General features: G+C 37.2%; 3 protein-coding genes and 1 pseudogene across 4 annotated transcripts; all 4 read left to right on the forward strand.

Annotated features, from left to right (window-relative positions):
* The first annotated feature begins 979 nt into the window (after window positions 1–979).
* Window positions 980–9,583, forward strand: LOC113296811 (ubiquinone biosynthesis monooxygenase COQ6, mitochondrial-like). The gene is made up of 11 exons (XM_026545159.1): window positions 980–1,190; window positions 1,588–1,746; window positions 2,062–2,146; window positions 3,399–3,498; window positions 4,185–4,328; window positions 5,247–5,305; window positions 6,378–6,445; window positions 6,532–6,583; window positions 7,403–7,576; window positions 7,753–8,313; window positions 9,150–9,583. The coding sequence occupies exons 2-11, from the start codon at window positions 1,715–1,717 to the stop codon at window positions 9,363–9,365; spliced, it is 1,491 nt and encodes a 496-aa protein (XP_026400944.1). The 5' UTR covers window positions 980–1,190; window positions 1,588–1,714; the 3' UTR covers window positions 9,366–9,583.
* Window positions 9,584–10,745: 1,162 nt separating this feature from the next.
* LOC113294435 lies at window positions 10,746–12,291 on the forward strand (annotated as a pseudogene).
* Window positions 12,292–27,306: 15,015 nt separating this feature from the next.
* Window positions 27,307–37,408, forward strand: LOC113296812 (non-lysosomal glucosylceramidase-like). Of its 2 annotated transcripts, XM_026545160.1 has the most exons (18): window positions 27,307–28,112; window positions 28,996–29,106; window positions 29,204–29,260; window positions 29,440–29,516; window positions 29,606–29,705; window positions 29,981–30,054; window positions 30,272–30,372; window positions 30,510–30,613; window positions 31,158–31,211; window positions 31,307–31,362; window positions 31,447–31,485; window positions 31,777–31,918; window positions 32,724–32,908; window positions 33,315–33,382; window positions 33,619–33,691; window positions 34,158–34,219; window positions 34,603–35,887; window positions 36,563–37,408. In XM_026545160.1, exons 1-18 carry the CDS (start codon window positions 28,023–28,025, stop codon window positions 36,819–36,821), a joined length of 2,937 nt encoding a protein of 978 aa, XP_026400945.1. In that variant the 5' UTR covers window positions 27,307–28,022; the 3' UTR covers window positions 36,822–37,408. The 2 variants fall into 2 exon arrangements, with proteins under 2 accessions (XP_026400945.1, XP_026400946.1); XM_026545161.1 differs by lacking the exons at window positions 27,307–28,112; window positions 28,996–29,106 and having other exon boundaries at window positions 29,256–29,324; window positions 36,563–36,882.
* A 1,098-nt stretch (window positions 37,409–38,506) lies between these two features.
* Window positions 38,507–40,808, forward strand: LOC113296813 (F-box protein PP2-B10-like). The gene is made up of 3 exons (XM_026545162.1): window positions 38,507–39,051; window positions 39,720–39,838; window positions 39,919–40,808. Exons 1-3 carry the CDS (start codon window positions 38,686–38,688, stop codon window positions 40,442–40,444), a joined length of 1,011 nt encoding a protein of 336 aa, XP_026400947.1. The 5' UTR covers window positions 38,507–38,685; the 3' UTR covers window positions 40,445–40,808.
* The last annotated feature ends 31,281 nt before the right edge of the window (window positions 40,809–72,089 follow it).

The raw sequence follows: 72,089 nt of genomic DNA on the forward strand, positions 1-72,089 counted from the left end.
CGGTTTCCTCGTTAACAAAACTTTTGGTGTCTGTGTTATTTCTTTTCCGCATTATTTTTTTATATAATTGAAATAATACAGGTTGTGCGTTAAAGATCATCAACTGGAAATCCAACCTTTGGTTATTGATTGATATTGATTGATCCTTGGACATTGGTCTTTGGTACCGTCCAAGTTATCTCTCTTTGATAAAGACTCGCAGATTTCCATTTGCTTGAGTAAAGAACAAATCGAGAGATTGAGATATAAACTCTTTGATATATCTTTTTATTGATTGAGTCTAACTGTCTAGTTGATTCTCATAAAAAGTATATTGGAGTTTGTCCATACAGATTGCTAAGCGAAATATTGGGTGATGTTGTTAGACCCCCGCTTTTTCATTTTGATAATTGGTGTGGCAATTTCTCCATCGCTAAGAGGGTTGACATAACTCCAAAAGGGAAAAATGATTTTGTATCGAAGGTTGGTGATTTAATTGTTAATGCGACCTGTGTAATTCCTTCAAAGGTCCATATTTTGATGGTTGCAGTTGGCATTGATGTAGACAATTTACCGGTTATAATTGGTAGGGATGATTATAAAATCTGGGACTTGGATCAAAAAGGTGTTTACTCTGTCAAGTCTGCTAAGGCTTCTTTGAGAACTATTTATGAGGAAAGTACAACAACAAAGTTAATTTGGAAGGCGATAGTGCACCCTACTGCTGCTATTCGGTATTGGAAGATTTGGAAGGTGGAGTGTTGCGCAACTCAATACCATGTGGTTAAGAAGCCAGGTATGGAGATACCAACTCGAACTTCTTTTTTTCATTACATGGCCTAATTTCGTGTACATTCTTTGCTTTTTATCGACGGAGTAAAAAAAAAGGTCCCACTTCTACCACGCCATTTGCATTTTCCCCGGTTTTGGACCTGTGGTCCTTCTGGTACCACGCCAAATGCATTTTCTTTTGCGTGTCACCGACTCACCGGCTTGTAGCTTTCTATACATTTGTGCCAAATGAAGACTAAATGCCGCCAAACGCAACCAAAATCGGCAAACACCTGAAAGCAAAATCCTAAACAAACAAAAACAGAAGAGAAGAGAACAGAAGAGAAGGAGAGGGGGTAATCGAGATCGAGTGAGAGCAAGCAAGTAGACAAACGGCAGAGAGAGGGGGAAAACGAAGAAGATCGAAAGGATGATAAAAGGTAAGATTTAGGGTTTTATTTGCCCGTGTTAATCTTATTATTTACCTCAACTTTTCTTACTCTATTTCCATTATAGAACAATGATTCCAGAAATTATGTCTGTCTTGAATCATTTTGTGACAGGGTTTAGTCTCGTTGGCTGATTTGGTTAGGGTTTTGGAATTTGTGTATACTTAGTCGATTGTTGTTGATTATTACCCTTTCTAGTAACTTGGACTTGTATAAGATCAGCATTAGGATGCAAAAGGGTATATAGTATATATATGTTTTCATCCTTAGCATGCATATGGCTTTGGAAACTAGACTTGGAATCTGTTACTTGGGTTTCGGTAAAGCACTGGGGTGGTATTGTGTATCTAAGTATGTCTTAATTCTACATTGATTTGTGTTTTATCAGGTAACTCGAGGCTTAATTGACATGGGAGATTTTGCGGATTTTAAGTATTATCTGTGAACTGCCAGCAATATCCAGTGTTTGTAAACCAGGTTTCTAAACCTACTGCAGTTTACTGAAGAAATCAAAGATGCGGGTCAAGATTGATTGTCTCTCTTCTAGGTAGGCGCCTGTGTTCTAATGAGTACCATGTAGCCAAAATATTTCAGCAGTTTGTAAGACTAGATAAGCCTTTAAAATGGGAACAACTTTTAAAGTTTGGTGTTTGAACACAATTTAATTGGAAAATTATCTGTAATTGTTTTGAATTGTTAGTTACATAATGGTCATACGTGTATTTGGACACACTGTGTCCAGATGCTTATCTAAGGTTATTTTTCTGTAGTTCGCGATGAACTGAATTGCAAAGAGTAAGTAGTAAGTGGTGATTACGTATTTTTTCTGGGATACTGATTACTGATATTTTATTTGGTATAGGTATCTTGCTAGAAAAGCGGTAGCAAACACCATTGACGCGATCAAAGTTTCAAAGAAGGGTTTTAGTAATGATGCGCTGGCAAGGGTACAAAGTTTTACCTTTTATAATCGATGCAAAAATATGAAATGCCCTTGTGCGTGGATGAACATTTTTCTAAATTTTTCTTTCTATCCTGGATTGTCATAATTACTTGGCAGATTTTGTTTCTTCGAATCAGTTGATAATCATTCAGACTCTAGTTAACTGATCAATAATATATTTGTAGTGTTAGTCTGTCGTTATATTATTTTTGCAGTGTTTTACCTGGAGTGTGAAATAACACCAGTAGTTATAATTTGAGATACTCGATTTGCTCTAAGTAGAATATTCGATAGGTGGAACTTCAAACTTAATGAGTACCCTTGACTACATGGTATCTAGCTAGAACTTGGCACAATAAAAAGTGGGGGTATTAAAGAGACATGATTTTCTGACTGGCTCTTTCTTCTTGCAAAAGGTTTCCATGATTACAAGTTTTTGTTAGATTTGTAGTTCAGTATTGAATACATCTTGTGTTATTAACGACGGTGTATGTTAAATGAGTCTTCTTTTTCTTTTTATTTGCTAAGTCAAAAATTTTATTGAAAGCAAAGATTAATTACAAAAGAATTAAGAAAAAAAGGTCAATGCGACCCCAAAAAACTTAAATGAATCTATAAGAACTTTGTTCCCGGCCCTCAATGCATTTGAGGAAGTCGCATATTGAGTAAGTCAGCAGATCTAGAAAGTGTGAGCTGGACTGGTAGTTCAATTTATAGTTCGGTTGGTAATTTCCGTTCACAATTAGGTACTGCTACAATCTTTCTGTAATTTGCTGAGTGTTTTATTGACTGCTTCATCTTTAGAGCTGATTGGGTCATTAAGGTCAGCCTAGTACATTACTTAAATCAAATGACTTTACCCGATTTATTTAAGCATTCAATTTATCTAGGTAACTGTGCTCCATTTTACAGTTCACTTTTCCTCCTTTCACTTGCAAAGGTGGATCACAACGTTTAAACTTGCTATTCTTCAATCTGTTCACCTAATCTGATAATGTCCTATTTATTGTGATCGATAAAAGCATTTCCCCGCTACATTTTAACGCTTGCTTTGTTTTTGCTCATTATAAATCTTTGCCGGTTTATAAATTATTCCTCGATTTTTTTTATTGTGATCATGATATTTGTCTTTCTATGCTCATATTTTAATTTCTTCACGCCTACTATCTTTAGAATATCACTGCTTTTTAAAGAGTTTCATTTTTGTTCAACTGGAACTCTTTCAAGGTGCTAATTAGTTTGCTTCAAATGCATAGGAGCACAAGCTGAAGTCTGGGTTAGCAAGTAATGCGGACCAGCATGACATTGCTATTGTTGGAGGAGGCATGGTTGGGATGGCTCTTGCTTGTGCTCTGTGTAAGTTCCGATACTGATGAATATGAACTTCCATCTAGAATCCTTAATGTGTTGATTTGATATATTGTTGATCACTCAGACCTAAGCAACAATTTCGACTAACTTGTTGCAATAGTAACTGATTCATGTCCTTGGATGATATCCATTTCAATGGACATCTTGGTAGCAGATTTATTCAGTAGTCCAGACCAGGTTGGCAACGTAATGTTGTTTATATATTGTGAGTCTTGTTTAACTATTGATTCTCAATGTCTCAGCTCTCATCTTATGGTTGCTCTATAACAAGTTTTAGAGTCTTGCTTTGTCGTAATCATAACATGCCATAGATATAGTATTGCCAAAGCTAAAATTGAATCATTCGAAGTGTCAGTAAAATAAACACATTGGTTAGTTCATTAGAAATATGGAATTTGTTACTTGCCTAGTTGTCAAATACATGAAAATGGATTGTTCTCTTGTTTCAAAGTAGTTGGAGGTTTGTCAAATGTCTTTGTCTTCTATGGGATTGTTGAGGTGGGATTCTGGAAACTTAGGTATGGTCGTCTAATAACTCATAGTCATAGTATCACTAAGGGAAGGTTGAAAAATGACAGTTCGATATTATTAATTGCAGAAGGTTCTCAAATATGAAATTTCATACAATGCTTTTCACTTTACTGAGTCATTTTTATCTTTGGACTTTGCAGCTAGCAATCCATTGACAAAACATTTGAATGTTGCAATAATTGATAGCAACCCTGCCCTGGGAAGGATGGATGGCATCAAGAAAGGTGAACTTCCTGATCCTAGGGTCAGCGCGATCACTCCAGCTACAATTTCATTTTTCAAAGGTACTTTATTTGATGTACTTATTAAACAGTGTTTATGTGAATTATATATTCTTTTGGTTCACTGGTCCATTTTATTTATCAAAACTCGTGTATATTAACTGAACATAAACTACTAAGCTTAGGGAGTTTCTATCCGCAATGCTGAGTTGTAATATTGTTCAAAGGAGCTGGAAATTTACAATGTTCTTAGTTTTGATCTCATGTCTGTTATAGCTTGCCTGGTCCTGGAAACTTACCATATCTGTAGTTTTGATTTCATGTCTGTTATGGTTTGCGTGGTCCTGGAAACATTTATTGAAGTCTTATTGACTAATTTTGATAATGCTACATTGTGGAACTGATTGACTCTGTTGCATCTTAACCCTAGAACACATCACGAGGCATCATTTCATGAACATGGATATGGAATCCTGTGTTTAAATTGATCTCATTTTTTGGCAAGGCTGAAGGTAAAAAGAAAAAGAAAGATTGGCCTTCTGTATTATGATTATATTCTGATACAAATACCATTGTTTGTTTGGCTAGTTAATCTGAACTCTTACATGGAAATGAAATAACTAGAAAACAATGTTGAAAAGTACAGAAAAACATGAACAGGATTTGAATAGCCACCCTTTTGGACTTACTGCCTAATGTTGTTTCTTAAAGATGCTCAAATATGTTTTCCACTTTTCCTTCATTGAATACTTGATAAGGTAACATGAGTATGTGAGTGTGTTTTTTAAAGTCATGCACTATCATTGCCTTTGAGCAAGCCACGTATTCGATAGATTATTTCGACATACGTGTACTGATAGTGGTTGGGTTAGTATGGTGTGCCACAGAACCATTAGTGTGTCTTCAAGAATGAAACCTCTATTGGGTTATAAGAAGAGCACTCATGTTTTATTGGTTTCTTATTGAAGTTCAACTTTGCAGATGTGGGTGCTTGGCAATACGTTCAAGAAAATCGACATGCAATTTTCGATCAGATGCAGGTAATAATTGGTGGTTAAGTCATATATGGTGCAATCATCAGATGTTAAGCTTGCTTAGAAGTACCCGACTGTCTCTATATACTTTATATGCTCGTGTCTTGGGTTCATGAGGTTATCTTTGGATCTTAGAAAGTTTGTTTCATCTAATATATACGAAAGACATAACATCTACAGCATATGATTGATTCCAGTCTTTAATTCTCCCACCTGGGTGCTAACAAGTTAAATGGTTCCCATTTTCTCGTTGTCATGAAATCATCCTTTTCTTGTTTTTTGTAAAGAAAAATGTTGAAATCATTTCATATCAGTTGTGCGATCACTATAGCAACCATATTGGGTTCTTCTGCATTAACATCGTAGCTGATCAGTTAGAGGACTTAATCTTGAGAACTGCTCAATGGAAGTGAGGTTCCTTTAAAGCATCCTTATCGAGGTTTCTTTTGATGTGTGGTTCAGCAAAAGACATTTATGACTTTTGAAGGCAAGGTTTGTCTTCACGTGTTACCTGAATGTGTCGATCTTAGAATTTTTAAGCTTGGATATTCTGCACCATAGAAGGTAATATTCAAGTTGTCAAGTTCTGTTGCCTAAAAAGTTTAAAAAATGCCATGTAAATGAAATCCTCCGAGCATAGGATGACCAATTCAGTTCTTAGATAAAGAACATGCACAGTAGCACTTGAGCAGTCATCAGGTAGTTGCACAAATACCTTTTCTGATACTATTTCCCGGTTTCCTTGCTTATGATAATTGAATATTAAAAATGTTTCGCGTGTTTTCCTTGGTGAGGTTATGGCAGTGGCTGATGAGTTGGCTATTAAGTAGCTAAAATTGTAAGGCACTCAGGAGCCCATGCTTTTTCTTTAGTATTTTGTTTTGCTACGTTAAACTGTAGAATATGTTATGGTTCGTAGGCATAAGTGCTTGTGGGCTCATCTGCTATCAGATTTTTCGCCTACTATGCTGTTTAAAACATGTCGAAGCTTCCCTCTTAGCATCTCCCGATCTCCCAAATTGGGACTCATTTATTTGCCGATTTACTGAACTTTTGTGTTTCCCTGTTACTTTTGTAGGTTTGGGACTACACTGGATCAGGGTACACTAGGTACAATGCAAAGGATCTGGGTAAAGAAATGCTAGGGTGAGCATTCATCGGATCTCGACCCTTACTTATTGTTGTCGTACCGTTAGCAGATAATAATGTGTTTCTTTTGCGAATGTCTTCAGGTGTGTGGTGGAGAATAAGGTTCTTCACAGTTCTCTATTGTCGTGTTTTAAGGTATATCTTTCAGCACTTGGATATGATTATACATTTTGGGGCGTTATAAATTAATTTCCCAATATTTTAAGAGTTCATGCTATCAACTTGCTTGTCCCGAAAGTGTTGCATTTGCCATTTTATCAAGTTATGCTGTTTTTGGTAACATCAAGATTATCTGTTAAGTTAACTAAATGAAAGATGTTGTTATCCGAAGATTTTTCTTGAATTTGTTTCGCTTGATGTTCAATTTTTAAATCATTTGATCGATACAGTCATACTTCGAAAATCTAGTTGCTGATCGTCTTTTCGCTGTTGTAAATCTTCTCGAACCTTGTAACGGGTCATAATACAATATGGGCAATGTAAGATCGACTTCAGACGTAAGATTCCTATGAACTGAACCATGCTGAATTTTGATGAACACCTAACATATAACAGAAAATCACCTGATAGTATTCTAACACCTTTTAAATTCGTTTACGTTAGTTTATATTACTTTGGATTCATTCAAATCCCTGATACTGGTGTCTATTGATCGGTCAGAAAATTTGTACTCAGTTTATCTGGTCTGACTTTATTATTTAACTTGTTTTAATCTATGTACATCCTCGATGCTGTGTGCCTGTGTCTATTGTTTGGTCACGTAGTTTATAGTTTTGACTTCATTATCTTAATGTGTACAATTATGTCCAACCTTTTGATGTGAACCAAAATGAGGTCTGATAGCTGACTCGTTATAACCAGTAGCTCCATTGAATTCCATCTATGTTGCTTTTTCCATTAACATGAGGTTAAGATGTAATTTCATTGTCTAATACTTGGTACTACTGAATGAAGGATAAAGATTTCCATAAGACCATCTATCCTTCCAGGCTGACTTCAATGGATTTATTGTCACGACCACCTGCTAAAGGACCAGATGGCAATTCAGGTGATTCTACGTTGCACAGTCGCGGTAGCTCGGCAAAGCTGGATCTAAGCGATGGAAACAGCATATATGCAAAGTTGGTGGTAATCTCAAATTGCTAGTGATAGATTATTTCCTAATTTTAGAATTAAAATGGGCAATGTCCCTTGTAGTGAAGGACTCCATATTCTTCTCCTGTTGCACTTTCAAGTTTCAAGCAAACCTCTGAAAAGAGGAATATTATTTCAAAAGATGGGCCTTAAACCGTTGATTGTTTCAGGTCGGTGCTGATGGTGGACAGTCACGTGTTAGGGAGTTAGCAGGAATCCAAACAACTGGATGGAAATATCCTCAGAGTGCAGTTATCTGCACTGTTGAACATTCTACTGAAAACCAGTGTGCCTGGCAGAGGTTCTTGCCTTCGGGTCCAATTGCACTTTTACCAGTTGGTGACAATTTCAGCAATATTGTATGGAGTATGAGCCCAACTGAAGCCTTGGATCGTAAGACGATGAGCGAGGACATTTTTGTGAGGGAAGTAAACCATGCTCTAGACTATGGATATGGTCCTCATCCTCGGCCAGGTTTACTTGGTAAAGATGGAAAATTTTCTTGGGAGGTGCCACCTAAAGTAGTGAAAGTAGTCTCTGAAAGGATGATGTTTCCGTTATCACTGATGCATGCCAAAAAATATGCTTCAAACCATGTAGTTCTCATTGGTGATGCAGCACACACTGTTCATCCTTTGGCTGGCCAAGGCGTTAATTTAGGTTACGCAGACGCAGTTGCACTTTCGAAGATCATTGCTGATGGCATCTCTGTGGGTACTGACATTGGAGAGGTATGTCTTCGATCTCTTAAATTGTGATTGCATTTGACTTGGATTCGATAAGCTGGTCGGATTGCTTCAATCGGTTGAATAACTTATCTTTTCCAACTGTAGTGAACTTTTTGAAACATCATTCAACAATAAAGAATGTATACCAATAAATAAACCATGAAACTTAATCAAGACAATATGAGCCAGTACTGAATTTTGAAATTCTTCAACCATGCTTATAATTTCAGACTACAGGATTATTCTTTTAACGCTTTTTGCATAATGTACATGAGGGAACCCGTTTGAAATCTGAATGTGTTGTAGTTATCAACTGCTCATGGTGAAGTTCATCTGGGTGATATGGATAAAATTAGTCACCAGGTGTCAGGATTTTCTTGTGATTCAAATTTTGAAAGAATCTTGCAATAATTTGTAGTCCTTTCTTATGTGCTTTCTTGTTTGTTGCGCGTTGCACTGAAAACCATTTATTAAGAAATCCGCTTTTTGATTTAAAAGGAACTTTAAAACTACCTTGATAAGTTCTTTCATGTGGGATTCTATTTATCATTAGAAACCTGCTGAAAAAATCTAAATATATTTGAAGTTGATAGTACATTGGTAGTCTTATATGATTCTAGTTGTTTTCATTTTTAATCTGGGATTTTTTTGTCTTCTTTTATTGGAGTGTTAAATGGTTGAATAACCAGATAACTGTAATAAAAGAAACCATCTAAGGTTCTTGGTAAAAGGATGACGATTGAATTAGAATTAGGATTTGGCTTTACTTGGGTTTGAAAGAGTGGTTGTCTGTTATGGATTTGACCAATAAAAACTGTTTTCCTTTTTCGTATATGCAGCTCTCTCTATTGAAGAAGTTTGAATCAGAGAGAAAACCTGCAAATATAATGATGATGGCAATACTAGATGGCTTGCAAAAGGCATACTCAATTGATCTTGGGCCTTTCAATGTTTTACGAGCTGCTGCTTTCAGTGCAGTACAACACATCTCGCCGCTAAAAAAGAATATCGTCTCATATGCCACAGGTGAGCAGAAGTGGCCACTATTTTTGTGACCGCGCACATATTCTTGACTGGTCCTAGTATTTCAAATGGGCGTACATGATACGTTAGAAATGTTGAATTGTAAATAAAGCAGAAATAGTTGGAGATTTTACCTTTACCCAGTCATTGTGGTAGGAGAAATTGTGCTATGAGTGAATGATTTAAAATGTATTACTTTAAAATAGTTGATTCGCAAGACCCATAAAACACTCCTTCAGTCCTTCCTCTATCTGTCCTTTATTGTTGCTGTAACATTTTAAGACACTCAAGCTCATGTGGAAAAATGGGACCTGACTTGCAAACTCAGCTCCAGGGTCTGTTGCTAAATGGAAAGGGCATGAGCTGGAACATTCTTAACTCAAGCTGAAGCCAACACATTGGGGTTGTACTTTTATTTTGCATAATACCTCAAAAGCACTAGAGTTGCTTAACCCCATCGAGCAAGAAAATGAGCTGCAACATTTCATTTCCGGTTTAACTTAACAGTTTGGCACAAGACAAATTTTATGTATGAAATGTAGGAAATTTTTCAAGAGAGCATCAGGGGATCACTTTTCCGTAGGACCTTTGGAAACTAGGAATCCACTAGTATGCTCTACAACTTTAGGCATCTTTTATATGCTCCGTTAAACTCATTGAAATTTTCTGAAACTTTGGGATGCCATCTACGTTTTACTTATGGTTATATGGACACTATAAGATACTCAAACTACTAATCTCCCAAATATGCGAGTTAGCTCAAGGCCAACCGTTTCAATCCACATCACCTAGAATGTGAATAATGAGCCAACCACGAAATAGAAGAACACAGTGGTACCAACAGTAGATTAAAAGCAAGGATATAAATAGAAATAGTGTCAGACCAAACACTTTGAATAAGACAATGAAACGGTATTCACATTTCATGGTCCACATACATGGTCGACCAAAAAGGACAAACTAGAGATGTTCTTGTGTGGTAATGAGCTGCATGGAAACCGGACAGGATCATGATCTGGGGTTAGGGGTTTGAGGCACCGTTTTTCTTGGCAGTTGGTTCTCAATTTGCAGATTTCACTCATTAGGATCAGAAGAAATTGACACTGTTTTAGACATCATGGATGAGTCTGAAGGGAAAACCGCAAGGGGACTAGGTCCACAGGACCACAGCTCTGTGCTACTTTGACGTATCTCTAATAATGGATCTTCTTTTTCTTCCAATAGCGGAGTGAGGATCAGACGAAAGTGACACTGTAACACGTAATGGATGAGCTGAAAAAAAAAACAACGTAAATCACATTGTGTATACAAAAAATATCACGAACAGAAGACAAAAAATTAGAAGGTATTAAACCATTACAAAAGCTCTGCAGAGTGGAACAAAGAATTCTAGTGAGTAGAGAGCAAGAAAAATGAGTTCTATATTTCAAGTTACACAGCATGTTGTATGTATACCATATCCAGCTCAAGGCCATATAAGTCCAATGCTAAAACTAGCAAAACTTCTTCATAACAAAGGAATTCATATTACTTTTGTTAATACAGAATATAATCATAAATGTTTAATCAAGTCGAGAGGTGTTGAATTTGTTAAAGGTTTACCTGATTTTCAGTTCCATACTATTCCAGATGGATTACCTCCAACTGATGCTGATTCAACACAAGATATCCATTCTCTTTGTTTTTCCACCAAGAAAAACTGTGGAGTTCCATTTCGAAATCTTCTGACGAAACTAAACGAAACGCCGGGGGTTCCTCGTGTTAGTTGCGTGGTTTCTGATGGGATTATGAGTTTTACAGTTGCAGTTGCTAAGGAGTTTGGTCTTCCAGATTACCTGTTTTGGACTACCAGTGCTTGTGGTTTCATGGGTTATTTCCATTACCGTCACCTCCTCGAAAAAGGGTCTCATTCCACTCAAAGGTATGCAGTATCATCGCAAACCCATGCACGTTTGCTAGGATATGTTTTACATATAGCGAAAAACACAATGCTAACAACATTTTTGTTTCTTGCAGATGAGAGTTGCCTAACAAACGGGTACCTTGAACGAATAGTCGATTCAATTCCTGGATTCAATTAATATCCGGCTATAGGATTTCCCTGCTTTTGTACGCACCACAGACCCGAACGATAAAATGATCGATTACCTTGTTGGGGAAACCGAGAATGCAACAAAAAGTTCTGGTATCATCTTGAACACATTTGATGAGTTAGAGAATGTAGTTGTAGACGCAATGCGGTCCGGGAACTTATCATTACCTCCTATCTATACAATTGGTGGTCTTCATTTGCTTATCAATCAAATCCAGCAAACTGATGAGATAAAGTCCATTGGCTCTAATCTATGGAAAGAAGAAACAGAATCTCTAGAATGGCTTAGTACGAAAGAACCCAACTCAGTCGTGTACGTGAATTTTGGCAGTATCACTGTCATGACGACACAGCAATTGGTCGAGTTCGCATGGGGACTTGCTAATAGTAAGCAAAATTTCTTGTGGGTCATTCGACCGGATTTAGTCCAAGGTGATTCAGCAATGTTACCGGTCTAGTTTTTTGAAGAAACGAAAGAAAGATGCTTGTTTCCAACTTGGTGCCCGCAAGAAGAAGTATTGGACCATCCAGCCATAGGTGGCTTCTTGACACACAGTGGTTGGAATTCAACACTGGAAAGTATATCTGGGGGAGTGCCTATGATTTGTTGGCCATTTTTCGCCGAACAACAAACAAATTGTAGGTATGCGTGTGAGCATTGGGGTATTGGTATGGAGATTGATAATGATGTGAAGAGGGATGCAGTTGAGGAGCTAGTGAGAGAATTGATGGAAGGTGAAAAGGGCAAGGAAATGAAGAAAAGAGCAACGGAATGGAAGAGAAAAAGCGAGGAAGCGGTTGCACCTGGTGGCTCATCTTATGTTAATCTGAACAAGATGATTGACGAAATAATGCATGCATGCTAGTACTGAAATTATCGATGAATGTTGCATTTTACAATTCCGCCAAGACAAGTTTCCAAATGATTTGATTTAGTGTTTTGGTCTTCTGAGAGTGATTTGCTTTATAGTAATTCACAGCAAGTAGCTGCTGTGTAACTTGTAAGTACGTATATCCCACGTCTAAAACAGTAGTACTCCATGAAATTTCACAAAATGGTTAAAAAGACCAAAATCAACAATTTCTGGGTGAAATGGACAGTTAGATTTTGATACTGTTTAAATGGCCAAAAATGTAAAAAATAGGCGGGACGTAACCAATTTCATCGTGCATATTTTCAAATACTTTTTCTTATTTTTAATTTACACAAGATGTATCCAGTTTCATCCTTGCTATTTTTTAAATTTAAGTTAGCATGAAACCAGTTTCATCCTTACTATTTTTTTTTTTGACCATTTCACCCAAACTATTTTTTACCCGTCCATTTAAACCGTGATTTAAACATATTTGGAAAAATGACCTATTTTCCGATGAAATTTGGCCTTGACTGCTTTCAAATCCAATTATGTCTCTGAAATATGTCCACTTCTATTACTGAACATATTCAATATCTTTGTTTTACATGATCTTATAAGGTTAACTCTTACAACTCAAGCCTGTTCACTAACTTATAATTTACCGAGGGCATCATATAATTCATATAAGACAAAGCGTTTTCAGATTCATCTTATATGGATTTTGATATTCTTTCCAGTAAACTGATACCACTTTAGCAATGTTACTCCCTCCGGCTAAAATGAAAAAGTGAAAATATCTCTTTTTAAGAAACGGAGATAGTATAATTTTCGAATGAATCTATGTTGGCGGATGCATTTGTACTATATAATTCTCTCGAAAGATGCAGTAGTCTAACAAATAAAACCCGGCTTTAGATGCATAAGCACTGAGATATTCCTCTGATACCAGCACGCTAGTATCTTTTCTCAAAAATCAACTGATTCCGTTCATGCCAAATGTTAGGCCGCCGAACACTCGTAAAAATCTAATATAAAGTGTTTTTATAATCCGTCACATGATGCAATTTTGGTCGGTGGAATAGTTTTTATACGGGAATAAAGTGCGACTAAATTAAGTATGGAACCCATGAGCGGGAAGGTCATCGATTTTTTTTTATTTTCTTTTTCTGATGGAAAGGTCATTGATATATTTAATTGGGGTTTGGCAGTGCAAAAGCCATGACATTTCATATCTTCACTAGCCCAGGGCCGACCTCAGTTTTTTAAAGCGTTTTTTTCTTCTTTACCCACCCTGATTAAGGTGATCGGCAAAAATATTAAGTTACCTTCACTATTAAATTTTATTTTTTTTTGGGAAAAAGAGTTAAAATAGGCTAAAATGAAAATGAATATAATCTTAAGCCTTTCTTTTTTTTGAAATTTAGAAGGTTATATTAAGAAGAAAATAAAAGTAAACAATATAAATCCTGGAAACTGCTTAACACTGCATCATAAGTGCAACACAGTTTCCCAATTGAATAAAATTTGACTTACAGAATACCCTCTAAACACATCTTTTTCAAAGTACCAAAGAATAATGAATTGTTTGATATTTAAACAGACTTCTTCAAAACAAAAAAAATTCTTCCATCAAAAGTCCTACAATTCCTTGTCTTCCATAAATGCCATAAGATTGCATAAATGAGCTTCTCCCAAACTTTCTTCCTTCTGCCATTTAGAACAACTCCTTTCTTGGACTGAAACAGATCAAGAACTGTTGCAGGTAGACTCCAGTTCACATGACAGGCCTTAACAAAGTAATCCCAAACCTGTTTTGCAAGATCACAGCGCAGAAAAATATGCTTTGTTGTCTCCTCTTCTCTATTGCACATACTACATATAGTATTTTATATATTAACCCCTCTATGTTCCAGCATACACAAAGTAGGTAAAGAACCATGGAAGTTTGCCCAAAGCATAAAACTTAACTTGTATGATCTTAAGTCTTATTCTTCTAAACTTGAAACATATTCAAATCCTTTAATAATATTTTTTTTGAACCAGAAAAGGATGAGACTTTATTAAAGAAAAGAAAAAGAAACAACCTGGTCCAACAACCTAGGCACATTACATCAGTTAACTCTCCGCTGCTATCTAAAACATCCTTCCAATTGAAGGAAATGGTTTTAAATCAACCATAGTTCATACCCCAAAAATATATGAGACTCTTAACTTCTAGTCTTTGCCCCTTTTCTTATAGTTCTTGCATTCCTTTCATCCCACAATACCCATATAATTGCAAAGGATCAATTGGACAAATTTTCTTCCCTTTTTTCTTGTCTACTTTCCTAGCAGACCACTTCTCCAATTGCCTAACCAGAATGGACTTGATTCTAGTTGTTGGTGAAGTTCGCTAGAAAATTATCCCAAACTTGAGATGTGAACTGACAAGATGATAGTAGATGATCAACGACTTTAACTTGAGAGTTACATAAGCAGCAGTTTTTTGTAATGATGTCATAACCCTCTTATTCAGATTGTCCACCGTAGGTATCACATTTTGAGCTGCTAACCAAGCAATGAACCATTGGTTGTACTTGTTTTATCCATATACTTTTATAAGCTAAGGGACATAGAAAATGTTGTTGATTAGTCATCCACATGTAGCACTCCTTCACTAAAGATTCTAAAGATTCTGATCCCAATCTGTATACTAACGAGTCCTCTTCTTCTATAAGGGCAGGTGGATCTCCCAAAATTTGCAGCAGATTAAGAGTATTCTTATGCTTCCTGATCTGATGGTTGATGAAGTAGTTGAACCGTCCATCTCCCGTTGTCACTGTCTATTAGTTCCATAATGTAGCCATTTTGTTTTGCAGCTGCATTAAAAGCTAGTTGGTAAGAGATGCAGAATGCTACCTCACCAAACCATCTGTCGCTCCAAACCTAACGATCTTTCTATTGTGTACTTGCGCTTAGATTTTTTTTCTATGACCTATCTTTCTTTCTGAATGCCTTTCCAGAACCCTCTCCCATGAGGTAAATTTACTTCTTTCGCCCAAATAGTTTCTCTTCATATTTGGCATTTTGCTGCACCACTCTCCTCCATAAAGCTTTATGTTTGCATATCTCCAACTCCACTTGGCTCGCATTGCATTGTTGGTAATTTCGAGATTTCTTGTTCCCAACCCTCTTAGATCCTTAGGCCTGCATAAACCTTCCCAAGTGATCCAAGCAATCTTCTCCTTCTCTGAAGTAGATCCCCAAATGAAGTCTCTCATCAGTTTAATTATTCTACCGCCGCTGGGATTTGCAACAATGACATATAGAACAGTGTAAGACTTGCAGGTGCAGAGTTGATAAATACAATCCTACCGGCTTTGGTAAGAAATTTTCTCCTCCCCGATGCCAGCTTTTTCTTAAATTTCTTAATGATTTCCTCCCATATACTGGGTTGCTTTAATGGTTCTCCAAGTGGCATTCCAAGGTATCCTTTTAAAATTGATAAGTACAATTCTTTTAAAATTGCACCTATTCAAATCATTTCCCTCGCAAACTAACATTAAAACCTACTTACATCAATCGATTCTGACCATATTGATCGATTCTGACCAAAAATTAAATATTGGCTTATATTTGGAAATCCAATAAGGTTTGAAATATTTGACAAGAAATTGAACTTGTTGGTTTATATAAATTTAATCCTGAATTTAATGGAAAAAAGGCTACGACCGCTTTAAAAATTCTCATTCGTCTTTCAAATTCAGAGATTATACTACTTCTTCATGTTCTAATTGTTCCTTGGTGTATCATATTTTGGTTATGATTTTCAAAAACTAAGTGTGCTTGTATTAAATTTTTATCATGGAATCGTCACTGATTATATCTTATTATTCGTTGAAAATATAAAAAGATAACTTAAAATGCTAAGCAATGAGAATGACTGCTTGAGACAATTAAATAATCAAAAGCTTTCCACACTGATTCGCAAGGCTGTTAATTGGAGGTACCATTTGCTTGGGGGTGTACCAACCCAAAAGAAATTGCTTTTTTGTCCTATGTGTATATTGGTACACCCCAAGCAAAATGGTATCCCCATTATCAACCTTGTTGATTCAGTGAGAATTATCAATGATGTTATTAATTTACTAAATAAAAGTACAAACTAAAATGGTTAGTATAATAGTAATAATATTTGTTAGATGAATCTTCTCTCTTAAAGGCCTTGACAAATAAAACTCTCACATTTAACGGTGATGAAACCCTCGTTTCCTATGGGTCTAAATAGATCTTTTCTAATGCAGAAGCTACGGTGAGGACACTTGGCGAAACTCTATTAGTCGGAATATTAAAATTTCGTTTACACTATGTTTACACCAGGTATTTAACTAACACCGTTAAAACAAAGGTGGGTATACAATACTTCCGTAGAAGTCTAAAGCTTATTAATTTGTTACACCGGATTTACACCGAAAACTTAACTGGACGTTACTAACACCAGCTAGGTGGACAAAACATCCGTGAGAAACTAAGCCTAACTCCCATCTTTTCTATTAAAAAGAAAGAAAAAGAAATCCGCGTAAAGAGGAAAAAAAAACTAAAACTTGCGAACTTCCCGCTCTTCATCAATCACCAATAGGAGCTTATACACAAATGGCCGATTCTTAAATACGTCATTGCACAATTTCCGAAGCTTCCCAATTCATTAAGAAGCGGTAAGAGATCAATGGTGGTAAATATGGCATCAGATGGGAAGAATATTATTAGAAAGTTTGATGATGACGGTGCAAAGCAGCAAAAGTGATACCATTTCTCACCTCTCCTGTCGAATTTATGCTTCGCAACTAGCAGATGGATTCCTGATTATACCTACATATAAACTCTCACTAGAAAACGTATGCTTCTTTTAGGCACTATTCAAGAAAGACATCACCATTTACAAACGCATAGTTGTATAACAGGAAAGCCAGGAGAGTTGGTATGGTTTCTCAAAAGAAAGGGCGAAACTGTTTCCAGGGTAAAGAAACTCGAGAACAAATGGATTTATGGTATTGCCTTTACAACTCTTTCGGTATGGTTGCTCAAAAGAAAGGAAATTGTTTCCGTAGTAAAGAAAGTCGAAGACAAATGGATTTCATGGTATTACCTTCACTACCCCATGCAAGGTTTCCAGGCAAACTCCGAACAAACATCCATATAAAACTGAAACACCAGCTCCTTAATATCTCTACTTGGGAAGTCTCTGTACCAACTTTAAAATAGTACGGCAAACAGATCAATGTATCGAATAATGCGTATTGGAATAGTGCGGATCGAATAATGTATCACTAATTTCGGGTAATCTTGGAGTATATCTTCAAATACATGCACCCAAGTGATGGGGAAAAAAATGCATCAGGAAAATTGCATCGTGCGGCTGACATCCATGTTTATTGCACATAGCCTAACACTACTGGAAATGGTGCTAAGTTATTCTCAAACCAGATGCATAATGTGGTACACTGCGTTAAGTGCTAAGAAAATTGTCTTCCTGTAGGGGTGCTAGACTCACAAGGTATTTCTTTCCAATTTCCCCCGTATTTTCAAATATATATATTTTTAAAGATGATGAACTAATCCCAGTTACTTTTAACTAAGCTATTCCCGGTTGCTTTTGTAAGAATATTTCTACACATAGAAATATTCCCTTGGGCCACGTAATAATTTTGGTTAATGATAGAATATTGCTAACTTATGTCGGTTACCATTTCTGGGATTATTTCTTAATATCTCTTCTTTGATGGACGGTCGAGATCTAATGCTATTAATTAAATCCTAGGAACTTGGTCCTCCTTCTACCTATAAGAGGAACACAATAGCCATCGGTATTGGGTTCGGAGATTGATTATTAAATATATTCTTTTTCTAAATACTGTAGAATATTAAATTCATCAAAGCACCCTTCAATTCCCCACATTGTTTCATTGTAAATTTCAATCAGTAGATAACACAAGTTTAAAACAATTCAGGTCAACAGTTAGACGGTGAAATCACGCATTACTTGCAAAATTTGATCGAAAAGCAGGGTTATCGCAATTCAACGAATGTCAACATGTGTCCGGAATTTCCGGAAGAAAATGAGGTTACGCAACTGTTGACTGATGAAGAAATAATTGAGAGCATTTATGGGAACTGATAAACATGGGCAAGAAAATGATGAAAGTTCTACAATAAATCCCCCTTCACGAAACGAGGTTGTTAAAGCGACAATCACATTAAATAATTTTTTGTTGAGTTATGAGAAGATACACCAGAAATTCTTATGATGATAAGAAAAACTAGAGATGAAATTCAATGTGATATTGATTTTAACAAAAAAACAGAAGACAACTGAAACATTTTTCAAAAAATCTTCATAAGTCATTAATATACCTGGCTTGATTGGGTACACCCAGATTAATTGGGGTATACCTAATGAGACAAAACCCAAGACATTTAGAAGTAAAATAGGCCACCGCTTAACTATGTATTTTCAAAATGGCTAATATACCCTTGTTTAGTTAACAGTAAAAAATCTGATTACGTTAATTAATTGAGTTTAGATTAATTAATTGAGTAGATTAAAACTTTTGAAATTATGAATGGAGTAGATTAAAACTTTTGTCACATGAGTTCAATCAAAACCAGTTTTGAATTTTGTGAATAGTCGGCAAGGTCTATGGATGACGAACATGCCGACTACCTATGTCCGGCAAGATATACGAATGAAGAACATGCCGACTACATATGGCCGGAAGGGTCTACAGATGAATAACATTCCGAGTCTATGCACCACTCGTCGGCATTTTATTGATTTCTCACCTTGCCGACTATGTTATAGTCAGTACATAGATATTTCTTACCTTGCCGGCTAAAGAAAAGTCGGCAGACAATAAATTCTCTAAATTCTCTAACATTGTCGGCGGTCCAATAGTCGACATTGTAACCTTGCCGACCTTTAAACTGAAAACAAAATATGGGAAGATTTAATTCACTTTATTCATGAAATTTTTGTTACTACATTGATTGAAACATTAAATCTAAATCCTTGTCGACGGAATAACGAATGCACTTAGCATGTGCATCAAGCCTTTGAACCCCTAGGCGACCCTAGTAGACGAGGTGTAGTCTCGTGAGGGTTTACATAGAGATCTAACCACAAAACCTAAACAAAAACTTCTAAAGCCATCAATCTTCGTCCGAGGAATCCGACGACGATACACCCTCCATCATCTCCGGGGCATACTCCTGGATTTTGGATACCATGAATTGATAGCTTGCATCGAATGTGAATGCTTCCCCCTTTTCCTCCAAGTAGCGCGCGTTGACGACTTCATGCTACAAAAACACAAACACAAACTTAATTTGTTAGTGCAGTTTAAGTTGGAAGATCAAACAACTTGGATTACGTAAAATAAACCACAAAAATACTTACAAATTGTTCAATGGACAAGTTAAAGTGGGTGGCGTTGAAAATCGGTTTTTGGATAGCTAAATAAGCAAGTATCGCATTTTCGATGACTAGGTGTCTATCATGAATTTGTTGAACACTTCTTCCATTAGGATTCCCAAACTCTTGCCTATATTTGTTGTATACCCTAGCCCAAAAGGTTACGACATCCACCCTTACGGAGGACTGCCTTCTAGCTCGAGTTTCCGCGTACCAAGCTTTGGTGATTGCCAAATCTTCATTTGAATCAAATGATGCCATTGTTGTTTGTAGAGGTATTGGGAGAGTTATATGGAGTATATGATGATATGAACTTTGGAGAGTATATGCAAATAGGTTTGTGTTGTTTTGTACATAGAACTAGTGTATTTATAGGATAATGCCCAAATTTGGCTGTTATGGTAGTCAATCAATGCAGTTGTACTTGTAAAAATTTGAATTTTGAAACCGTCGGCTGGGTTTTTATTTCCAAAATATGCCGACTAAACACCATCGGAAGGGTCGTAATTTTCTTACCCTGCCGGCTATAACAATTTTCAAACACAGGAGACGTCATATTCAGCTGCATACCCCGGCAAGGTATTTGTTTAATACAATGCCGACCAACACATAGTCGGTAGGGTAGTAATTTTCTTACCCTGCCGATTTTATGATTTTTTTAACACAAGAGAAGTCATTTTCAGCTGCATACCGCCGGCAAGCTACTTGTTTAATACATTTCCGACTAACTTATAGTCGAAGGGTTGTAATTTTCTTACCCTGTCGACTTTATAATTTTTGTAACACATGAGAAGGTCATTTTCTGCTCTTTTCAGTCGGCACGAAATTTGTTCATCATGTTTCCGGCCATTAAATAGCCGGAAAGGTATGTATTTTCTTACCTTGCCGACCCTGGTAAATTTCTTCTTCTGCTGTCAGGGTCGGCAGTCTGGTAGTTCACAACCTAGCTGACCCTGGTTTAGTCGGCAATGTAATTTAACAAAACCCTGCCGGTGTAATTATTGAAACTTTACATAGCTAAACAAACCATTCATTCAACAAATAGAAATCCAACATTTTTTGTCCCATAAACCTTAAAAAAGACATTTGTCCAACCATTAACCTTAACATTTGTCTACCACAACATAAAGAAATAAACTAGGAATGCATTCATTCACCACCACGACCACGGACCCGTTTAGCATTTTCACGACCACCACCACCATCACTACCACCACCATGGGAACAAGTCTTCTTTTTGTCAGCATTCATCTTGGCTTGTGCTTCCCTCTTGGCTTGTTCGTCCCTCTTTACTTCAGCATTATCTTGCTGGAACAATTCGGTGGCATCCTCATTGTCAACATTGCCAGCATAGTCAATGTGCTTGGTTTGCTCTTCGACAAAGGCTCTCCTCTTTCTCTCGCGCAACACATCACCTTCACAAGGGTCTTCAAATGCTCATTCTATTTTAAATTAAACAACAAACAATTAATAGAATGATTCGATAACGTAATTTTAAAACAGTAAGATCAACTCTAAAATACTTACAAAGAATTTAAGACTTGTTGCTGGGTCTTTCGCTACCATCTTCCTCTTACGAGCCACTTGTTCAGCAGTTTGTTCCCTAATCATAGTAGGACGAGCAAAAGCCAAGTACCATGACATGTAATTCTCATGAGATTCATGACCTTCGGTCACCTCTTCCAAGAGACTCGTATCGATTTTATGTTTTTTTTTTGTCTTTCCCTCCAATGAAATGTACCTGGCGCTGGAGCTTAATGGACACTAATATTTTTTTGGGATGTGATGCAGTCATTCCTTACCACTTTAAAGAACGGTTTATCACCGGGATAGGATTCTTCTTGGACGTTACCCACTTTTCGCCTTACCCGATTTGGATCGTACATTGAAAATCCATGGGGGTACAACAAGGGACCGTAGTAGAATACAACTTCATCTCTCCTTTGGATTAAACCTTCATTTATAGCAACTCGATACGGATCAAATATTACCTCATCCGCAATCAATTTGTCCAAGGCGATTCGAATTTTGATAAGCTGCTGCGGCATATCCTTATCCTGAGTACCCTTAAAACTGTATTTCTGTCCTCTTGGCTTATCAATCGCAAGCTTCTCATTCACTTTGACGTAGGGGTTGGCTTTCATTAAAGTAGGGAAGTGCTAATATATCCAAACCTATGCAAACACAAAGTTCAGTAAGAATCTTACATTACGAGAATTTTGCAAATATAAATGATTTAGACAATAAAATTACCTGGAAGAGACATAAATTTATGTTGACTTGCGCAGTGAGTGCCCTTGAAGCCTTTTTCAACTCATTGTTTAAGAAGGCGACCACCGCAGTATCCCAAGAATACTGATGCATCTAATCTAAGGGATGCAATAGTTGAATATACTTGCAGTCGACCAAGCTTCCGGAACTGTCGGGGAAGATACATTTTCCCAGGACATATAACAAATAAGTTGACGCGGTAGCATTGATTCGCACCAAGTCCACCCTTCCTTTCTTATCATAGATTTCCTTGGTTCCAGAAAATGTGTCCCTCAACTTCTTCAGATTAAACTTCTTGCTTAGATAACCATCCTTCATCACAAGCATAGACTCCGTCTCAACCTGATTCCAACTGAACAAATCTTTGGTCAATTCGAAGATCTTGTCCCAAGAAATATCATCAACGTAGCCATCACTGCATGATTTTCCCTCAACCTCGAGGCATATAATTTGATGAGCATCATCGGGAGTGATGCATTTTTAACAGTGGTAAGAAGAGATTTATTACTCGGACTTTGAAAAGGTTTGGTTCTATATTAATTAAGGAAATACTAGAGAAATACTAATTGTATTGGCCAAAGAGAGGGAGAACTAGGGTGTCGGATTCCACTACTTTTGATGTTTGTAAATTCAATAATTAATTTCTCTAATGTACTCTCAAAACTAATCAAGGCAATTTCAAAACCAATCTCATGCCTCGGAGGATAAATCGTTGAAACTCTTTTTCTATGACTTTTGTCGTTATTTTAAAGCCTATTTTTCCTTCGCTTATAAAATATCGGTAGATTAAAACTACCCAAAATAATTATTCTGAAGCATATAAAGAAGAGAAAAATTCTAATCAATTAAAACTTATTAGAGAGTAATAATTAAAGAAAATAAATACTAAAAATTACACATAAAAAAATAGTTTTCTCCTCAACCCTAGAAATTAATTTAACTACTCATATGAAGAAAAATGGAGAAACTTGGATTATTCATTGTATTAAAAAAGATTATAAATAGCTTACAATGATTTTTAGCCACTATGCAGTTGCAACAGTTCAGCAGCAGAGGACCTATTGCAACGAAATAATAAACGATACAACGCTTCCGTGGTTATTAAACGACAGCTTTTGCGACTGTTATGGACGTGCTATGTTCTTCGAGTTCTTCTTCACAGCAGCAACAACAGAGTTTTTGCAAACTCTGATTTGGTGTTTCTAGCTCTCTACTTTCTCTCAGACTCTCCGTCCTCCTTCTTTGGTGTCTGAGCACCTATTTTATACTCAACAGGGCCTTCGAATCTCCTTCGATAACTCGAGATGATTTTCTTTCCTTCTCTGCAATATTACGGGAATAACTTCCCTGTTTTATCTCCTCACAGCAACTCAACACTATCCAACACACTGATTCTCGTCATAGTGTGAGTCAAACATTTTGTTAACACACGCTAACTTTCCCAAATCAACCGTAATACCGTGACAGGGGAGGAGAACCCGAGAATACTCCACCTATGTTTTGGTCTTCCACGTACTTTCTCTTCCTTTTTGATCGAATCCTCATACATTACCATCCCTGTTCTGTCTTAACAGGATATTCTCAATTAATTCTAACGAGAAACCCTACCAAAATCTTCCCAATTATAACTCAGAGAATAGCCGAGTATTTTTCCATCATTTCCGAGTATTTTTCAATCATTGATTTGCTTCAAACACACGTTCTGATCGATTCTAATTGAATCTAACAACACCACCAACCCTGTTAGGCCCAAAAGACTATTCCCAATAAATTTCAGCCCTTTAGTCTCACTAAATCTCATCGAAATCTCAAACCCTAATTCTGGTCCGTGAAACCCAAATTTTCCCGCCAAAACGCAAATTCAAATTGTTGAAGATGGAAAACCATTATCAAATCCGCTGGGGTGACGATAGTAATTGAGTGCCCCTTAGTAATTTAGGTGCCCCTTATCCGTTACTGGGAGTCTGAATAGCAGGTTCCTCTGGTGCCTTTATCAACTTTTTTGGGATGTCTCCAACATACTTCCGGGGTGCTTGTAGTACATCTTCTGGGTGCCTCCGGAGGTTCAAATGCCACTTTTCGAGCAACTTTCTCCACAAAAGCTTATTTCTCCAAAAACACCTACAAAGACTTAAAAACACAAAATAAATACAAAATTGAGCACCAGAAATATATAGATATGAGACAAATCAGACATATAAATGTGTCTATCAGGGAGTTACCGCCATTTCACCGAATGGGAATAACATTGTATCAGTCTCTCCGTAGAACCTCTCACAGAATGCAGATACGGTGATTCTATCATACTCAACAATCGAACTCTCCACCGCAGGCCACAACCCGGAGTTCTTGACAATCGCTTGCACCTCGTCACATTCCTTGTTAAGTGGCCATTTCTTAATCACTGAACATGAAGCTTGGCACCTCAAGAGACGGATGACATGCTTGTGATCCTAACTACCAAAAATACAAAATGAAAAGAAATAAAAACACTTGAAGCAAATTTAAGATAGATACACTTAAATAAAAAAACAAAGACGGATTGAGATTACTTACGACAATATTTTGGATTTCACACGCCCATGAGTCTTTGTATCCAAAAAGAACATCTCCACCATCTTCTGGGGTCCCCTTTAGAGGCTCACCTGGTTTCAGTTTAACCTTCAAGTAAGGGGGAGGCATGTGGGAATTAGCTGGTTTAGTGATAACCCTCTTCTTCTTTACGGTTTCACTTGTAGTTGCATCTTGGGTTCGTTGATCATTAGCTTGAGTTTGTTGATTATCTCCACCTTCTTCTTCTCTTCCTCTTCAACAATTTCATCTTTTGTATCCTTATTTTCATCTCCATTACCATCATCAGCATTACCTCCTCCAACAGGTGGCTTGTCCTGATCACCATCATCATCATCATTGTTGCCTCCTCCAGCAGCCGGAGTTCTTTCAACATCATCATCATCATCTCTTCTACCATATGGACTCCCTTGGTCTTCATCTGGAGTTTAATCTGAATCATTTGGTTCCGGTGGTGATTGAGAATCATTTCGTTCACGGATCTTTAGCGTTCCCGGATCAACTAATGCCCTTCGATGTGCTGTAGTCAAAAGTTTGTCACCAAAGCGAGGAGGTCTTGAAGGAGGAGTAACAGTTTTCTTCTTTACCTTTGCCAACCTGAACAACAAAATTAAGAAAAAAATCAATAGTCGGCAGGGTCGACAAATATAATCAAGCCGGCGGAACAATGGTCGGAAGGGTCTATATCTAAAATACATGCTGGCTAAGTCGGCAGGGTCTTACTCAAATAACCTGCCGGCTCATAACAACTCAAATAACTTTAAGGCATCAGGAGACACAAAACTTTGAAATACAGCCGGCATGGTAAAAAATTATAACCCACCGACGAAAAAAACTATCGCCGGCAAGCTCCTAGGTTGAATAACTTGCCGACCCTGTAAAAGCAGTTACAGATACTAAACAGCCGGCAAGATCTTCAACCTAAGAGCTTGCCGACTAACCCTAAACATGAAAAGTCGGCAAGGTCGTGGAACAAACACCTTACCGGCTAAATAACTGAAAATACACAAATTCGATTTTTCTGACCTAATTTGGCATGCAAATATGAAATTGAAGTACTAGAGTGAGTTTAAGTAGGCTCTTACTTTCTCAATCGCGTCATTTCTTCGGTTTGAGCGGCTTCGATTTCTTCTTCTTCAACCTCTTTTTCTTCTCTTTTTGTTGAACTAATTTTGCAATTCCAGGGGTTATATTGATTGGGTTTTCTATTTGTGTTTTTCATATGACTAGCCCTAGGCCGCAGCGGATCCATGTTTGAAGATTAATCGGAATTTTCGAATCGACGATTACGACGAGTTTTCAATGGTGAGGGAGGAAGAACTGGTAAGGTAGAGGTGGAGGAGAAGAAGAAAAGAAGAAGATGAAATGGAAAAAATGAAAACCGATTTAGGGTAATAAGAATTATAAAAGGCAAGGGTAGTTTTGTAACTTCACCTATTAGGACTCACCATTAGCCCTTAAAAAGAGTCCACTTAAAATTGGGTATACCCCAATTAATCTGGGTATACCAATCAAGCCAGGTTAATATATTGAATATATATAATGAATTATTAATTTGTATTTCATAGATAATCAAATATATATTATTTTATAATTTTAGCGAATTATTAATTTGGCACGTTGTCTCCGATTCAGAACCGGTTAAAAATATTATTTAAGAGAGTTTATTAAATAATCGAGTATTAATTAAAAGAGTTTCTACTGTAAATACCCCTGATTTTATTATGCATTCAGTGCTCAGGCCATTAGAGCAGTTCCTATGGTAATGTTCAAACTCAAAATTTTGTTGAGCCACGTGGATGGTCAAACGGGTTTCTCCACTATGGTAAAGCAGGGAAAAATGAAAAGATTTGGTTTTCTAGGGCCCCACTAGTATTTCTTTTTATTATAAAATATTTTGTAGGATAAAGATGAAAAATAAAATAAAATATTGAAGTCAGATAAAATAGGATGAAGTGAGATAAAATATGATGAAGTGAGATAAAATAGGATAAAGTGAGATAAAATAAGATTAAAAAGTAGTAAAATAATGAGGGATTGTACTTGACGTTAAACCAAGAGACGCGGGCGTCAATGACAAAATCGCTGGCGTTTTTGGCATGGTCGCGCGTTCGTAGCAATATCGTCCGTCCTTACCATAGACGCGCGCTGTATGTTCTGACTCAATGTTCAAAACATCAGACTTGTTGATTTGAACATCCATTATTCATGTTTGTTCATTTCATAGTGGGAGCAAAATGAACAAACTCCAATTTTGTTCATTCCGTATAAACTACTCTTTAAGTATTGGCATTTAGTTGAAAAACCTTTGGCTGTATTTTCTGGCTCCACCGCTTGCCTCCATCAACCGGCATATAGCTAACAAAAGTAAGGATTACTAAACACGGGATACCTATTTGGAGTACCTTAATCTATATATAATGAACTCCTGGATGCACCCAACTTGACCTTCTTATACAATAACATTTTCAACTACCAAAAGTAAAACTTAAAAAAGAGTTGTGGACCATTTCACATCCCCACAAAATCAAATGGTGCGTACGACATGTTAAAAAAACATGAGGCCGCACGTCAAAAGATACGAATCTCGTACGGATTCCGGTAGCCCCAACAATAGTAAATGTAGCAGAAGTCGACCAAGAATTAAAAAACAGCCGACAATGACGACTTCTCCAGATAGGAATAGCCGGAACAGAATACGAGTGCTTTCCCTATTCCTATTCCACTTTCTCTCTAAAACACTATTCACTTGATGATCCAAACTCAATCCAAAACGAATAATACATCAACAGCTGTCACCGCTCCACCAGCATTATTCAGAGGAATTTGTACATGCAGGTGCAGCAACCCAAATCCCTGTGATGCCACGCACACCCACATACGCAAAGGCTCCGCTTTCGAAGATCTTTTTTCTCATTTTTTTTTTCCGCAAAAATCAAACTAATTCCTGATTTCTGCTGTATTTTCCTGACTTTTCGGTTCTTTAGATTTTAGTAGTAGCAGTGTCAATCTTCACCAAAGGGTTAGATTTGATCCACCGAACTTGTTGTTTGATAGAATTTTGTTAACACTGAATCTCAGATTTTGTTTTTAAGTTGTTTTAATCTGATTATTAAGTTCTTCACTGCTCCAAAAATTGTGACGATTTTTTTTTCAAATTTTGGTTTATAACTTGAATTGGGAGGAAAAGTAAACGAAACTTAATAAATAAATTTTGAGTTCCGATTTTGTAATTGCTTTTAAGTTATGTGTGTGTTGTTGTTTAATTTGTCGACATTAATGAAAGCCAATTAGCATGGTTGTTGATCTGTTGTTTTCACTGCAAGTTGGTGGTGCCATGATTTTAATTCAGTGATTAAATCAAATTTCCGGGTGGTTGATTCAATCAAATTTCGCTATTCTTCTCCTCCTGGACTGGTTATACTGATTATCTTGGTTGATTGGGAGAATAATGATAGACATGGTAAGTGGAAACATATTCCATTGTCGAAAACATTCATGGCCATCCGAGGAGTATATCAGCAGGGCTACTTTGCAATTGGTAAGTTCCCTCTTTACATTCATTCTATGGTTTTGATCTGTGTCTGTGTGTTTTGGTATGGTTGTTTGTGCAAATTTCTTATATAAACAAACCCTAAAAGGCTAAAACCCTACCAAAACCTCTAATCATGTAGTGATGGATGGACACAAAAAGTGTACTCCTGGGTATGCCTTTTTGTGTATAATATGGCATACCCATTTGCATTGTGGGTTGGTTAATTTGTAGGGATGTATGATGCCACAAGGAACCGGATTAAAAGACTCATTTTGCATTATAGGCCGTCTTTTGATGTGGATTATCTTAGGGATGAGCTTAACGAACTCCAGATAGAACCTAGTTGCAAAGCCTTTGTTTGGTAGAATTGGGGGTTAAGCTTTTTCTTTATGCTAGAGGGATGTGTATGAACCACTTGGTTCACTTGACTCGTAGGAGCACAATTGAATATGAATAAGCTCTGGAATAAACGGGGACCAAATCAAGGATTTTAACTTTCATGTGGCAGATGCCACACCCCAATTCCAAGCTAATAGCTTCATCCATGAGTAGATCCAGTTATATGTAGCTTAAGTTCGCCAAGTTGATGTCTGTGTAATTTGAATTGGTAAAATTTCAATGATCTTCTTTAGTAAGTGAAACATTCTTGATATAAGCTGGTGGAAGGTTCAACTGTTATTGTGTATCTAGTGTCTGTCTCACATGACTTGGACGTTCTACATCACCTAATAACTTTTTTTGGTACACTCAGTGGATACATCTGTCTAGTGGCTTTCTCACTTGAACTTGACTTTCTGCATCACCGGATAACCTTTTCTGGTGCAATCAGCATATTCTTATTAGGCTGTTTTAACTACCTCCCTTAATACTTTCTGCTACATTTTCATAGCTGGACTTCGACAGTGCTGCCCCACCAAGACAGGCATGGAGACGAAGATTAAACAGCCATGCTAATATACTGAAAGAGTTCAGTGTCACATTCATGGAGGCATTGAAGATGGTGAAACTTCTTTTTCCTTCTTTTTACTTGGTTTACAGTAGCAAACGCACAAATTATGCATATTTATGCATTTTGTAAATGCTGTTGTGAATTTCAGATGCGGTTGGGGGTTCGTCTTTGGTCATATGTACGAGAAGAAGCTTCTCATGGAAGGGTAATCTCTCGGGTCCTGGATATATATTCATGAATGGAAATATCTCACTTTCTTAGGGATTCCTGTGAGCACCTATTGGTTTGCCATGACTCATGATTGATTCTGTAGGTTTCACTTTTGAAACCACGTCTTTGCATTTTGAGGTAAGTGTTTTAACATTACCGGTCTCTGTTTTGCAGAGAGCACCAATTGATCCGTTTACTCGGGAAAGTTGTAAGCCTTCGGCGTCACAGGGGGTTCCTCTTGGAGGGATGGGGTGTGTAATATGTTAACTATGGTTGTAAAGTTTTTGATTGGCTGTATCTCTACTTTATTTAACCCCCGCCTTTGCTACCTTTACAACAGAAGTGGTAGCATATCCAGAGGTTTTAGAGGAGAATTCAGACACATGCAAATTGTTCCTGGTATATGTGAAACTTCTCCAGTAATGGCGAATCAGTTTTCGGTAAATATGTACAAATATATTATCGATTTTTTTTTTTTTTTGCTTTATTCCTTTTCTGTTGAGTGGAATATCCTTTGGATTGGTAAACGATAAGGTCTTTTGACATTTTTATGCTGTATGTTAAGAAAAACTGGTAAAATGTGCATTAAAAGAAGAGAAATCATCGGATTTTAAACATTCTGGTTTAATTGGTTGAATTCATCGAATTGTACCACAGAGCGAGGGAGTATCCTATTCCATATCGTATAACATAGGTCATCCTCTACTTGATGCAGATTTTCATATCCCGAGATGGTGGAAATAAAAAATTCTCTTCAGTTTTAGCTCCTGGACAACATGAAGGTTTAGGGTACGAACTTCACTACTTCTTGACGACATTTCTTTCAAGGACGTGCACGAAACCTTCAGAAAAATCCAACAGCTTACGTTAGATTGATGTCTACAGATTCTGATTTGAGATATAATAAGTTAACCGAAGCTCTTGCATGTTTTAAGGTGTACACATGTTATGCAACCGTAGCGTATATCTGCATGTCCTTAAGAGTATTTTTTTTGTTTCTGTTTAGTAAATTAGGTGATCAAGGTATATCATCTTGGAACTGGAATTTGAGTGGTCAGCATTCCACTTACCATGCTGTATTTCCAAGGGCGTGGACAATATATGATGGTATATCACATGCTACTTCTTTTCTTTTATCTTCTTTGCGCTATTTTTTCCTATGTGTTTCTTTGCATTGACCTTTCTTTGCTGGCTCAACATTTGAACCGTCATGGAGAAGTACTAACTACGAACTCCAATTACAGGTGAACCAGACCCAGATCTAAAGGTCTCTTGTCGTCAGATATCGCCATTCATACCCCATAATTATGAAGATAGCAGTCTCCCAAGTGCTGTATTTGTTTACACTGTATGTTTTAAACTCTGAATGTGTAAACATGGCTCCTTATTTTATTTTATTTTTTTTGGCAATTACATTGGACCCCTTACACTCCACCCCACATGTGCACCCAACCAATTTGGTTACCGGCTCTAAGGGTGTACGACTTAGGGATGCCAACCCTATCCATATGGGAGAAGGTGGGAGGGTTGAACCCCTCACCTCCCACTTAGAAGGTCGGCAAGATACCCACTCTAGTATGAGTTGGTTTCTGCTCATGGTGTCTTTTATGAAAGTGATATTTGAAACTGTTTTTTTTTTTTTTTTTTTTTTGGAAATTTTGAGCATTTATGGTGTTCCATAGTTGTCTAATTAATATCCCTTAGGGAAAAATGAGTTTCCAAACTTGTTAGATCATATACGGGGTTGCTATTGTTACTTAAATATATGTTGTGCTTAGTGTGATCTAGCTGATACAAACTACTCAGTTGTAGTTCACTTAGACTCAATTACACATGTTAGTATTGACAATTCTACGCAGGCTTTATCTGAAAAAAATCATTTGCTGTTGTAGTTGGTTAACACTGGAAAAGAAAGAGCAAAAGTGAGCCTTCTCTTTACTTGGGCTGTAAGTAAACTTCTATTAACGTTGCTTTATGTTGAGCAGACACTATATTCACTATGCTTCATTCGTGAATCTAGCTAATGAGTTCTGTTTGACAGAATTCAATCGGAGGAAACTCACACTTATCAGGTGGTCATGTGAATGAGCCTTTCAGGTCAGTACATGGTAAATCCCTTGTACAGAATTGTAATATCTTACCATTGCAGCTTACACCAAATTATGTTTCTTTTGTTTATAGAGGTGAAGATGGAGTTTCTGGTGTACTTCTACATCATAAGTAAGTTGTCAACCCTTTATTTTTCTGTATTGGGAGTTGGTTACTGTTTTCTTTAGGTCATTTCATGTGATCTTGGCGTCTTCACACCAGCGAAACATTTCAATCAATTTGTTGCTTCCAGTGTCAAATGCCAATTGTGGCACTTGTAAGATAGTTTCTTACATTACACTTCCAAAATTGATTTCTTCTCCTTCCTCCATAATTTAGATTCAGTGAGCTCATACTTTCCGAATTTGCAATTATTGTATGGGAATATATGGTAAATGCTCTAAAAAGTGGTTAAATTTGCAGGACTGCAAAAGGAAACCCTCCTGTGACGTTTGCGGTAGCTGCTTGTGAGACTCAGAATGTAAATGTGACTGTTTCTCCGTGCTTTGGATTGACTGACCAAAATCGCGTCACAGCTAAGAGCATATGGGACACAATGGCAGAGGTAATCTATTTGGCAATATTTGCTTCACTGGAATTTATTCCTAAATGCTGGTGCTTGATATGATTAGAGTCAACTGTAACATCTTCAGACGTCTAAGCTCCACCAAGTGTTGAGTTTAGGTGTAGATTCATTTTAACACCCTGCTCCCAGTGGAACAAAAGAAAAGAATTAACCGTTGAACTCCATTGCCGTTTTTATAAAACCAAAGAATTGGCATCAGTTGTAAATATAATGTATTATAGCCATTTTATATAATTCACCATGCATTTACCTGAAAGGTTCATTCAGATGATCACCTGGCAGGTCTGAGCTTCCTCCGATTCAGCTGTCTGAACAGAAAACATGAGGTCTTGAAGCATATTGGTAGTGTCCTTGTCTAACCACCCAATGATGTTTATTGGAAAATGTTTAAAGGCCTCACGCTCATCAAATCGGAAGTCTGACGCACAAGAACTATCTTTTAGACGATATGGGACAATTTCAACCATGTATCAACCTCCTAAGCTAACATATGGTCTGGATAGGAGTCCAAAAGCGATATGGGACAATTTCGTACTATGTCTTTCACTGGCACCAGTTCACTTGCATGTCAGACGAGAGGGCAACCATTAGAATTTTTTTAGCTCAGTTAGTAAAACAACCTTTCTCATGCTTGAGAATATTTAGTTGTCTCTCACTATTTCCAGTTAGTAAAACAGTCTTTGCTTCTGTTTTTTTTTTTTTTGTGTTTAGAGGCACAGCCACATTTTACAGAGCTGAACTTCATTTGGAAAACTTCTGATAATATTGCTATTTTTATCTGAAGGATGGGTCTTTTGACCTCGGAAATTTCAATGCTGGCTCTAGCGTTCCATCGTTACCGGGAGAGACACACTGTGCAGCAGTTTCAGCCTCTGCTTGGGTAGAACCTCATGGGAAGTGCACCGTAGCATTTTCTTTAGCGTGGTCATCCCCGAAAGTAAAATTTCTCAAGGGAAATACGTATAACAGGTAATTAACTTTTGCACAGATATCCTGTAGGTTTGTGCCTTCATTCTGGACATTATTTTCTTTTGTGTTCGGGATTGTCGCGGATTCTAAATTTAGTATATAATAGCGTGCTGAGGTAACAAAGTTTCCTTGTTTTGTAATTGGTTGTATGACATCTAAACAACGAACCAAAATGTTTAAGGCCACAGATTTGGTGAGAAGTGCACCTACTTGGATATCTCTTCGCCTCTCGTATCTCCTCGCCTCTCATTTGTTTGCAATTGTAATTTTCTACTGTTCAACCGAAGATGTATTGGCTTAATTTGCTGTCATTAAACTAGTAACATTATGATATTTGTAATTTGTAAGTTGCTAAAATTGGTGGAATTGTTTAGTGTTAATTTCTTATCTGCTTCTGTTGTTGCAGGAGGTACACAAAATTTTATGGCACTTCTGAGAGATCAGCGGCTCACATAGTTCATGATTCATTGATGAGTATGTCTTCCTTGGATGATTTCTATTTAAACAGTCCAGTCCAGTTTGTATAAATCAATCGTTGACTTAATGCATGAATCTTATTGGATTACTGACCTATTCATATTTTATGAGAATGGTCCCTGTTTATAGCTTGTACTTTTAGTGGTAAAAGCTGCTTCAAAGTTATTAAATAACTTGGAGGTCCCTAGTTATATCTACATACACAAACCTTATGTTTCCAAATTGCTGTTCAGATTACAAGTGGTGGGAGGAAGAGATCGAGAAATGGCAGAATCCTATCCTAAGCGATGACAGTCTTCCAGATTGGTAAGTCAAGCCAGTTCTGCTTTATTTTGTTTTTCTTGGAGTGTCATCATAGTACCTGCGGATATCGAGAAGATTATGTGTTAAGGGTTCAACGAGGTCCTGATAACATAAATAAGAGAAACAAAAAAAAAAAAAGAACACTACATTAAAACAGTTCTCCTGCATTCTCCTTTGATTTCAAGTTATTTTCCCTGCATACTGATTGCTCACAGGCTTAATTTTGTATACCAAAAAAGAAAACGAAAAATTCGGTAAGTGTACTGTGCTTAACGGGAGACAATAACTAGTACAGGTCGTTCGTCATTTTCAATAAGAATGGTTGAAATAATCGCCAACCATTATTTTTCGTCCTGATATTTTGGTTATTAACCACATATTGTGCCACTTTACATTTCTACTGCAGCTATTCCCTTACATTGAGATTAATTTTTGCATCATTTGTTTGGTGTGTGTTTTCTGGTTGCAGGTATAAATTCACGTTATTCAACGAGCTTTATTTTCTGGTATCGGGAGGGACCATTTGGATTGGTATGCGCTCTTTTTACTCAACTATTTTTGTGCAATTACTTTGCAAGATGAGAAAATTAAAGAACACATGTTCCTTACCTTCTTTTATTTCTTCCATCTTGTTTTTGGTTTTGCTGTTGTCTTTCTTCCGTTAATAAAATCCTCCTCCTGAAGTGCAGATACAACTTATAAAAGGATTGTCTAGTTACCACAAATTATGTCTGTGTAGATTTTATATGGGTTTTCCGCAAAAAGAATCAGTAGATAGTTTTCAATTGTTATCTGGATTTAAAAGTGTACTCTTTTCTTAGATTTTTGTCTCAGTATTCGCCAAATTAGATTCCCTTCTATATTTTGCATTTGCTATGTTACATGGTCAGATTTCTGATTATCATTTTCTATAGATGGCCATTCACCAGCCAGAGATAACCAATCTACTATGAGCCAGAACGGGCATAATTCCAGAATTGAGGAACCCACCAAAATAGAAGTGACTGCAGCAACAGTGCACAGCAAGGGGGATGTGGTTATTGAGCATGAGAGCTGCATAAATGGTTTTGAAGATGCTAATGGTAATGGTAATGGTCTAAATTTAGATCAGGAAAATAGTGATGAGGAAAACGCTGAAGGCCACAATCCTTTGCAACTCAGTACCCTTGTAGATCAGAAGCCTGATGATAGCGAAGATGTTGGTAGGTTTCTGTACTTAGAAGGAGTTGAATACGTCATGTGGTGTACATATGATGTGCATTTTTATGCATCTTATGCTCTTCTAGCTCTGTTCCCCAAAATAGAGTTAAGTATTCAGCGAGACTTTGCTAAGGCCGTATTAAGTGAGGATCGAAGAAAAGTGAAGTTTCTGGCAGATGGTAACTGTGGAATTCGTAAGGTTAAAGGAGCAGTTCCTCATGATCTTGGTACACATGATCCATGGCATGAGATGAATGCATATAATATTCATGACACGAGTAAATGGAAGGACCTCAACCCTAAATTTGTGCTTCAAGTTTATAGAGATTTTGCTGCGACAGGGGATATGTCATTTGCCGTGGATGTATGGCCAGCTGTTTGTGCTGCTATGGAATACATGGAACAGTTTGATAAGGACGGTGATGGTCTTATTGAGAATGATGGATTTCCTGATCAAACTTACGATGCTTGGACTGTTCATGGCATTAGTGCTTATTGTGGATGCTTATGGCTTGCTGCCCTCGAGGCTGCAGCTGCAATGGCTCTTCGTCTTGGAGACAAGCCATTTGCTGATAAATTCAAAAACATGTTCTCGAGGGCCAAATCGGCTTTTGAAGAAAAACTATGGAACGGTTCTTATTTTAACTATGATAGTGGATCAAGTAGCAATAGCAGATCTATACAAGCTGACCAACTGGCAGGCCAGTGGTATGTAGCTTCATCGGGCTTGCCTTCGCTGTTTGATGATCATAAGATAAAGAGTGCCCTTCAAAAAATATTTGATTTTAATGTTATGAAAGTGAGAGGAGGGAGAATGGGCGCTGTAAATGGGATGCACCCAAATGGGAAGGTGGATGAGTCGTGCATGCAGTCCCGTGAAATTTGGACTGGCGTTACTTATGGTGTTGCAGCTACGATGATACTTAGCGGAATGGAGGAACAAGCCTTCACTACAGCCGAAGGTATTTTCACCTCAGGCTGGTCAGAAGACGGATTCGGGTAAGGGCACCTTTCATCTGCACTGTTCTGTATATTTCAATATTGTTACATTAACTGATATTTAACCAAGCGCTGCGATCTTCTGGCACATAAAGAAGATTCAGCTACTGTTTGGTGAGTGGGGATGTTTCCTCGCCATGTAGATCATCATCATTGAAAGGAAGTCCATCTAGAGACTCGAAACTTAGTTAAAACCCGAGTTGAAGTCAATTTTATTTAGTCAATATGGACGAACTTTCGGTCAATATTTTTGATAGCAGAAAATGTTATCAGTGTTAAGAGTAAAGTATGAAACACATTGAACTTGGATATGAGTGAGTCATTTGGTTCAAAAAGAACAGTGTAGAGATAGGATTAAAGTAGACTAGTGATCCCACATCTGTAACGTTGTCCTTTTTACCATTAACACACAATAAAATCACAATAGTGGGGACACTTGCCTTCTGGACCCGTTTTCTTCGATAATGAAGCTTCAAGTAGTTAGGAAGTTCTTAATGAAGGTGCAAGGTGTATTGTCTTTAATTAAGCAATAATCAAAAGTTTTTCAGGGCAACTTGTTTTTTTCAAAAGTAAATAAAGATAAATTTAATTTTTTAAAAATAAATATTTTTGTTTTTTTCAAAAGTTTTTCAGGGCAACTTGTTTAAGTGGATCTTTTGTGGGACTTGCATGCAGGTATTGGTTCCAGACGCCAGAAGGATGGACTGTGGATGGTCACTATCGTTCTTTAATATACATGAGGCCACTTGCAATTTGGTCTATGCAATGGGCGTTGTCTTTGCCAAAGGCAATCCTCGAGGCTCCAAAGATCAACATGATGGACAGAATGTTGTATGTACCTATTAGGGCCTCGCATAATGATGCGGGTATTGTAAGGAAAGTTGCAAACAAAACAAAGTGTTTTAGCAACTCGGTGTTTCACTGCGCATGCTGATGGGGTGAGGTAATCTTTTGTGAACTGAGCCAATCTTTGCAACTTCCTGAAATTCTTTCACAGTGAATCAAGTAAAAGGAGTCCGGGGATGAGTTAATGTTGTAAAATGAGGTAATAAAGCCTGGGGCTCAAAAATATAAAGCCTCTGCGTCTCGGATAGCTATGATGTATATGAGTTCTTTTTTCTGCAACAATTTTTACTTATGGCTGAACCTCGGCTTAGTCTTGCAACTGTAATCCTGTTTAGGAGGGGACACGCTGAAGATGGAAGACATTCTAGTCTGTAGAACTACGAGTTCTGAATGGATGCAATAAGTTAACTGCAGTTATATTCGGGTTATAAGGATACAGATGATGTTAGAGATCATAGAAGATATGGTTTTGGGGTCTTGAACTGAACTTTATTTCTGTACAAGCCCTCTCTAGGAAAATGGAATGTGCTTTCATAGAGCTGATTGTATATTAGCAGACAGCTTGTCTGGATGAAGATATAATGAAATTTGTATTGTTAAAGTTGATTAAGAGGAACTCTGTAGATGTGCAAATGAATGATATGATGCGGTGGTGAGAACGGCTCAATTGCGCTTCTTTGTCTTTGCACAAAGAAAGTAGTCTTTTTTAACTACCAAGCTTAAAATTGTGAGTCCATACGCAACACAACATTTACAGGAACCCCAGTAAGCCGCTCTTGATAAAATTTATCACCGCTGGTGTATCTCAACTAACAAATCCAGAAACTTCAATGGAACTTTGAAAGAACTATTTGAATGTCTACCAAGTAAAAATTCATACACAGTGCTCAGGTTCACCAAAAATGAACATTCCATTACACCTCTATATTCTAGTGGAGGTCCTTTTCAAGAGTTCCACCATCGGAACTCAAATTAAGCCGGATTCCCTGACCGTAGATGGGGAACAGAGATGTAGGCTCTAATGAAACCGTAGATGGGGAACAGAGATGTAGTCAAAAAACCAATAAAGTTGTTGGCTCTTGTTGGTCCGCAATCAACAAACCAATGAAGTTGTTGATTTGCCCGCTCGTTTTTCATATTTGTTGAGTTCATAATGGGAACAAAATGAACAAAATTTCTTGTTTGGTTGCATTTTGAAAAGTTACTTTTTGATACTGATGCATGAAAATTTAAAGTACAAACCAAAGTTTCTGAATAATTTTCCAAAAAAATTTACTTTTTGTGAAATCTTTTTGCTTCGAGAATTTGACTTCTATTTTTGGAGAAGCATAAATATTTCGTGGAATCTTTTTGCTTCAAAAATTCGATTTTAGTTTTTGGAAAAACAAAATCATTTTGTGAAATTCTTTTGTTTCTAGAGTTTGACTTATGTTTTGAGAAACAAAATCACTTCTATAATTGAATTGGCAGATTTTGGGAGGTTGACTGTACCTACTAGTGTATAACCATTTTGGGTTAGTTCAATTGACCAGAAGCCTGACTCTCAGGTAAGAAGTCAGGGGCCAATCCGACCGGTCAGGTTTGGGCAGGGGCGTGCGCCAGTTTACACGTAAAAAAAATAATGACGGTACTAGTGTATTGTATTTTGGGCATGTGCAACTGGGCTGCTTGCATCTGTGCCGGTTCCGTAATATTCGAATCTTTTTATAAAGTCGGTCTGACTGTGATGATACGCGGCAGAATCACGACTTTTGCCAACGGCTGACTCACTCACAAAAAAAGATTAGAACCTTAGCCACGAAGCTAATAAAAGCTGTAATAAAAACTCCTTTCGTCCCCGTTCATCTTAAACAAAGAAATTAAATATACTTTGAAAAGACACAGAAAGAAAGAAATCTGCCGCCTATATAATCAGAGGAGCAAATTCATAAGAAAAGATCAGAGAAAGAAAAATGGAGAAACATGAGAATAAGTCAGATTTTAACAGTTTACCAGAAGGATGTATTTCTAGTATCTTATCTTTAACATCTCCAAGAGATGCTTGTAGATCTTGTTTAGTTTCATCTGTTTTCAAATCTGCAGCTGAATCTGATGCTCTGTGGGATGAATTCTTACCATCTGATTATAAAGATATTATAGGTAGAGCTTCTCCACCACCGTCGTCATCACCGTCACCATCATCATCATCACCGTCTCCGTCACCTGCTGCTGATTCTTCTACTTCTACTGCTACTTCTTCCGGGATTAATTTCTCTTCTAAGAAAGAATTGTATTACCGACTTTGTAATGAACCTCTTCTCATCGACGGTGGTCGTAAGGTGAAATTACTTTCTCAATTTATTGCCATTTTGGAGATTTTATGTGATTTTACAGAATCTGATTTAAGATGGAATGTTTTATTGTTGATTTTCAATTTAGGCATTGTATCACATTTTCTAATGCGATCTGATCAGATTCTTATATTATATTATTTGAATTTAGACTCACGAGCGGAGGCCTTTAGGATTAGGATATAAAAAAAGGTTGAACATGTGACGAACATTCTCTCCGTTGTTTTTTTTATTGTATTTTAACTGAATGAAATATGGCCACCTACAAGTAGCGTAAGCTTTTTGTAGTGCACTTTCGAGGTTGTGTTGAAAGCTTCTTGAAGGATTAGGTATAGAATTGATGGAACACTGATTGATTTGTAGACATTTGATCAGCTGTTGTGGGAGTGCACTTGATCTTTTTAAAGGTTTTGCAGTGCAGTATTGATTGCGTTTGGCTAAATTCTTTACTGCTATCTTGATGTTGGCAGTATTGATGTTGACTCGAATTTAGTTAGTTTAACTTCAACAACCTGTCAATTCAAGATCTGATCCACAATGAATAGTTGAAACTACCTTGTCTTATGTACAGAAATCTCTGAAACTCCAAACCAAGAAGTTGGTCATGTTATTCTGAACTTCTACTTGCTCTAACTCAAGATTCTTGTTTATTATAGAGCTTTGCACTGGAGAAATCGAGTGGGAAGAAATGTTTCATGCTTGGAGCGAAGGAGCTCTTTATTATATGGGGAGACACACCCAAGTACTGGAGGTGGACAGAATTCCCTGGATCCAGGTATACACTTTTTCACATTCTTTTTGATTACTGTTGTTCTTAATTTACGAAGTGGTCTTACTTTTGTACCCATTTTGCAGGTTTGCCGAGGTGGCTGAACTGCTATCCGTATGTTGGCTCGAATTCAATGGGAAGCTTCAAACACGATTGTTGTCCCATAAGACCTTGTATGGAGCCTACCTGGTACTGAAGTTTGTGGAAGGTGCGTATGGATTTGATCACCCACCTGCAGAGGCTGAAGTAAAAGTCGTTGGAGGAGCTGGTAACAGCAGCAGTGGGGCTAGTGGAGAGAGACCAGTATACTTGGATCCTGATGGTAGTCGTAGGCGTCAATTGCAGGTTGCACCACATCGTATTGGACTTATCAGGCGCAGGTTTGGTCACATATTGAGGCCGGCTCCATCCATGTCAAGGTGGGAGGGACAGTTCCCACAGGAGAGAAACGATGGATGGATGGAGATTGAGATGGGTCATTTCTACAACGATGGCGGGGAAAACAGTGAAGGCGTTGAGGTACAGATGTCTCTGAGAGAGATCAAGGGTGGTCACTGGAAGTCTGGCCTTATCATCCAAGGTATCGAAATTAGGCCCAAAGCTGGTAACTAAACTGAGAATACTGCGAGACAGCCGTTTCCTCTACTTTTCCCCTCCATCCATAAATGTAACCAAAATGAATTGATTTGAAATTGTTGTGTCAGTATGTAAGCAGCTTGAGTGGATCATCTGGCCCTATGATTGAGCGGCTCAGATCATAGCCATCTTATGGACCAGGCCAGCTAGGCTATTGCCTAGAGCCTCACATTGTTAGGGCCCAAATTTTAATTTTTCTTACAACGTGATTTTTTAGTTAGTGCTCTTACACAGTGGTTGATAGTCAATACTTCTAGCTGTAATTGAGTGCCGTTTGTTTTGTAAGTACAGTGTACTGCTTTCAATCGCAATTAGCCATCTACTTTTGGACACTTTATAACATGAGAATCTATTGTATTAAACAGTTATTCTCAAAATGATTTGGATATTCTCTCATGAGAATGTATTAAACAGTTATTTCCATAATCTTTCCAAAATAATTTAGATATCCTCTCTTTCAGTAAGTATCATTACCACTAGATTTTTGTTGACTTCTTCCTGCCGCTTGATTTGCTAATGCATCTGTTGCCTGGTTGGCCTCTTTATAAATGTGGTTGGTATGATGCAGAGTAGATTGCAGCCGCATTCTGATTTTATTGATCATATTTCGCAAGTACGATGGTGTTTCGATTTGGATTGTGGTGAAATGACGAGGTTTTGTGAGTTTGACTATAAGTAATTTTTTGTCCCTTGTCGTTTGTTGCTATTCTGATCGCTATAAGAAGACCCATGGTTCCGTCAATAAAACCGTGGTTATTCTTTGTGGTGGTGCTATTGATACGATCGTGGTAGTTGAGGAATTATTCCAGAAACTCTCACTATAAGTTTGATGTTATAACTAATTGGAAAAGTATATCACCATACAAATCATCGAACTGGAGAAGACCAAAATATCAAGTATCAACTCTTTGAAATCAAGATCCCTATTAGACCAACGCTTGGTTGAGCCACAACTATTGGTATGTCAAGCTTGTTGTCAATGTTAGATGACTAAAACTGTATGTTGATTTATAGCCTATTAAAGTCAGTCTCATACTAGAATTAGAGCGTGATAGTTGAGTACTAGAAATTACTGAATACCATTGAAGATTTAAGACCGAAGAACAACGAAGACACCTGTGAGAACTTCATCAACAAATATATGTAAAGACTGACTGTCTTATTTACTCATTATTTCTACCATTCTATCTTCAAAGACAATGTCATATGGCTTTAGTATATGATGAATCATAAAGAAGAAGTTTTGAATTCAAGCTTGTACTTGACAAATCTTGAAATATGAACTCAAGCATTGTATGTTCATAGGTCCTATCACTTTTGATGTTGAGAATAAAATTTATTGTTAAAAAAGACTATGTCTGTGAACTATAATCCTTAAAACGTCAAATTGCACTTTTCTTCACTGAATTTTCAGTTTGCGAACTATGCAATTTATTAATGTTACTGAAATCCAAGGTGCACAAGTATTAATAAACTGATTTTTCCATTTGTGAACTATGAAATTTCCAGGTGTTCCTCGATATTTTTTGAAATTTTGCATGTTCACGAACTATGCAATTTTGGGAATGTTCTTGGACACTTCAAATATATTGAGTTCACGAATCACTTTTCTTAGTTCGCGAACTGGTATTTTTTTTGGGTGTTATTGATCTCCAACATATCTTGGGTGTTCGTGAGCTAACTTTTATGCACGGTTCCCTAATCGACAAATACACAAGTGCATATTCTTTTTGTATTGCAAGGAAAACTTCTCACATGCTTACACGGTTTCCATTCTTCGGAATCAATATATGTTGAGAACTTTAGTTTGCTTGGGATCAAAGTAATTCTTAAATATGGAAACTAGTTCACGAACTTGCTTTGATCACAAGAAAATTTGCTCGAAACTTAAGCATTCTAGCATGTTTCGTCATTATAGATAGATAACTCTCTACAACGTAGAATTTCAACACCTATAAGATGTATACTAGCTACAACTAGAGTCATCCTCGAAATACCTAGCTTTCTTCGTGAAGTACATAACTAGGTTACGACTTTGAAGGCTTCACTTGGCCTTTGTGAAGACCGGTCGGACTATCTTTTACGTCATAGATCTTTGATATATGAAATCTTACAAATGTTTGAGATATTAATAGGATAAACTAAATGACTGCTGCCTTGGGAGGGGTGAGGTGAGGGGACACACTTGAACACGAGTATTAGGACATTGATGTAACTATTCTACAGATAAATATTCTATTATAACAAGTTATGATATTATGAATCCGCTCTTTTAAAATTTTGATAATTAAAAATAGACAATTCATATGGATTATTTTAAATTCTCATTTATGTTCATTGCTCATCGGATCATCCCATGTGTTTGTAATTCTCATAAATGGATATTGCCGAATTCTGGATACCTTGATGAACTTTCAAGTCTAGATGGGTTCTCTGCTTTATTCGATATTGTGCACGACAACCCTATCATACATTGTCCAAAGACTCCAAACTGTAAACACATAAGAATATTGAAAGTCAAACAATTACATTATATCATCGAAGCAATCCAACAACATTCATAGATGAATGTGGTGTATCCTTGGTTTTATTATAACTACCAAAGTTGTGTCAATATTTAAATTAATTAATTTCTAGTATTACACATTAAAGAGGGGAGGGTACCAAGTACACCATCAACTTTTTCGTTGCAGAACTTATAGACAATTCCTTATTTGAACTTTAGGGCGGATTAAAGCCAACAAGAAACTCCTTGGATAATTGTTAGGTTACTAGAACTAAAAATAGATAAATTGATCAATTGATTGGAGATCAACCACCTTTAATCTTTTGATTGGATATTATCCACCTTAAAATACTTTGTATTGAATTGAATGAATAATAGATTTCTACAACAGGTTTATAAATAGTATAGGAAACCATTAATCAAGCAAGTTCTAACTATAGCAATCACAACTAAATAAAGAAGTACTCAGCGGAATCTAAATAAGGCTACTCTAAAAAGACTGTAAATAAGGACACAACGAGTAAATGAAGTTGGTGTCGCAACATCCCAGGATTTTGCATACAAGTCTTGTCCCCAAGCCTCAAAGTCAGGAAAACGGAGCAGAAATTCAGTAGCATCTTCCCAAGTAGCTTCATCAACATGACGGTCTTTCCACTTAATTATACATCGAGTGACAACGCGATTATTACATTTGAACATCCCTATTTTGAGAATTTATTCAGGTTCCCATTCAAAATGATCAGCAGTTGTAGGCAAGGTATCAGCAACATTCACATGAGCTCCCAATTTTAGTTTCAAGAGTGAAACATGAAAAAAATGGATGAATACGACTATGGGAAGGTAAATCCAGTTTATAATCAACAACGCCAATATATTATAACACAGGAAAAGGACTATAAAATCGTGGAGAGAGTTTGGAATAAGATTGGATAGCGGTTGTGGTTTGACAATAAGGTTGTAGATGAAGAAAGACCCAATAAACTACAACAAAACTCTTTTTCGTGCGGTGTCCATTCGTATATAACTTCATACAATCTTGAGCAGCCAGTAGATGGTATTTTAGAAATTGCAGAGTGCGATCTTGAGCTTTTAAAGTTAAGTCGACAACATTAACAGCAGTTGTACCCGGCAAATAATCAGAAACGGTTGGGGGTGGACTGCTGTATAAAGACTCAAATGGAGTCATTTTAATCATAGAGTGGTGCATAGTGTTATATCACCATTTATTCAATGGTAGCCGACGACACCAGACATGAGGTTTCTAACCAGAAAAACAACGGAGATTAACATTTTAATGTCCGATTTGTTACTTCCATTTGGGTATTTGTCTAAGGATAATAGGCTGAACTCCGACAAAGTTGTGTGTTGTGCGAAGAAATAAAAGTTTCCCAAAAATTACTTAAAAGGATAGGATCACGAACACTTACGATGGTACGAAGCATCCCATGAAGACGAACGATATCCCGTACAAACACATCGGAAACCACAGATGCATTGTATGGATGAGAAAGTGCACTAAATTGTGCATACTTGGAAAGACGGTCAACGACTACCATTATTGAATCCGACGTTGTGAAGGAGGTAAGTCATCGATAAAACCCATAGAAACATCGAGACAAACATCGTCAGGAATATGAAAGGGTTGGAGGAGACCCGGAGGAGAGATTGATTTTGATTTATTCCACTGACATACATCACAATGGGAAATATAGAGTTTTAATGAAACCTTTCATACCTAACAACCACACCCAATATTTCGTTTAGGCAATCTGTATGGACTAACTCCAATATAATTCTGAGAGCACCAACTAATAAAGCGAGCTCAATCAAGAAATATATCCAAGATTTATATCTCTATTGCTTAATGTAATCATCAAATAAAACAGATAGAAATCCGTGAGCCTGATTAATATAAGAAACAACTTGGACGGTATCAAAAACCAATAACCAAGTGTCAATAAATTCAATCAACAACCAAAGGTCGGATTCACAATTGATTGAACTTACTCACAACCTGTGATATTTCAATTATATAGAAAATATAATGCGGAAAATAAATAACACAGACACCAGAAGTTTTGTTAACGAGGAAATCGCAAGTGCATAAAAACCCCGGGACCTAGTCCAGATTTGAACACCATACTGTATTAAGCCGCTACAGATACTAGCCTACTACAATTTATCTTCGGACTGTAATGTAGTTGAGACCTAACCAATCTCACACTAATCAAGGTACAGTTGCGCTCCTTACATTTCTGAATCCCAGCAAGACTTTACGCACTTGATTCCCTTAGCTGATCTCACCCACAACTAAGAGCTGCTACGACCCAAAGTTGAAGACTTGATAAAACAATCTGTCTCACACAGAAAAGTCTATTGAATAGATAAATAAGTCTTCTACAAAAATACCTATGAGTTTTGTTCCGTCTTTTGATAAATCAAGGTGAACATGAACCAATTGATACACCGTACTTATATTCCCGAAGAACAGCCTACTAATATCAATCACCTCACAATAATCTTAATCGTATGGTAGCGAAACAAGATATTGTTGAATCACAAACGATGAGACGAAGATGTTTTGTGACTACTTTTTATCTTGCCTATCGGAGAATAAATCTCGAGCTAATCTTAGAGAAGATAGTACTCAATACAATAGAAAGAAGCCAGATCAAAACACGCAACTATAGAGAAAATAGTTGGGCATGGCTTCACAATCCCAATGAAGTCTTCAAGTCGCTAACCTATAATGGTTTTAGAAAAACCTAGGTTAAAGGAGAATCGTCTCCAGTCGTAACTAATATCACGCATGAGGTGTGGGGATTAGGTTTCCCAGTTGCTAGAGTTCTCCTTTATATAGTCTTCAAATCAGGGTTTGCAATTAATGTTACTTGGTAACAAAGCATTCAATATTCACCATTATATGAAAACCTGATTAGATTCAAGCTAATATCTTTCAATCGTTAGATCGAACTTAGCTTGTTACACACAAATGAAAAGTTACTTCATTTAGATATGAGTACCTAAACGTGTACACTTTGTTGGCTCAACAGTAGTTAATCGAAGTTATCCATCTGAACACTTTCATATCAACCTTGTTCATCTCAATTACAACTAGTTCAAATGACTCAAATGAAACTAGTTCTAGAGTTGTTCAATTGTTTATATTTTCATAGAAGTATACAAGACACAATTGAAGCAAAATCGGTTTTGATTCACTCGAATCAATTCATGAACATTATAGTCACGGTTTGCAAAAGATTGCATTAATTAATATATAAATGTATTGGTTCATGAACAAACCGATTTTATAACATAACCTACTCAAGTATGCAAACGGGTACGCATACCTAAGTGGTCGGACTAAGTTTGGGTTCGCCAGTATGCGAACGGGTACGCATACCTTCCAAACTCAGTTAAATCCCGGAACTTTGAGCTTACGCCAGTACGCGTACGATTATGCATGTTAAGTTCTCGGACTTCCATTAAACCAACCAGTACGCATACGGGTATGCATACTATGGTTCCCAGACTTGGAATAACTTGGAACAGTTAGCATACAAGTACGCATATTGTGCTATATCCAACCATGGTTAATTGTTCTAAACTCCAAGTTCAATCATTGAAACATTCTTACAAGACGAGAATAACTGTCTCGCACAAACTATTAGCTTCAAAGCAATTTTCAAGTGATCGGATGATCAATACGAGATATTCCGAGTCTACATCAAATGACTATCTCACACAAATCATGTAAGATGTTACCAGGCGATTTTCACATGATCATCTTTTGACTTTCGTCAAGAATATAAGATGAACTTGGTTAAAGCGAAAACTTACCAACACATATTTCGAGAAATATGTAAGCGAGTTAAACTGAGCTCGAAATATCAAATGTGTATAATCGAAGTCTATATAGCTATACAACTTTTGTCTCAAATAGGAGATAGAGCAGATAAAATTTTGAGTGATAGATGATTTCAAGTCTCCACATACCTTTTGTTGATGAATTTCCACAAGATCCCCTTAGTAGTTCTTCATCTCCTATTGATGAACGTCGTGAAGTCTAAAGCTCAACTACACTTCCTATCCTAATCCGAGACTTAGATATAAGTAGACTAGAAATTAAAACTTATAGTTTTGGCAACTAAACTTGACAAACAAGCTTGAGATAGCAACGCTTGCGGGTTTGACCGAGCAGTGCTCTAATAATCTCCCCCTTTGTCAATTTTTGTGACTAAACTATAAATACATATGGATTACAAAATGAATAAACTTTGTAACTTCTCATCCAAATGTTTGATTTCCTTGGTTCTTCAACATTACTCGAAATCTTTGTTACTTCCAAGTACTCCAGTGATTCTGAACGTGTTCAACTCAGCATCACAGTTGTTGAGGATCTATAGCTATAAGAATGTATAAAAACAAGATGTTTTCGCATTGTCATACAGTGGCATAATATTATTACACATCATCAAAGTCCAATTGCATCACAACTTTGACAACAATACTATGGTGATATGTATCACTCCCCCTTAGTCAATACTTCATCTCACAATGAAAACTACTCCCCCTTACATAAAGATCCGTAAACCATATGTATTTGTAGTGTGAACTACACATTAATTCTCCCCCTTTTTGTCAATATAAATTGGCAAAGCTACGAAAAATAGTGGGATCATAATGAAATTCTCATAGAGATACTTCATGACTAAAAGAGAACATATCAACTTTGTGTCGATGATTTCACATAGTCGAAACTTAGTGTATTCATCAAGGAGTTTATAAAGATACAAGATAACTCCTACAATATTCCACAGCGGCACTCTCCACAAAGATTTAGAAATTAAGCACAAGTTCAATTAAGAACTCTCCCTCATAAAATGTCATTCCCGAAAGAACAACAAGAGCGACCTTACGTTTACAAGAAAAGAAGGATTTATTTGGACATTAACAAATTACATGAAACATGAATTTGTATCCAGAAAACTCAATTAAATTAACCACAAGAGAACCCATGATTAATTTAATTGGAAATGCTCAACATAAGAGAATTTACGGAGCTGCACAATACTTACAAAGAAGTGGATCAGGGAAAGATCAATACTGCGGAATATTCAAAGATTCATTCTATTTTCATCAATATTTGCATAATGATTTCATAGATTTAATCCTTGTTATCAAAAATTCATTCTATCTTCCATCAATATTTGCATAATGACATATAATAGACTTAACTTTTAACATATATGGGATAATCATAGTTCACGGACGTAAACACACATGTCCCATTAATTTTTGCAATATATGAAACCAATAAAGATTAATACTGCAAAATCATCTTCCAAATAAACTTTAGAATTTAAATAAATAAATCTAAAAACATTGCAAGATGAAAAATATTGGCAATAACTATTGTTAGAGCATAGCTCGGTCGACCTTGCATGCGTTGCTATATCAAGCATGTTCGTCAATGTTAGTGATCAAAACTATGAGTCTTGATTTCTAGTCTACATAGCTAAGTCTCGGACTAGGATATAAAAGTGTAGTTGAGATCAAGGTCTTCATGGCGATTCATCATACAACGACAAAGATATACTCAAGGAACCGTGGAACTTCATCAATAAAAATGTATGTGGAGACTTGAACTTATCTATCACTCAAAAGTCTACCTATTGTATCTCCTACTTCTTATGAGACAAAAAGTCGTATGCTATATAGAATGGATCATACACATTTGACATTTCGATCGTGTGTTGGTAAAGCGTTTCGCTTTGATCAAGTTTATCTTCACCTAGTGACGAAAGTCATGAAAAATTTCAATTACTTTGAGAATTGCTCTGACATGAAACAGTCTGTGAATAACGGATATATAACGTCCTCTGAGAATGTCTCAATGATTGAAATGAGAGTTTAGATTACATAACCATGTATTCCTTATTCTGAAGTTTTCGAACTTTGTTGATTGAGAGAAACTGGAGGGATTGGCTTTGCCAAGTCCGCGAACTGACGGAAGTTCTCTTACGAGAATTTCTGCTGGGCTTTTCCAAAAACTCGTTTGCGTGTTTAGTCCGCGAACCTAGTCCGCGAACTGGCGGAAGTCTCTTTGCCGAGATTTTCTGCTGAGTTTGGAAAACTCTGTCGGTTGCCTTAAGTCCGCGAACTTGTTTGTGAGCTGATAGATGCATTTATGTGTCTAATTTGTCCTCAATGTTTCGTATTGTTAGTACTTGTTTTCGTCCTTATTATGGTGTTTTGTGTGTTTGTAGGTATTTTTGGAAAATAATTATTGTTGGAAAATTCGGCTCGAAAAGTTGCACGGAGCACCCCCAGGTCACCCCCAAGGCAGCTGCTATTCGCACCCCAGTTCTGGTTAGGGAGAGGACATCTTCTTCCCAAATTCAAAAACCAAAAATTGGCGGGAAAAAAAATACTATCAACTGGCAGATGTTTTGTTGGAATTTTTGAACGTGTTCTAGGGCGATTCAATGGCTGATTTTTGGTAGGAAGTTGTGATATGTCCTAGCAAACAAGTTTTGGGCTTTTGGTTCGATCAAATTTGGCCAGAATTAGCTGGATAATTCACGGAATGCAAAACAGGGAAACACGGGTTGGACACGGGATTGGAGAAGATTTGAGCGTGTTCTTCTCATGCATGAGGGCTCTAGCAACATTGTGGGTCGTGTGTAAACATTTATAGAGTGACCAAGATGGAAATCTACGCGTGAGAAGCTAAATCTGGGAAGAAAATATTCCCAGAATATTTTTTCATCAAACCGAGTTAAGAGAGAATTATCTCGAGTTATAGCGAGACTTCTTGATCCTGTGGAGTATATATAGAGTGTTGGGGACTCATAGAAGAGGAGAGAGAGAATTGGGAGAGGTTTAGAGCACTATAGAGCAAGAAAATTGAAGTTGCAGAGATTCTGGTTCTGTTGCTGCTGCTGCTCGAGGAGGAAGAAGAAGAGGAAGAACAGACTACCAAAGGCAGTCGTTTACCAACAAAGACAACGACTGTCATCTGTGGTTCATAGTTTTCCAACGACAACAACACTTCATCTCTATCTTTGATTCTCGACGCCTTCTGTGGACCGCATAATCCTGTTTTATATCATTTTCTTGTCTTTCTCTCCATTGTAAAACACTTTTGAGCATCAATGAAATATTTTGAGAGGTTTTTCATCATGAGTAGCTAAACCCAATCCCATGGGTGACAGAGGAAGCCATTCTCACAATAATTATGTGGTAATCTCTATTTTTTTATGCAATATTTTTATGTGATTAATTGCATTGATAAAAATGAATTAAATGATTTTTATTAATTAACTGTGTTTTCCCTTGATAATGCATGCTTAGTTTTAGACTCTTGATGCATTATACTTGTGATTAACATTTGATATTTTGGAAATCTGCTTTTGGAAATATTTTGAATCAAACCAATTATTTAAATTGCATAGTAAAAAAAAATATTAGATCATATAAGTATTGTTGAATGGTGGAATCTTAAACCCCTATTTGTCCATAAAATTTCACATCACTTTGCTATTTAATTTTGCTACATTCTTAAGTTTTAAAAAAAAATCTAAAAATTTTATTCCCTTCACAAATCTGAAAAGAACCCATTTTTACCACTATCACTACAACCATTTGAAAATACATCAAATTTTTGGCGCCGCCGACGCGGATTTGTGCTTAGGTAGAATTTTTAGGTTTTTATTATTTTTTATTATTTTCATTTGTTCCTCTTTACGTTTCTTTGTTTGTGTCTTTGATTTGCAGGTTTAAAGATTGGACACTAAGGACTTGGAACAAAGCTCAAAGCTAAAAGAAAAGAAAAAAAGAAGACAAATAATTTTTTAGGATTTAGTTTTATTATTATTATTTTTAATTTTTTTTTAGAATTGTATTATGAAATTTTTGTAATATTTTTGCACTTTACTCTGGACTTTGGACATTTGGACAATTTTTTTAACCCTACGGAAGGGTACCCTTAAATACAAACTGTTTGCAGGGAAGGACGACGATTACAATATCGTCTCGGCCCCTCGGGTTCGTACACGACATAGGAGTCGTGGCCCGAGTCGACTTCAGCGGTTCTTCGCGCGTCTGGTACAGGAGGTAAGTCTTTCGAAACACACGCGAATCTCCTGCAAGCGGGTTTACTGTATGCCTTAAGGTGATTATATGTTGAGGACTGAACCAGTTGCTTTAAATTCCTAGTAAAGGGCAAGGACTGGCCATACAAGATAAGGCTTCGGATTTCATCACCGTTCTCTTCTTGCCCGCCTTAGGAAAACGAAACCAAACGCGAACCTAAGCCTAAAATTTTGAATAGAACGACAGTCATTCAAAAAATATTGGTTACTCTTTTGAGCATACTTCGAAGTTCAGGATGGTTTCTGTGAGTTGAGTGCGTGACTGCGCCTCCTTGAATACCGGTGAGGCCTTGGGTATGAAATCTCCACTGAGCTTCCCTCGCCTCTATTCAACTCACTTTGACTCGTACTGATTCCAGAGAATTTGCTCAGATTGTAACGAATTCCTTTTCGAAGGATTAGAAGCTATTCTAGAAACAATCTAAGTGGAGCCATCATGCTTTTTGTTTTCTAGAAATTTTTAGGTTTGATTTGGTGGAGTCGGCCTGCTGTGTGTTTGCTTAGAACCTCCCTTCCTTAGGATTTTTGTTTGTGTATGCCAAGAGCGCTCGATTTCTTTACAGAGCGTGCTTGGAAAAGAGATAATTTTGGCCGTTTGATTAGTGACGAGCCAAAAAGATCTTCTTGTGGAAGCGGGGAGCTCGAAGACTCTTCTTTTGAGAGCCCCGTTTTTGGAAACTTCAGTTTGAGAACCTATCTCTTCGTGAGGAAAGTAACCCTAGTACTTCTGCTGTGCCACTGATGGAAACTTTGAAAGATTACATGTTCCCAACTAGGTCCAACCGAGCTTCGTGCATTAAATTGCCAGCCACTACGGCTAATTTCGAGATAAAACCTAGTATTCTTCAGATGATCCCTATATACTTAGGAAAGGATGATGAGAACCCTTATTTTCATATTAGAGACTTTGAGGAAATTTGTGGGACAATTAGAATAAAAGACCTTACTGATGAGGTCTTGAAACTTAAGATGTTTCCCTTTTCCTTGAGAGATAAAGCCAAGACCTGGCTAAACAACCTACCATCTGAATCCATTGAAACATGGCAGGAACTTATTGCTGCTTTCTATATGAAATTCTACCCTAAGCATAAAACTGCAGATGTTAGGCAGAAAATTAGTGCTAGTATGCAACAAGAGGGAGAATATCTTTATAGGTTTTTAGAGAGATTCAATGATCTCTTATCCCAGTGTCCTCACCATGGATTTGATAAGATGAAACTTGTAGAGATTATTTATAATGGTTTAGACTATTCGACCAAAGCCATGGTCGAGTCTATGTGCGCTGGTGAGTTCACTAGTAAAAATGTTGATGATGCTTTTACCTTCTTAGGATCTATCGCTGAAAAATCCCAACAGTGGGAGTCTTGTGTTGAACCCCCAAAAGACTTTTGGTCAATAGAAGTAGCACCAATATGGTAGATACGAGTTTTGCGTCAGATGCTAAGTTTGCTGCTTTATCTAGAAGGTTAGAAGCATTGGAAATGCGTCAATCTAAAAATAAGTCCCTTGTTGAACCTAATAGAGCCTCTCAAGTCTCTAGTTGTGGAATAGAGCCCGATAACTCATTCTGGGAAGGTCAGGTTAGTGAAGAGCAAGCTCATGTTGTCTATAACAATGCTAGGTTTGAAAACCGTCAGAAGTTTGACCCCTACTCAGAGACCTACAACCCTGGTTGGAGAAACCATCCTAATTTCTCTTGGTCTAAGGGCCATAATCAAGGCCAGTCTAGTAATTCTCAGCCTCCCCCAGGTTTTGGTTATACTAAGAACTCTTCAGGTCAGACCCAGAACCCATCTGAGAATAGAATAACTAGCTTAGAGGAAACCCTTAGTATATTAAGGAAGAGCCAGGAGATGCTATCACAAAGCCAGGAAATGTTAGTAAAAAGCCAGGGTAATTTTCAAGAGGAAACCAAACAGAATTTTAAGAATAGTGCCCAGTCTTTTGCTAAATTAGAGCTTCAAGTCGGCCAAATAGCTAAGTTTATCAATGAGAGAGAAGAAGGAAGGTTCCCTAGTCATACTGATCCTAACCCTAGAGGAGAGAAATCGTACAATCATGTGAACTCTGTTACAACCCTTAGGAGTGGAAAGAAAGTTGATAATAAGGTCGACATACCTGAAAGTGAACATGCTGTAGTTCACCCTTATGAGCCAGAAAATGAGGAGACTGATAGAGTCTCCAAAGAGACCAATGAGGGTCCTGATGAGCCCGGCTTTGTTCCCAGAGCCCCGTTCCCCCAGCTGCTAGTTCCGACTAAGAGGGAGTCCAACTTTAATGATATATTGGAGGTTTTTAAGCAGGTTAATATCAACCTTCCATTATTAGATGCAATTAGGCAGATTCCCTCTTATGCCAAGTTCCTTAAGGACTTGTGTACGCGAAAGCGTAAGCTCAGTGTCCAGAAGAAAGCCTTCATAGCTAGTCATGTGAGTTCTATTATTCAGAATACCACTACTCCTAAGTATAAAGACCCAGGGTCCCCTACCATTGCTTGTACAATAGGTAAGTACCGTGTTGAGAAAGCGTTGCTTGACTTAGGAGCCAGTGTGAACTTACTGCCATACCATGTGTACCTTAAGCTAGGACTTGGTGAGATGAAACCTACACAGATGACACTTCAGTTAGCTGATAGGTCCAAAATTCCTCGTGGTGTGATCGAGGATGTTCTCATAGAGGTCGACAAGTTTAATATCCGGTGGATTTTGTTATCCTAGATACCCAACCTGTCCCTGACCCAGAGAACCAAATACCAGTGATTTTAGGTCGCCCGTTTTTAGCTACATCCAATGCGATCATTAACTGTCGAAATGGTATTATGAATTTGTCTTTTGGTAATATGACTATTGAGCTGAACATTTTTAATATTAGTAAGCTACCCTGAACTAGATGACTCGAATATAGAAGAGGTGAACATGATAGGAACATTAGTCGAGGAGTCATTACCAAACACTTTGTTAGAAGATCCATTAGAGAAATGCCTAGCTCACTTTGGGATTGATTTTGATGATGATAAGGTGATTAATGAGGTGAATGCTTTGTTAGATTCAACCCCTTTGTTAGATACTAGTAATGGATGGAAACCTAAGTTCGAACCACTACCAGTTTCTAAGTCTACCCTAGTTCCTTCTTTAGAAGAGCCTCCTAAGTTGGACCTAAAACCATTGCCAGATACCCTGAAGTATGTGTTTTTAGGCCCGTCTGAGACTTTACCTGTGATTGTTTCTTCCGACTTGGATAGAGATCAGGAAAGTAGGCTAGTAACCGTCCTTCAAAACAACAAGGAAGCTTTAGGGTGGACCATAGCAGACATTAAGGGTATAAGTCCTACTGTTTGTATGCATCAGATCTATTTAGAGGAAGACACCAAACCTTCTAGGGAGATGCAACGTCGACTAAACCCCAATATGAAAGAAGTAGTTCGAACTGAGGTTCTTAAGCTATTAGATGCAGGCATTATCTACCCTATTTCAGACAGTAAGTGGGTCAGCCCCGTTCAGGTTGTTCCCAAGAAATCTGGTATTACTGTAGTCCAGAATGATAACAATGAGTTAATCCCGACCCGAGTGACCACGGGTTGGCGTGTTTGTATTGACTATAGGAAATTGAACAAGGTCACTAGGAAGGACCACTTTCCCCTTCCCTTCATCGACCAGATGCTAGAGAGATTAGCTGGACATAGTCACTACTGCTTTTTAGATGGCTACTCTGGATATAATCAGATCGTTATTGCCCCAGAAGACCAGGAGAAAACCACTTTTACCTGTCCCTTTGGTACCTTTGCGTATAGACGCATGCCTTTCGGGCTATGTAATGCCCCTGCGACTTTTCAGCGTTGCATGATGAGCATATTTTCTGACATGGTAGAACGGTTCTTAGAGGTCTTTATGGATGATTTTTCAGTGTTTGGTTCGTCTTTCGATGAGTGCTTGCATCATTTGTCATTAGTTTTGACTAGGTGTAAGGAAAAGAATTTAGTGCTTAATTGGGAGAAATGTCACTTTATGGTTCGTTCAGAATTGTTCTAGGGCATATTGTATCTTCAAAGGGTATAGAGGTAGATAGAGCCAAAGTTGACCTTATTAAAACTTTACCGGTCCCAAAAACCGTAAGAGATATTAGGTCATTCTTAGGGCATGCTGGTTTTTATCGTCGTTTCATTAAGGATTTTAGCTTGATGTCTAGACCTCTTTGCAATTTGCTTGCAAAAGATGTTAAGTTTGTCTTTGATGATGCTTGTTTAGAGGCTTTTGAGAAGCTTAAGTCATTACTCACTACCCCCCATAGTCCAGGCACCCAACTGGAACCTACCCTTTGAGATCATGTGTGATGCTTCAGATTATGCTATTGGTGTTGTGCTAGGTCAGCGAGAAAATAAGTTACTTCATGTGATTTACTATGCTAGCAAAACTCTGAATGATGCCCAGTTGAACTATACCACTACCGAGAAGGAACTATTAGCCATTGTGTTTGCCTTAGACAAGTTTAGACCCTATCTCTTAGGTTCTAAGATCATCATATATCTATGATCATGCTGCTTTAAAATATCTTTTGTCTAAGAAGGATACTAAACCTAGATTGATTAGGTGGATTCTGTTGTTGCAAGAGTTTTCTCCAGACATTAGAGACAAAAAGGGTGCCGAAAATGTTGTAGCAGATCACTTGTCTAGGCTAGTTGTTAGTTCCCCAGATGATTCCCTTCCTATAAGGGATAGCTTTCCTGATGAACAATTGTTCTTTGTTACCCAATTACCTTGGTATGAGAATATAGTGAACTATCTTGTTACTGGTCGAATTCCCCAACATTGGGGTAAACAAGATCGTTCTAGATTTTTAGCTGAGGTTAAGCACTTGCTTTGGGATTATCCTTATTTGTTTAAATATTGTCCAGACCAGATTATTAGGAGATGTATACCTGAGAGTGACCAGTCCAGTATTATTTCCTTTTGTCATGATCATGCTTGTGGGGGTCACTTTAGTGCTAAGAAAACTGCTGCTAAGATATTGCAGTGTGGATTCTATTGGCCTTCGTTGTTTAAAGACTCCCACAGTTACTGCGTTACTTGTGAACGATGCCAGAAATTAGGAACCATTTCCCGTAGGAACATGATGCCCTTGAACCCTATTTTAATTGTTGAGGTCTTTGATGTGTGGGATATTGACTTTATGGGTCCGTTTCCTAATTCTTTTGGTAACCTATACATCCTTGTCGCCGTAGACTATGTCTCTAAGTGGATTGAGGCGGTTGCGTGTAAAACCAATGACCATAGGGTTGTGATTGAGTTCTTGAAAAATAATATACTTACACGTTTTGGTACACCACGAGCTATAATTAGTGATGGAGGGTCGCACTTTTGTAATGGGCCTTTTAAGCTTCTGATGAAGAAATATGGTATTACACATAAGATAGCTACCCCGTATCATCCACAGACTAGTGGTCAGGTAGAGGTTTCCAATAGGGAGATAAAATGTATATTAGAGAAAACAGTTAATCCTAATCGGAAAGACTGGTCGGCTTACTGATGCCTTATGGGCTTACCGTACTGTGTTTAAGATCCTCATTGGAATGTCGCCTTATCGGCTTGTTTATGGCAAGGCATGTCACTTACCTGTTGAGTTAGAACATAGAGCTTATTGGGCTGTTAAACAGCTAAATTTTTCACTTGACGAGGCAGGAGCCCATAGGAAACTCCAGCTCAATAAGTTGGACGAGATTCGTATAGATGCTTACGATAGTGCGAAGGAGTATAAGAACAAAATGAAACTTGTGCATGATAGAAACATTTTACGGAAGTCATTTTCTCCAGGTCAAAAAGTTCTTCTGTATGATACCCGCTTGCATCTTTTCCCTGGGAAGTTACGTTGTCGGTGGACGGGTCCTTTTATTGTTCGCACTGTTTTTCCTCATGGAGATGTTGAGATCGAGACACCGGATGGTAGTAGTTCTTCGAAGGTTAACGGTCAGAGATTGAAACCCTTTTTAGATCCCTTTCCTACAGGTGATGTTCAGGAGGTCCCTCTGGAGGACCCTGTTTACCCTTGATTGACCATCGAGGCAGTTGTATGTTGTATATTAGTTTTTGATTTTCTTCACCCAGTTACTATCTTTCCAACTTCTCCTCGTGTTATTTTACTTTTGGTACTGCTCTTTAATTAGAAACATTGAGGACAATGTTAGATTTAAGTTTGGGGGTGGGGAAGAAACTTTTTGTTAGCTTTTAGTTGCAATAAATAAACTCCAGAACCTAGAAATTTGTGCATATTCAGGATGGCACTAACTAATCTAAGTGGATGGAAGCATCTTGGTTGTAGGAGTTGAGGAACCAATCTGATTAGATGGAAACATCTATAGAGTCTATTCATAAAAGAACAGAGCTCAGGTGTTAGAAATAACATGATAGTTGCACCATATCTCGTTGAGTCCTTTTCATTTCTTTTTTTATTTTATTTTTTCATTTTAAACTATGTTTCTCTAAGGGATTAGGTGGGGCACACGATTCAAGTTGTTACCACTGCTAGGGTGAATTAGAGTGACTGAGTTACTAAAGAAAAAAAAGAAAGAAAGACCGGACCAGTTAGACCAATCGGAATAAGTATTAACACTTGGATAGCAATATGCGTGTGTTCTCCCTGTTTCTGTCGCCTAAGCAAGCGTGGAATGCAGGACTCGTGGGAACTATCGTGTAATCTGCTGACAAGAAGCATGCGCTTGGATCAAAAAGATCTATCCATGTCGTTAAGTTAAAAAAAAATGGTTATTGTTTTGTGTAGTCAGCTGCTGGTTCCCTTGTATTTGCCAGTTTGTTGATCTAGATTTAAGTTATTGACTATTGGTTCCCTTGTATATGCCAGTTGTGTTGATATTAGTCAGACCGGTATCTCAGTCCATTAGGATAGGTTCATTCTGGCAGTGGCCTTCAGACAGATATGTGAAACATCGATCATTTGGTTAACATCAAAACCATCTACATTTTTCTATTTCCATCTCTTTTTTCTATCCATATGATTAGTTTGACTCCGAATATGATGTCCATAGTGCAACTATCTGAGTAGAGCTCTGTCACTTTATATGAATTTTAGTATGCTTGAGTGTAAAATCGTGTACAACAATTGGAATTTCGCATCAGGGTACTTCCTCCTGTAGTCAGTGATTGTAAGCCAACCAAGGAGATTCTTTAGTGCCTTCCAAGGTTCGACATAGATAGCTAGGATATGGAGTAATGGTTTTGTGGGTACACCTCTGGTAAACCCTCCCGAGATTAACTCGGTTTTTTATTTTTTATTTTTGCTCGAGGACTAGCAAATAATAAGTTTGGGGTATTTGATAGACGCATTTATGTGTCTAATTTGTCCTCAATGTTTCGTATTATTAGTACTTGTTTTCGTCCTTATTATGGTGTTTTGTGTGTTTGTAGGTATTTTTGGAAAATAATTATTGTTGGAAAATTCGGCTCGAAAAGTTGCACGGAGCACCCCCAGGTTGCCCCCAAGGCAGCTACTATTCGCACCCCAGTTCTGGTTAGGGGGGAGGACATCTTCTTCCCAAATTCAAAAACCAAAAATTGGCGGGAAAAAAAATACTATCAACTGGCAGATGTTTTGTTGGAATTTTTGAACGTGTTCTAGGGCGATTCAATGGCTGATTTTTGGTAGGAAGTTGTGATATGTCCTAGCAAACAAGTTTTGGGCTTTTGGTTCGATCAAATTTGGCCAGAATTAGCTGGATAATTCACGGAATGCAAAACAGGGAAACACGGGTTGGACACGGGATTGGAGAAGATTTGAGTGTGTTCTGCTCATGCATGAGGGCTCTAGCAACATTGTGGATCGTGTGTAAACATTTCTAGAGTGACCAGGATGGATATCCACGCGTGAGAAGCTAAATCAGGGAAGAAAATATTCCCAAAATATTTTTCATCAAACCGAGTTAAGAGAGAATTATATCGAGTTACAACGAGACTTCTTGATCATGTGGAGTATATATAGAGTGCTGGGGACTCATAAAAAAAGGAGAGAGAGAATTGGGAGAGGTTTAGAGCACTACAGAGCAAGAAAATTGAAGTTGCAGAGATTCTGGTTCTGCTGCTGCTGCTGCTCGAGGAGGAAGAAGAAGAGGAAGAACAGACTTCCAAAGGCAGTCGTTTACCAACAAAGACAATGACTGTCGTCTGTGGGTCATAGTTTTCAAACGACAACAACACTTCATCTCTATCGTTGATTCTGGACGCCTTATGTGGGTCGCAGAATCCTGTTTTATATCATTTTCTTGTCTTTCTCTTCATTGTAAAACACTTTTGAGCATCAATGAAATATTTTGAGAGGTTTTTCATCATGAGTAGCTAAACCCAATCCCAGGGGTGACAGAGGAATCCATTCTCACAATAATTATGTGGTAATCTCTATTTTTTTATGCAATATTTTTATGTGATTAATTGCATTGATAAAAATGAATTAAATGATTTTTATTAATCAACTGTGTTTTCCCTTGATAATGCATGCTTAGTTTTAGACTCTTGATGCATTATACTTGTGATTAACATTTGATATTTTGGAAATCTGCTTTTGGCAATATTTTGAATCAAACCAATTATTTAAATTGCATAGTAAAAAAAAATATTAGATCATATAAGTATTGTTGAATGGTGGAATCTTAAACCCCTATTTGTCCATAAAATTTCACATCACTTTGCTATTTAATTTTGCTACATTCTTAAGTTTTAAAAAAAAAATCTAAAATTTTTATTCCCTTCACAAATCTGAAAAGAACCTATTTTTACCACTATCACTACAACCATTTGAAAATACATCATGAGCTTAAGTGGTTATGATCTAAAGATGTGCTCTGAACATGAAACTTAAATTACTAAGGAATGCTTTATGCAAACCGTGGCTATAAAGTTCATGAGCCGATTCATCGAATCGAATCATCTTTGTTTCAATTGTGTCTTGTGTAATTACATAAGATCTCATAGCAATTGAACAACTCTCTAACTAGTTCATTTGAGTCAATTGAACTAGTTATGGTGAAGAAGAACTAAGTTAATATGAAATGCTCATATGTTTAACCTTTTGGGTTACTATGTTGAACCAGCATACGCGTACACGTTTGAGCACGGTTTTCACAAACCCAATAAACGTATACCCAAGTGTGTATGACAAGCTAAGTTTTCGATCTAACGGTTGAGAAATATTAGCTTGAATCTAAATCAGGTTTTCATCTAACGGTGAATATGGATTGCTTTGTAACTAAGGCAAAACCCTAATTTGAAGACTATATATAGGAGAAATCTAGCATTGTGCAAAACTAATCCCCACACGTATGTGTGACACTAGTGCGCTCGCTAGAGTCGATTCACCTTTAACCTTTGGTTTTCTTCTCTAAAACCAGGTTAACGACTTAAATACTTCATTGGGATTGTGAAGCCAGACCGATACTATTTTTATCGTAGTTGTGTGATATAATATTGCATCTTCTATCGTATGAGTACAATCTTTGATTGGATTGAGATCGTGAGAGTTCTCCGATATGCAAGATAAAGAAGTCACAAACATCTTCGTCTCATTGTTTGTGATTCCTCGAAAAACCGCTTGTGTAGTCAAGAAGGATTGTTGAGAGGTGATTGATTAATCTAGGTTGTTCTTCGGGAATATAAGACCGGATTATCAATTGGTTCCTGTTCACCTTGATTTTATATCTTAAGAAGGAACAAAACCTAGGGTTTTTCTGTGGGAGACATATTTATCCTTTGATAGACTTTTCTGTGTGAAACAAATTTGTTTATTATCAAGTCTGCGATTTTGGGTTGCAACAACTCTTAGTTGTGGGTGAGATCAGCGAAGGGAATCAAGTGCGCAGTATCCTGCTGGGATCAGAGGCGTAGGAGTACAACTATACCTTGGATTGGTGGGAGACTGATTGGGGTTCAACTATAGTCCAGTCCGAAGTTAGCTTGTAGTAGGCTAGTATCTGTAGCGGCTTAATACAGTGTGTATTCAATCTGGACTAGGTCCTGGGGTTTTTCTGTATTTGCGGTTTCCTCGTTAACAAAACTTCTGGTGTCTGTGTTATTTCTTTTCTGTATTATATTTTATATAATTGAAATAATACAGGTTGTGCGTTAAGATCATCAATTGGAAATCCAACCTTTGGTTGTTGATTGATATTGATTGATCCTTGGATATTGGTCTTTGGTACCGTCCAAGTTATTCCTTGTGTTTGATTAAAGACTCGTTATTGTTTTAGCTTGAGTAAATCAAAATAATTGAGAGATATTGACTCCTTGAGATACTTTAATCTAGATTGAGTTTGACTGTCTAGTTGATTCTCTAGCAAAGTATTTCGGAGTTTGTCCATACAGATTGCTAATCGAATTATTGGGTGGTGTTGTTAGACCCCCGCTTTTTCAGCTATGTGTATTCACAATAATCACTATTCCAAACCCAAGTTATCCTTCTTAAAAACACAAGAATAAATTCTAGTATTAAGTTTCCTAGACAAAGAAATATAACTCCTAAGAAGAACAGAACTGAAGGTCTTCCGACATAATCAGCAACCACGGTGATGTGTTTTTCAATTGAGTTGTAGTAAGATGATTCGTTCACTCAGATTTGTTGAGAATTTGTTTTAAGACTAAATAAAGAAAATAAGGAAAAATATATATACAAAAGAAGTTCAAACAAAAGAAGTTGTGACTCTAGTTCTTTGCCAAAAATAGATTTCGTAAAATATTATTTGTAAGTTAAAAGCATGACGCATCTGAAGTAATTAACACTAAGCATGCGGCATCTAACAAAATAACAAGTAATTAATAGAAATCATAAAGCAATTAAATCTATGCAAAAAGTCAATAAAAGAATTAATTCATTTACCACAATCATGAAAAGTTGCTTCCTGCGTTGTCCCGGTGGTGGGGTTTAGCTTCTCATGGTGAAAACACACTCAAAGGAATTTTCATTGCTCAAAAAGGTGCTTACAAGGATGAAAATGGAGGAACAACAATTAAAACCGGGTTTGTAACAATTATATTTGTTACAAACCAGAACGACCCACAATATGTGTCTCTGATACTGTTGCTCTAAGAACCTTGTTTCTGTGTCGCAAAATCTGTAGCAAATAAGTCTGCCTTTTTGTGTCGCATCCACTGTAACATAAACGACTGTTCTCTGTAGGTCTTATGTTCATTGTATGTTCTTCAATGGCAGCAGCAGAGACAATCTCTGCAACTACCGATTCTCTGCTGTATTCTCACCCTAACTCTCCATTCCCCGGAAATCAATAAAAATTATTTTCATGCAAGATACGGGAATTTCTTCCCTATTTTAACTTCTCACGCAGCTAGCTGTTGTTTACACACTCCAAACTGATTGATACACGTTCCAGAATGAGATGACAACGCTGTATACTCGCTCCAACTTTCCAAAACGAATCCAACAGAATCCCGTGAGTCTCTCAATCATGTTTCACGTCATTCCCACGCATACAACCCATATTTGCCGAGATAAAACACATTGCCACCCCTGTTTAATCGAAACAAGGTTGTAACAATCAAAACCGGGCATTGAGCCTCAATTAATCGCCTCAAAATCTTCCGCCAGAAATTTGTCGTAACAAAATATTTGAACTGAAGAATCCCCGCCAATTTTCTGTCTCCCGTGAAGAAGAAGAAGTGCCCCTTATCCGGCTGTGGATTGTAAATATCAGCTATCCAGTTAGGGTGCCCCTTATAAACTAAGGTGCTCCTTAACCAACGGTGAGAGTCCGAATAACACGTGTCCTCCAAGGGTGCCCCGGGCAACTTTTCGAGCCAAATTTTCCAAAAATGTTTATTTCCAAAAATGCCTACAAACACACAAAACACCATAATAAGTACGAAATCGAGTACTAACAATACGAAACATTGAGGACAAATTAGACACATAAATGCGTCTATCAAACACCCCCAAACTTATTATTTGCTAGTCCTCTAGTAAAAGAAAATAAAAAATAAAACCGAGTTAATCTCGGGAGGGTTTACCAGAGGTGTACCCACAAAACCATGACTTCTACTTGGTCACAAGTATCCAAAGAGCTATGAGGACATACATATTCCCAACCTATCTCCAAGTAACTAGAATGCTAGAGAAATTAAAGATGCCAGCTCTAAAGCTGACTAAAGAAAAGGGGAGACAGATCCGCAACACTGCTAGATAAAGAGATATCTGCTACACAGCTAGATAAACATTGTAAGATGCGTCCACTGATTTACAGCTGGATAAGATTAGGAGAGAGATAAAGATGAGAGGGACATCTGCTACACAGCTGGAATAATTATGTGTGATGAGTTAAACCAGTGCTAGAAAGATCTTGTGCCAGATTGAAAGCAGACTAACAAAGCAACCAAATGTATCTTTCTTCGACTCTCTCATAGTGCTCAGTAGAAACAACGTCTTCTTCGGTCTTCAACTGTTGATGATAAATTATCTAACCTCATAGAACCTTGACAATTAACTCTTCTCTTCGATTTCTTGCTTGATTTATAAATTTCTACTTCCCTTTGGCCTTATTGAACAAAACGTAACGATGATTTTTTTTTTCAACACAAAAATAACAAGACAAAAATTTAAATGACCATAATAGAAGGACTTTAGAACTTGGATCTTCGCAACTTGTGATGTCTTGGTATCATGAACTTCAACAACTTATATCATTTGCTCTTATAACTTTTTTTTTTATTTATTCTTTTTTATTGTTGCTTCTAAACCTTAAATGTCTTCAACTTTCTTCATAAATTTTGATGTCGCTCTGCTTGTTGATGATGATAAGTTTCTACTGAGAGAGAGTCGTAATCCAGTAACTAAGACTACATTGTGAGGTTTCTTTGTCTTTCTGGCATTTCCTGACCTACTTGCCTTTCCATCATGGATGGTTAGGTCCATCACGGTTACCCTCTAAAAGGAACAAGTTCTCTCCTGAATTTCAAGGATCTCAATGTCTTTTTCTCTAATGTCTAAATAGATTGTTATCTCTAGCATTCCAATTTATATCTTTTCTGTGAGAAACAGTATGTAAACTTAGCTAACCGGATACCATGTGACGCTAAAAGTTTCAAAAATGTGACTAAAATACCCCCAAACTTAAATCTAACATTGTCCTCAATGTTCTAAAGATAAAATTAAAAGAATGAACAAGGAGAAACTGTTACCGTTTGAAGCAAAATAGATAAGGAAACATATTACCGTGTCGTAAGAATATTGGGTTACCTCCCAAGAAGTGCTAAGTTTAAAGTCTTCAGCCAGACATTGGAAGAATTCGTCACCTCATAGAATCATATAGAAGTAGCCGGAATAACTATGGGTCATCTGGATCAAAAAGTATTACCCACAAGAAGAGGAAGTGCAACAGACCAAGAAAATACCGAACATATCCTTGCTTAAGACAACTACATCTAGTTGTGGTTCAGGTTCAGGCTCTATAAAAGGGTCTAAATAAGAAGTTTTCCTGGAATGGATTTCCTCAAAGGCATTCTGAAGATCAGGATGAAGAGTCCGGAAGTACTCAAGTAAGAACTTAGAAGCGCATAACAAAAGCCTGAATACCTGGGGATCCTCTAAGTCAATCAGATTTGACCCACACAGCTGACCACAATGAAAGAGGTGGTCTTCCTTAAGAAAATGTGTCGACCCTAATATCCTAAAGTAATTAGGTTTAGTCTCAAAACTTAATAACCGACACATCTGAAAATCATATGTTCCCACAATTGGTTGAAAAGTTTTTGGTGGGAAAACAAAGTCAATCTTGGTATCATAGCCTGGGTTAACCACATTAACCAGATGATGGGTTTCTAACAACTGAGCTTCTTTCTGGACATCATTAGGTTCGGGAAAACGTGTATGAAGATAATCTTGTAAGATGGTTGAGGCACAAATGTCAAGTCCTACAGGAGGGTACTTTCTAAGAGTTAAAGCACATGGAGAATGATAATCACCCCCAAACTTAGAGTTTTATGTGTCTCTAGAAAGACTATTCACAACTTTCCTAATTTCTAGGTCATCAGATTCCTGGAAATGGTCAATATATCCTTCTAAGTTGGGTTCATCCTCACTCATTTCTACGAGTTTATCATCTTCTAAGACTAGTGTTTCTAAATCGCTAGATTCTAAAACAATATTCTCAAGGTAAACTCTTTCCTTTAAACCATCATCACAATCATATAAAGGATTATCAGAGAAAGTTTCATATAAAGGCTCATCAACTAAGGTTTTAATCATAGTTACCTCCTCCGATTCACTGATAGGCACATCAAATAATGGATTATCCAACATACTGCAGGCTAAAGGATCATGAACTACATCGTCTAAAACGGTGGTATCTCTAGTCAAATCCACATCCTTTTGAATAAGTGAATAATTATTAAAATTATTTGGATTTGTACTAGAAACAACATTATCATTATAAAGCTCCATCGGAGTAACAAATTCCTGATCACCATGCCTACATATTTCATGTTCTTCATGAATACTATCCTCATCATAATCATCACTATAATAACATGAAAATGATCGAACCTTATCAAAACAAGTAGTGTTACCAATTCTAACCTCGTCATCTTGATTATGTGAATAAAAACTATCCTTATTTTCGAGGGTGGTATTTGGAAAACTATACTGGAAATTAAGACTATCCTGAGCAAGTTTTTCCACAATCTTATTTGTATTCTCAGTAAATTGCTTGAGGGTCTCTTCTAGAGATATCTTAGTTGACCGCTCTACGGACTCCTGGGATTAGAATATTATAAGTATCTTTCATAAATAACTTCCGTGCTGACTCATTGAAACTCTTGAGAGACTCTTCTAGAGAAATAGAAGGATTTTTTTGCTCGTATGACCTGTGGGTATGTGGATAGTAATTGGGCTCAAAATGGTATGGAGCACAACCTTCAAAGGTTTCGCGTTCCCAATCACTATTCACACTATGGTCATAAAAAGGATAATGTCTAAGCTGCTCAGTCGGATACTCATTGTATTGGCTATTATAATACCAGTTCGACATCCTAACTGCAAGGGAATTCTAAACAAACACAAAGAAGGCTGACTCGACCACAACAAGCCTATTTTATCTAGCAAACAAAAAGCATGATGGCTCCACTTAGATTGTTTCTAGACCAGCTTCTAATCCTTCGAAAGGGAATTCGTTACAATTTTAGCAAACCCCTCTGGAATCAATCCGAGTCAAAGTAAGTTTAATGGAGGCGAGGGAAGCTGCGTGGAGCTTTGATACCATCATGAACTTCGAAGTAAGCTTAAAAGAATAACCAATATTTTTCGAATGACTTTCCTATTAAGCTCGTTACCCTATCGGTCTCGTTCTAGTCAAAATTTTAGGCTTAGGTTCGCGTAGGTTACGTGTTCCTAAGGCGTGCAAGAAGGAAACGGTGATGAAATCCGAGTCCTTATCTTGATTTGTCCAGGCCTTGCCCTTTACTGGAAAATTAAATCTGATTTCAGGTCCTCAACATATAGGCATACAAAATCATCCAGTAAACCCGCTGACAGGGGATTCACAGGTGTTTAGAATTCTTACCTCCCGTTCCAGACGGGGGATGAACCGTTGAAGTCGACTCGGGACACAACTCCAATGTCGTGTACGAACCCGAGGGGCCGAGACGATATCGTAATCGTCGTCCTTCTCTGCACACAGTTTATATTTAAAACTACCCTTCCGTAGGGTTTAAAAAAAATAAAGTCCCAAAGTTCAATGTCCGAAAATAAAAAAAATGTCCAAAAATAAAAACCTTAATTACAGTTTCTAAAAAAAAAATAATAGAATATCTATATACAAAAATTTTCTTCTTCACTCCTTTTGGATTCCTCCTTCTTTTTTTTCTTTGGCTTCGCTTTTGCTTTCAGCACTTTCTCCCCTTTTCTTTAGCTCAGTTCCAAATCTGAAAGCAAACAAGAAATACCAAAAGGCGTAAAAAGGAACAAATAAAAAAACCTATAAACAAATCCGCGTCGGCGGCGCCAAAAATTGATGTGTTTTTCAATTGAGTTGTAGTAAGATGATTCGTTCACTCAGATTTGTTGAGAATTTGTTTTAAGACTAAATAAAGAAAATAAGGAAAAATATATATACAAAATTTGTCACATGATGAAGAGAGACCGGGACTCGGGATTTCACTACTTTTCATATTGTTGTGGTTCAGTCATACTTCTAGACAATATAGCTCAAACAAAAGAAGTTGTGACTCTAGTTCTTTGCCAAAAATAGATTTCGTAAAATATTATTTGTAAGTTAAAAGCATGACGCATCTGAAGTAATTAAAACTAAGCATGCGACATCTAACAAAATAACAAGTAATTAATAGAAATCATAAAGCAATTAAATATATGCAAAAAGTCAATAAAAGAATTAATTCATTTACCACAATCATGAAAAGTTGCTTCCTCCGTTGTCCCGGTGGTGGGGTTTAGCTTCTCATGGTGAAAACACACTCAAAGGAATTTTTCATTGCTCCAAAAGGTGCTTACAAGGATGAAAAGGGAGGAACAACAATTAAAACCGGGTTTGTAACAATTATATTTGTTACAAACCAGAACGACCCACAGTATGTGTCTCTGATACTGTTGCTCTAAGACCCTTGTTTCTGTGTCGCAAAATCTGTAGCAAATAAGTCTTCCTTTTTGTGTCGCATCCACTGTAACATAAACGACTGCTCTCCGTGGGTCTTATGTTCTTTGTATGTTCTTCAATGGAAGCAGCTGAGACAATCTCTGCAACTCCCGATTCTCTTCTGTATTCTCACCTTAACTCTCCATTCCCCTGTAATCAATAAAAATTATTTTCATGCAAGATACGGGAATTTCTTCCCTGTTTTAACTTCTCACGCAGCTAGCTGTTGTTTACACACTCCAAACTGATTGATACACGTTCCAGAATGATATGACAACGATGTATACTCGCTCCAACTTTCCAAAACGAATCCAACAGAATCCCGTGAGTCTCTCAATCATGTTTCACGTCATTCCCACGCATACAACCCAAATTTTCCGAGATAAAACACATTACCACCCCTGTTTAATCGAAACAGGGTTGTAACAATCAAAACCGGGCATTGAGTCTCAATTAATCGCCTCAAAATCTTCCGCCAGAAATTTGTCGTAACAAAATATTTGAACAGAAGAATTCCCGCCAATTTTCTGTCTCCCGTGAAGAAGAAGAAGAAGTGCCCCTTATCCGGCTGTGGATTGTAAATATCAGCTGTCCAATTAGGGTGCCCCTTATAAACTGAGGTGCCCCTTAACCAACGGTGAGAGTCCGAATAACACGTGTCCTCCAAGGGTCCCCCGGGCAACTTTTCGAGCCAATTTTTCCAAAAATGTTTATTTCCCAAAAATGACTACAAACACACAAAACACCATAATAAGTACGAAATCGAGTACTAACAATACGAAACATTGAGGACAAATTAGACACATAAATGCGTCTATCACAAGGATCGAACATAAACAAGTTCATTAATTGCTTTCTTCAACTCGGTTTTCAGAAATTCAAGATTCTTTGTTGCAATTTCAAGTTGTTCACGAACAACCCTAAAATCTCGAAGAAGATTTCCCACCAATTGAGACGACATCTGAACTGGAAGATCTTATTCATGATCAACTGCATGAAAGCAGGTTATGGAGAGAGGAATTTCTTGAAACTTAATAACTTTGTTGCCTTCAACATTGTCTTCCTTTTTGCATCCATCCACTGTGCACACACCATAATCTCACAAGAGAATTTTTGATGCTACTGAACGAGTATATACCAGAGGAAGAGCTCATGACATATATGTATAAGATATTCATAGGTAAACTCTAGAGATACTCGTTTACGTTCGGTAATGGGCCAGGTGCACGTACGCCCATGCTTATGAACTAGGTTCAAAACCAAGAGAACAATGGAGCCTAATTTAGAAGAAGTTTTTGATAAATATCAAAGAAAAATTCTAAACATATTAACAGAGAATCTTATCTTAAGAGCATAAGATAATAGTTGATAAATAACAAATCAACTGTCATTAGGAAGAAAAATGAGGATTTTCAAAGTGAGCAACAAAGAGAATATTCTCAAGAGATATTGATCAAAAATATTACAAAAGTAATAATTAACCATAGCAAGGCTCGCAGTAAGATGATCATTTTATTCTTAAGCGAAAAACAGATACCACAGAGACCACCTTGTTAAGAAGAAAAGCTTCTTGAGAATTACGAGCATCCTCACATGGTCTCAAAGAGGATGCCCATTCGTAAGCATCCAAGTTGTAGTTTGACAAGCATTTAGCTCATCAAGGGTATTGATATTTTCCCTTTTTCCTTCTTGACTGACATCAAAAAAGTCACAAGATTTTTCAGGAGAATTAATAAGAGGAGAACAAGAATTACATGTTGCAACAACTTTTGCCGCCTTCTTAATACTGCGTTTGAGTCTATTGATACTGGTCTTGAGCTCCGAAACACGATTATTTATGTGAATGTATTCAGGAACATACACTTTAGATTCAAGACTTTCCTTAGCAAGAGACAAGGAATTTGAAATTTCTTCTTCCTTTGATGACTTTTTCTCTTCACAAAGCAATTTTTCCCTTTACAATTGTAAACGGATATAGTGTCATATTTAGAACCAAGAATTGGCTCATCACAACACTTTTCTTGATTGCAGACTAGACCTTTAATATCAGCATAATGAGAAGCAGGTTTGATTACTTCTTTAGACATCCATACAAGAATGTTATGAAGTTTTTCATTCCGCAGACGAAAACGACATCTCCTTTCAAGATGACCTTTGATCCCGCAATAATAAAAATTGAAGGGAATGTTCTTGATTGTTCTCATATGAGCTGTTTTTGAAGGTTGACAATTTTTTGTTCTTAGGAACATTAGCTGTTGAAGGTAATTTTTCACTTTTGTTATTATTGAAATTTTTACTTAGGAAAATGCCATTAGCACAGACAAAATCGATCTTACTAGTACTTGGAGCTTCTATTCCTTTATATCCCAGACCAGGTGTATCACGATGTTCTTTACATGCTCCCGGCATAGTGGATAATTTTGTGGAGCTAGTATTGAATCTTTTCATATTTTCTTCAAGTGATTTGACCTTATCAAGGGCAGCAGCTAGATCAGCCTCCAATGGTTTTTCTCTGGCAAGAAAGTCGACTTCTCTGTCACTGAAACATTTTTGTTGAGATTCATATCTTGCTTCACTTTCTGCAAGTCTTTCTTTCAATACAAAGAGATTTCGACGAAGATTATCACATTCAGAATTTTTTTGAACGCACATCTTCTTCACGATCTTTAAGAAGAGATTGTAATAGTTTATATCCACAATCATATCCCTTAAAGAGTTTTCTCAATTTCCTGTTTTCTAGATAGAGAGGAGTCAGAAATTCAACCAAGCATTCCGTTGACTTATTTTTCTTTATGAGATGGTCGAAAAGCTTGATATATTGTGAGACTTCCTCATCAACATTTTATCCTTGATCTGAATCACTTTCATCTGAAAGATCATTCAACTGTTCATTTAGGTTTTTTCCCAGTTGAACTTAGTTTCATACAATGGAGAAGACGTGAGAGATTACTCAGGAGACACAAGGCTTTGGACCAAGTCAGACTGTTTCTGAACTGGTGTTGTGTTGTCAGAGATAACACTACTGTCCATAGAGTCAGATTGTTACAAACGCAGACTTATGAGGTCTTAAACGTGTTTGCCTGCTCTGATACCAATTGAAAAAGCGGGGGTCTAACAACCACACCATTTTGTTTAGGAAATCTGTATGGACTAACTCCAATATAATTCTGAGAACACCAACCAATAAAGCGTTCTCAATCAAGAAATATATCCAAGATTTATATCTCTGTTTCTTAATGTGATCAGCAAATCAAACTGATAGAAATCCGTGAGCCTGATTAATATAAGAAACAACTTAGACGGTATCAAAACCAATATCTAAGTGTCAATCAATTCAATCAACAACCAAAGGTCGGATTCAAAATTGATTTAACTTACGCCCAACCTGTGATATTTCAATTATATAGAAAATATAATGCGGAAAATAAATAACACATACACCAGAAGTTTTGTTAACGAGGAAATCGCAAATGCAGAAAAACCCCAGGACCTAGTCCAGAGTTGAACACCATATTGTATTAAGCGGCTACAGACACTAGCCTACTACAAGTTAACTTCGGACTGGAATATATTTGAGCCCTAACTAATCTCACACTGTTCAAGGTACAGTTGCGCTCCTTACGTCTCTGAATCCCAGAAGGACTCTACGCACTTGATTCCCTTAGCTGATCTCACCCACAACTAAGAGCGGCTACGACCCAAAGTCGAAGACTTGGTAAACCAATATGTCTCACACAGAAAAGTCTATTGAATAGATAAATATGTCTTCCAAAGAAATACCTATGAGTTTTGTTCCATCTTTTGATAAATCAAGGTGAACAGAAACCAATTGATACAACGGATTTATATTCCCGAAGAACAACCTAGTAATATCAATCACCTCAAAATAATCTTAATCGTATGGTAGCGAAACAAGATATTGTTGAATCACAAACGATGAGACGAAGATGTTTGTGACTACTTTTTATCTTGCCTATCGGAGAATAAACCTCGAGCAAATCTTAGAGAAGATAATACTCAATACGATAGAAAACAGCAAGATCAAAACACGCAACTACAGAGAAAATAGTTGGGTTTGGCTTCACAATCCCAATGAAGTCTTCAAGTCGTTAACCTATAATGGTTTTATAAAAGCCTAGGTTAAAGAAGAATCGGCTCTAGTCGTAACTAATATCACACATGAGGTGTGGGGATTAGGTTTCCCAGTTGCTAGAGTTCTCCTTTATATAGTCTTCAAATCAGGGTTTGCAATCAATGTTACCTTGGTAACAAAGCATTCAATATTCACCATTAGATGAAAACCTGATTAGA

Source organism: Papaver somniferum, chromosome 7, assembly GCF_003573695.1.
Source record: "Papaver somniferum cultivar HN1 chromosome 7, ASM357369v1, whole genome shotgun sequence".
Lineage (NCBI taxonomy): Eukaryota > Viridiplantae > Streptophyta > Magnoliopsida > Ranunculales > Papaveraceae > Papaver > Papaver somniferum.

Excerpts from the sequence above, each read along its gene's own strand:
- LOC113296811 (XM_026545159.1), top strand. The coding sequence starts at position 1,715 with ATGCGGGTCAAGATTGATTGTCTCTCTTCTAG. Across the intron at positions 3,499-4,184 it reads GGCTCTTGCTTGTGCTCTGT|CTAGCAATCCATTGACAAAA; the intron begins GTAAGTTCCGAT and ends TGGACTTTGCAG. Across the intron at positions 8,314-9,149 it reads TGGGTACTGACATTGGAGAG|CTCTCTCTATTGAAGAAGTT; the intron begins GTATGTCTTCGA and ends TCGTATATGCAG.
- LOC113296812 (XM_026545160.1), top strand. The coding sequence starts at position 28,023 with ATGATAGACATGGTAAGTGGAAACATATTCCATTGTCGAAAACATTCA. Across the intron at positions 30,055-30,271 it reads GGACAACATGAAGGTTTAGG|TAAATTAGGTGATCAAGGTA; the intron begins GTACGAACTTCA and ends GTTTCTGTTTAG. Across the intron at positions 33,383-33,618 it reads AGTTCATGATTCATTGATGA|ATTACAAGTGGTGGGAGGAA; the intron begins GTATGTCTTCCT and ends ATTGCTGTTCAG.
- LOC113296813 (XM_026545162.1), top strand. The coding sequence starts at position 38,686 with ATGGAGAAACATGAGAATAAGTCAGATTTTAACAGTTTACCAGAAGGA. Across the intron at positions 39,052-39,719 it reads TCATCGACGGTGGTCGTAAG|AGCTTTGCACTGGAGAAATC; the intron begins GTGAAATTACTT and ends TGTTTATTATAG. Across the intron at positions 39,839-39,918 it reads ACAGAATTCCCTGGATCCAG|GTTTGCCGAGGTGGCTGAAC; the intron begins GTATACACTTTT and ends CCCATTTTGCAG.